Here is a 54,647-nt window from a genome sequence, read left to right on the forward strand (position 1 = left end):
CAAATTATTCCGTGCTCTAGCCTCAAAATTAGTAGAGACTGACATGCAAGACCACAAAGCTAAATCTAAGTTCACTGTTTTTGTTGTCGATACTTTGGGAGGCTTATATTCAACACTCTTCCACTCATTCACGAACCCCCGAGGTCAAATGTGCACATGTTAGGCTATCTAATTGAAGGAAATTGAAATTTCGGGGGTTACAATTTTACGGCCTTCCGATTAATTGGCACACCAACAGGGTGTGATCCGCACGGTTCACGGTTATGGCCAATAATTTACTTGGGCGCAGATGGAATGCGCTTCAATGCGCCTGTGACACAAGATAAGGAAGATTATCCACTTTCGCTGAACTTTAACTCGACATGGAGCTCCACTCAAAAAAATAAATAAATAAAAATAGTAGGATATCATATTTGCGTGTCATCCTAGTAGCCTATGCTCATACGATCCCAGGTTCCAACTGTAATATAAATATTTGAAGCGTTTATGCGCTGTCAGATGAAAACAAGTTTACTGCCAACGCATTAGGACCCTGAGGAGGACACCGACAGCTTTCCACGAAGCAGAACAATACAAGCTGCATGTGTTGAGGCTTCCTTGTAACCACTGTAACTAGAGCTGGGGCGAGGGTGCTTGTCTGTACGGGCATAATTCATTAGGATTTACCTGCTATCATCACCAGCAGTGTCAGAGAACGCCGCCGCGAAAGCTGCCATTTGAACGTGTTGATAGCCTATTTCGCATTAACAGAGATATTTAACAAATAACAAATAACCTTCAGAATGGGAGCCTTAATGTCCGGACACGGGAAACATGAGTTCCAAGAGCTATCTGACAAGACTGGGTGTAAGTATATGAGCATGATTTATTTTCTTTTTCTTTCGTGGACTATCATTTGCGTTTATAAATAGGCTACCTGTAAAGATTAAACGAATGACTAGATTAAATGAAAATACACCAAAAACACTAGACGTGTCCGTGGCAACTTTACCATGCAGTGTATTATACAGGAGGTAGCCTACGATAGAACGGCATTGAGCTATTATACAATTATGAATGTGTATTATCAAGAGCTGGCCTAGAAAGCGTTTTATTAAAGGCTTTGCAAGTAAATTGACCTTGTCTCTGAAGCAGTTCATTTAGCCAACGCCGTATTGATGCAGCGCACGATTCGGAATAATTTACTTGTATCTCTGTGACTGGTGATTGGTGGAGGTCATTGATTTACACAGTACAATAATTGTGTCCACAAGGATTCCACCAAAGTGCACGTCTAAATTTGAGCTCCTTTGCTCTTGCCAACACACACACAGCCCCTGCTTTCTGGTTCGTTACATTCAAAAATTGCCGTGGCTGTTGAAGACATTGGAATAAAGGTATAATATGGATTTACCTTTATGGTCACTTTTAGCACCTCTAGTTAAGAAGGTATATTACAAATCGTCTAATCATATGTTACCATGGATACGGAAGGAGTAAAATCTGTAAAGATAAAGGCGATGGCCACCTTTCAAAGGCTAAGAGCTATAATACATAATATAGTGTAGGCTGTAGTTGGTGATAATGATCTGGATTTGTTTCTCCTGTAACTGGTAAGAAGATCATTACTCTTACGAGCAGTTATCTAACAGGGCTGTTTGCTTCAAAGAGGAACTCATATCCATCATATTTGGACATCAGGGCACTTCAGTGTCCGTTATGGTTACTAAGGGAGGCTTGCATTGACTTATTCATAATTAATATACAGTTGAGTTGCCGAACGACACTGAAGTTAGATACATGAGAACAAATATCACTTTACATGAATAATAGGATTATTAATGTGATGCAATTATGCTGCCAGGCACTTCCAATTGTAAGGGTTTACTTACACTTAAAAGTGTCTCTCAGAAGCAGGCTTGTTTGTTACAGGGGTTGGTAAACATATCTGCTGAGAAGTATTTAAAAAATCAGTTTCCAATATCTTTCCTAGTCAGATCTATTAAATATTAGATATCCTGAACATCATCATTTCCTTCCATATTATATTCATATTATTTTTGTGCTTGCCATTGATAGGATATGAAACATTTGATATCTCTGTAGTTTGCTGTGTATTTTTGACCGACACACCTTGTTTCACAATAAGAGAAGTTAATTAAGACACAGGCGCAATTTGTCTTCCTATGAAATTAAAATCGATCCAGTGTCCTAGTGGGTGAATTGTCTAGCCGACACCGAGGCCACCAGGAGAGGCCCAGGCAATATCCCTCTCTGCTAGGGCTTCAGTTCTAATGAGATATGACTGTGTCAAGGACTTGTCTTTCATTAAGTGTCATTTGAGACAGGATCTTCCCTGCGCTCCCACCCCTCCCCTCTGAATATCCTTTTATGTGCTTGTAAAATGGAGACACCACTGCTGTTCTCTGCACGTCCATGACTCCAAATAAAGGTTGTAAAGGCTCATTGTTATCACTCATGCTATGGTTTCCGCAAGAGCAACCATTGTAAAATGCCGATAAAGTCAAAACAAGCTCTTTGCACTTGGAGTCCAAAAGTCAAATGTAGGTTCCTTCCATAGCTATATTGTGAGCTCACAATCATCTAAAATGCTAGTAAATGCAAAACAGGTTTTTGCGCAAACTATGCCGTCAGTTCTATCATGTCAGTTATTTGTTTTGTTTAGTGTGTGACTTACAGTAAATTGAATTTTAACTGAACAGAGTGGCTCATCTGCCTAGTTCCAACTGTATTCATTAGCCCCAGAGGGCAATGCATAATTAGCAGCAGCATCTCCCAGAGCTAAGGAGGATTCAGTTGGCCAGGAATCTACATTTATGCTTATAAATGAATCGATGATGTCAGCGCCTCCTACTGGTCTTGTGTGGTGTGTGCAAATCCACCTGTTTAGCTGTACATGATGAGTTTTCTTGTCTGTGCAAGCCTCTATTGAGAAGACGTGGTGTGAGTAGAAGTGGCTTGGCATTCCATGCTTTGGAGGAGAGAATGTTTTTTTATGTGCTCTCCTGAATCGGTAGCGGAGGTTCCAGCGATGAGCACTGATGTACATGATTAGGCATTCCAAAATGGCAAACCGTGAAAGAGCATACAAAATGGCGGTGCAGGCTACGTTAAGATGGTGAGTGAATGATCCAATAATCTCTCCTAGAGAGATCATTCATGTGGAATGCTGGCGGGGTATAGGAAGGAACTGGTAGCGAGTTGTGAAAATGGCAGTAGAATGGCCTGTAAATCTGGTCTGCTGAAATCTGCTTCCTGATAAAACTCAACAAAATATCTTCAGCTCAGCAATAGGTGAAACTGAAACTCTGAGCTATTTGCTATTGGAACTGCGTGTGTGGTTTGTGCTGCTTGGTTTGAATATGGTGTTACGCTCAGTGCAAGGGCCAGCAGACCATTAGCTTTTTTCCCTAAAATTAGAATATTCAAATCCGGCCAGTCGAAGGGCAAGTGTTGGCCCTGAGTGGTTGTGAGGTTTAGCAGGCCGAGATAACAACATTACTGTCACCTTCCTAGTGCTACACCATAGCTCATTATTCAACAAATGTCTGCTGAAGAGAAATGAAAAATGAATGAGCAGTTACAGTTGGCAGCCATCTACCTTGTTTTTAATTTTGAATTAATGTTATATTCAAATGAGTGTTATTTCTCTTTTCTGTTTACTGGTTGCTCAATCTCCAAAGTTTGCTCGACATGCATAATCCTCAGATTGCACGCTCTGGGAAAATGCTGAATGATTTTGACATCGACTGCACTTTGCAATTTACAGAGAAGGAAAGGAACAATTTTCTGTCTGTTAGAGGAACTGAGAAAGGTGATGTGTTAAACTGAAACTGGTGAAGTGACACAAATGAATTGTTCTCCTCCAGGAGAATGCTTGGTCATTCAATGGATCTCTCAAGGTCACTTGTATAAAAGAACGTTTTAACAAAATTGTCTGCAGCTTGAGCACTGTACTCATCAGATAATGTCAGTTTAAAACACTTTAACAAGGCAGACCTGGAAAAAACCCTTAAGGATAATCTCACTGGGAAATATAGCCATTATTGTTATTCTAGCTTCGCAGATAAATGTAACTAAATATTTAGTTATTATATTTAGTAATACAACACTGTAAAAATGATGGTTTTACAAGCTGTTGTTTGTATTCTCTTCTCCTGCCCTGTTAGACTGACAGTGTGAATAAAGGCCTTGTGAAACTAAGCCTCACTCTCCTGCGGTCTCGGGGTCCGGCCCGCCTTGTTTTCCCTCTCTCCCCTGCAGTCTCCCTGCCGCAGATCGCCAACCTCCACCAGCGCTTCAAACAGCTGAGTCAGAACGAGGACACACTTCGGTAAAACCCGCCGCCTCTGCGGCCGGCCTCCGAACCGCTTAGCACTCCCTTTCAACCCTCTCTGGCCGTATTAAAAATATACATACATACATACATACATAAATCAAAGATCCTTAGAAAAGCACGGAGGGGTGTAAGAGTAAAAGTGAAACTCTGGGCAGGTACCGGTCGGGGACGGCTCTGTGCAGTCCCTGAGGGTCCTCTGTGCTGGAGGTATTATTAGGCAGAGACAAACGGCTAAGCCCTTCTCGCTGGCGGTGCCCTGGCACGCTGCCCTGCATAACTTTGCCCCATCCTTTTAAAGAGGAGCCGGCAAGGATTCCTCAGAAACCATGTGACAGGTATTTCTTGTTTCGCTATGTTCCCCTGCTGTATGCAAAACAGCCCATAGAGAAAGAATACATGCCCTGGCTTCTCTCTGGAACCCACCAGGGTTAGGGTTAGGAGTTCCTGACCCTAACCATAACCCGAGAGACCCTAAGAGTTCCTGCCCCATAGGTTTTTAGTCTCCAGTGCAACCAAAGACTTTAGTCTCCCACCTGAGATGTGCATCTCCAGTTACTGATAAACATCTCTGGCTTCCATTACAGAAGGGAGGACTTCAACAAAATTGCAGACCTGGCCTGCAACCCAATTCGTGCACAGATCATTGAAACCTTCTTTGATAAAAGGTGGGTAGTGGCAAACAAATGTGCTGGTGAGAAAATTTGATGCTGGTACTTAAAAAACTTCTAATCAATTGCTAACCATGCTGAAAAAATCCAAAAACAGCTCAAGTTAGGTAGCTGGTTCACCAGTTCACACCAGCTCCATACTCAACATGGTTTGACCAGCTCAAGCTATGTTTTGAAACAAGTCATAGCTGGTAATTTCAAGCTGGTCATTACTTAATTTTACACCAGGATTCTAATCAATTGTTAATCACAGAATCCGCAAATGTGTATCCACAAACAAATGAGCATGCTACTTCCTCATCCAGCCAGATGCAACCTGTTTCAGATGCTATTTGCAAATGCTTGCTGGTGCAGACATGTTTGCACACAACAGAAATGTTGCACAGGAAACCCACATGAAGAACGCTGATAAGTGTAGTACTTGTAATAATAAAGGGCACAGTGGCTACTTATATAGAGTAAGTATATATACAGGCACAATATACAGCGAACCATCATTAGTTTGGATCTCTGTTCTTTAAGAGGTGACACTAGAACAGTGTTTTGGGAGGAAAGGCAGGTCTGGGTGCAGGCTTTTGTACTAGCCCAGGGCTAAAACACCTGATTCAACAAATGAACTAACCATGGCCTTCAATCCAGACCTTGACTTGTTGGATCAGGTGATTTAGTGCTGGACTGGAACAAGAGCCTCCCACCCACACCTGCCTGCCTCAGATAAGACTGGGTACCCCCTGAAACGTGACAGAGATGAGCAGCAACAGCTGGACTAAGCCCTCTGCCTTCCACCTCCAGGAACTACCGGCAGAACACCTCGGGCAAGATGGAGGAGATCGGATTCGAGGAGTTCGTCACCGTCATGACCCACTTCAAACCGCCAGACCTGCACATGACGGATGAGAAGAAGGAGGCTTTGAGGAAGGAGAAACTCCGCTGTGAGGAAACCGTCATTCCGGCTGCAGCCCGTCCGTGTGGAATACTCAGCTTTTCCACACACTTCCGGTCCCAAAGGATCGCTGTAGAAATGACACAGAGTCAACAAGAGTAGCTTTTGTTTGTTCTCAACTTGTAGTGTACACCCACTTTGGAAGATGTTAATATAGATTGAATGGAGCCTTTGTTTTTGAAACCAGATGTTTTTATCTGCTGTCTTTTATTAATTTATGTTTAGTGCACAGTGCATTTACTTGAGAGAAAGTTGATTCAAAACACAAAATAATGACTGTACAGTGACACCAGCTGAATCAGGTCAGTTAATGATAGAACTGACAGAAACCAGAATGTCAATGAATACAGTAAATAAGAATTGTAGCACTATTGTATGAAGCACTATGTGTCACATGTACAATACCTAGTGTACTGAGCGAAAAGAAAGTTCCAGTCTTTACCGTCTTATCAGTAAATATTCCACACAGGAATCTCACTGTAGATCAGTCCCTTCAGGGCAAGCCACACCAGCTTCCTCCCTCTCCCTCTTCCCCTCTACTCTGTGCAGGCAAAAACAAAATCTAGGTCAATCAGACCAGCTTCCCTGCAAAATTATATTCTCCAGAAGGCATTCTAAAAGGCTGCCCCGCAACCACGAGGTTTAAGATGGTTTTTAAAACTGAACTGAACAATGTGACCAACTTCTGTTTTTGTTTCCCTCTTCCCCAGTTCTGTTCAACATGCACGATACTGACAACAGTGGCACAATCGACTTGGAGGAGTACAGACATGTAAGAGACTTTCATCATCACTCCATTGTTGAAAGACCTGAAGCAGCCATTGGGAAGAAGCATTGCGTGTGCGTTTGTGTGTGTGTGTATAATTTTTGTTCTGCTTTTTTTCCTCTGGCTGTCGGCAGGTCGTGGAGGAGCTCCTGTCTCAAGGCGGTATGATGGAGATGGAAACCGCCAAATCCATCGCCAACTCCGCCATGCTGGATGTAGCCACCATCACCATGGGTCAGATGGTACGGTGTCCTTCACCTTATCACCCCTTTACAAGCCTGAATGAAGACAAACTGCCAATATTCAGTTATATATTCACTGTATCCATTAGGTGGTTACATGTAGCCTGTTCAAAATATTTTTAAATACGCAAGTGTGTATACATATACATACATATGCATACACTGTACACACACATACACACACACAGTGAGAGATTTAGCAAGAATGCTTAAAGTACCAATAGGATAAATAGCTTTACAAGAGAAAAATTAAGTTTAATTTTAACCCCAGGTAACATTTACATTTCCTCAGGCACCCGACGAGTTCTATGCGGGCATCACCTTTGAACATTTTGTACAGGTTAGTTCTTGCCCGGTGGCTCATGGGAAGAGAACTGGTCTTTTCTTCTGCCGTTAACTGACATTTCAGTCCTGTCATGTTCAGATTCAAAGCAGACTCACACCATAACCCATTCTGTCTTTGCAGATTCTGAAAGAATTTGACGTCGAGTTGAGGATGCACATTCGCTTTTCAAATATGGGCCCCGTTGCAAACTGCTGCAAATGAAAAAGGGCTGAGCAGCGATGGCACATTCAGACTTTCAGACTTTTCTCCATCTGCCGTTCGCACGTGGACGAGGAGGTGACGACGTCCTGTCGGTGGTGGTACTTTTGACTGTTCAAATTCGCTAGCCTTAGAGCCTTTCCTGAATGATCCTGAACCAGGGTGACCCAAGACCCCTACATATGGAGCATTATGCATGTATAGGCAATACAAAATAGCTTTAGCTTCAACCAAATTCTAGGAACTAAATTTTGTGTGTTAACATATTCAGCTTAACGTATGTGAAAACTTGCATGCGGTAGTTTTGCTGAAACCAAACGAGACACAGCTCGTTGATAAGTTATGCAATAATGTCAGACACACTACTTACTGTAGCAGACCCTCAACCAAAAAAGAATACATCTGCGTGCGCAAAGTCCGTTTTGACCTAATGCATGTGAAATAACACTTTGGTGTCCTTACATAACCTTGCAGATGTTAGAAGTCAAATAACAAATAACATTCGATCATGCGTCCTTACAAGTAGACTGTTGCACTCATATGCAAATATGACATGTCAATCAAGTTAGGATCAGGGTTGGTGTGCAGAAGTGAGACAATCGAACACACGCACAACAGACCTCCATTAAAAAGCAGCCTTCCCAAACTCACCCCCCCACCCCTGAAAACCAAAGCAGTTTCTATGATCCAGCATACAACTGGCTTCACAGAACCGCTGTTTAAATTTAGACTCCCTCCGGGAATCTCCAAATACAAGAGAGACCCGCCCGAAGTGCAGGGGGCCTCCGATCCGGACCACCGGGGGGTTTACATGACCGTGTTTCCGGAGTCCCACGGCAGTTAGCTTTAGAACAGCCCCCGACGTGCGGGTCTGCTGTAGGTTTGGATCATTTGGGGAGGGCAGTGCCCATCCCCTTTCCTGTGACACTGTGACTGTTGACCCTTGATCAAAATGGAGGAATTTCTCCACTGCATTGTGACGCTTATAAATACACATCTGTTGCAGCACAAAGTTTCAGGTAATCTTTTGAGCTGAATGTCTGCCTGACTATCACTAATCACTGCACTTTCATCTCTACTCACTCTGCTTCTGTGTGTTCCTCCTCTGCACATGTAAGGTGTTTCTCTGGGTGTGTGAGGTTTTTCTGTAGATATGACTGCTGGGTCTTCTCTTCAGCCAGCTAGTCAGGATCAGTAATGGATCCTTCACAACCCGGACTCTGCAGTCCGTCAGTGCTCCCAGTTTGGGAGCATTCGCTCCTTAGAACTGATGTGTGCCAATTGAGAAAATCATTTAGGAGGACATCTACTAATTGTGAAGCATTGGTGTGCTCCTACATCTTTCAACATATGCTCCTTGGAAAAAATGTGAGCATAGTCCTGACAATGTCCTGGTCTGCCCCTATATACTGCTGACATCATCTTGATTATTAGGGCAGCACAGTGGTGCAGTGGATAGCACTGTTGCCTCACAACAAGAATCCCAGCCAGGGCCGTTCTGTGTGGAGTCTGCATGTTCTTCCAGTGCCAGCATGGGTTCCCGACAGGTACTCCGGGTTCCTCCCACAGTGCAGACATGCAGGTCATGTAGGAGCATTAACAGGGCGTTGCTGTAAAAGAGCATACATGCTCAGTCAATCTGCCCTTTATAAATAAGGGTTCAATTAGATGAATACTGCAGAGTTAAAGGTTGTCCTGGCTTGTTCTAAGTTCCACTTCCACTCGGTTTCAGATTGTGCCCTTCTCATAGGCACTCTGAACCCCCCCCTGTGATTTGGGCTGTGCCCAGACGAGGAACAGAGCATTTTGCGCCCGGTTGTGTGGGAAGCCCTCAGGCGAAACTGTGTGTTTTACTGGCGTGAGTCCCAATCCAAGGTAACAGGGCGGATGTTTTTTTCCATTCAGCAGTTAGCGGGGAGGTGAACGTTAACGTTAACGGCTCGCAGTGACAGCAAGCTCAGCTACGCAGGCATAGGTCTCACCATCTTCAACACAGATCCATACCCCCATCTTCTCCCCGTTCGTCTCTTCCCCCTTCTCATTGTAGCTCTGCTGACCCCTAGTGGCCGAAAGCTTGTCCTGCAACTGCAGTGGTGTTTGTGTCACGCTTCCAAATTCTTTCTCTCTCTCTCTCTCTCTCTCTCTCCCTGCCCACTCACACACCTGTTTTCCACTGAACCCAAAGAGAATCTCTCACTGTCGCATGCCCTTGTGCTTTCAGTTATTATTATGTTATTCTGTCATTATTTTTCAAATAAATGATTGTACATAACTTGGTGCCTTGTATACAGGCTTATGTAGGCCTTTGCACTGAATGATTGATTCATATATTTGTAATAAAATAAAAACGTGAAAAACATTCGCCGTGATTGGTATTTTGTATTGAATGTTGTTTTAACCTTCCAGTTCCATGTTAAACAGGTTGTACAGGGAGGATCACACACATATTTGAATACTCATACACAAAACAAGATAATTACCAGCAGTTACACAAGAAGACCTGAGGCAGATTCAATCTGGCCGCAATGTGCTTTGTACACAGATTGGACAGACAACGTTGCCAAGTAAGCCCTGCTTTCTTTATTACTTACAGTCGGTCACTGATTTACTCATTGGAGGGAGCAGCATAGTGTTTTAAATGTTAAAAATGTAATACTTGCTTGTTTCCTTTTTAAAGTTTCAGTGACAAAGCACATAGGGGCAGGCCTCATGTAGAACTGGAATGAGAATCATATTTATGACATCGGCAAGGTTTAATCACTGCCCTGCCCAAATCCTGCTCCATTACTTTTTCTTGAACAAAACAGGGACCAGATTATTACCACAATAATAATAATAATAATAATAATAATAATGTTACCACTTTCAATGAGACCATTTAACCTGCAGCAATGCCACGGCTGAATTCAGACAGGTAGGACTCAGGGTTTAGAACTGATTCCGTCACGGCAGTTACCGTTTAAAAAGAAACGAGAGTTCCGCTGCTCCAGACCTCCAAGGCTTCTTTTAGAAGACTACACTGGGGAAAAATAACTTACTTAATAAGTGAGGGAAGGTTATTGTGAAATAAAAAGAAGCTGTCCCTAATCGGAGGTGCAGTTCTGCAGTGTGTCAGCTGGTCAGTCTCTGGGCCCTGTCCACAGACAGTCACGAGGGCGTCTGGCCTCCAGCGAGAGCGTCGTACGGCATAGCCAGCCCGATGTTGTAGTTGTATCCAGAAGATTCCACGTAGCCGGACCGGCAGATGGGCAGGACGTTTTCTGGGATGGACGTGTCCACGGAGAAGTCGTACAGACAGATGACCCCCCTGTGTCTGCGATCAAGGAAGAGCAACACAAACTTCAAATCAATTCTATTTGTAAAGTGCTTTTTACAGAAGACTCAGACGCTTTACAAAGTAACAGAAGGAGGGGAGAGTGCAAACACCAGGTGTAAACCACCACATCATCCAGCAAACAGCTGAACACTGTTACAAATACAAATACAGGTCTTAGTGTTCTTACAGAAGCCCATGGGTTAAATCCCAATTGTGCTGTTATTTGATTTGAGGTCAAATAACAGCACAAATTTAAAAAAGGAGAAATGCTCAAATTATGTTCTGCCTCTGAACGTGGTGAGACTGGTTGTTTAGACATATTCCTTGTCAGCACAGATCACTATGTCAACTGCGACTGATACTACAGCAAAGGAAGCCATGGCGAGGGAGACAACTGCACATAATCAGGATGTATCTGTGTCTGTGCTGAGAGTTAGTATTAGTGTGGAATGAATCAGGAAAAAGAGTGGGTGTCCTTGTGAAATGAACCAGGGCGTATCAGTGCGCTGTACAGGGAGCTGCATTGTGAAGCAGGAGGCAGGGCAGAGATGAGCCTATAGGCAGGGCAAGAAAAAGAGGCGGAAAGAGACAGCAAGAGAGGGGAAGAGGGGAAAACGGAGGAAAGGTGAGGGAAAGAAGGAAAGAGAGCGAGAGGGTACGGGTCACCTGCGGTGGGCAGTGAGGTCATCGTCGGTGATGCACGCCCCGCGGGGGGACTTCTCGTCGGGGACGTTGGCAGTGAGCAGGGAGCTGGGGCGGAACCGCACGTGCCGAACCGGGTGCCTGCAGACGGGCCGCAGCGTCAGACAGAGAAACAACCGTCCAGAGAGCGCTGCCGTATTTTAACACCGCCAGTTAAACCTATACAAGCCCCATTACAGTCCTGAAAATGATGTCATTCCAGTAACTCTGCCCTCTAAAGCCTGGAGGCAGGATTTACGAGGTCAGAGCGCATCTGCTGGAAGGTTATGCTCAAAATGGCCGCCGAACAGGTCAGAGTTTTTGTCTCCGCTTAGCGGACACCTGAGCGGCGGGGCAGTTGGGAGGCGTTTGGTTTCTCACCTGTTGTGGGTCTCCCACAGCTTGGCCCCCATCCTCATCTCCCACACGCAGACCAGCCCCTCCCCGCCCCCGCTCACGATCTTCCAATCGTCCGCCTGGACCGCGGTCACGCCCAGGTGGTGGGCATACAGGGAGGCCACAGACGAGCCGCCAGCCCGCAGGTCAAACACACGCACCCTGCAACCAAACACAAAGAGTTAAAGAGGAAACCCCCAGGCCTCACACTGCGTAAACCACAAAATAAGTCAATCTCAGCAACATTCCAGTCTAATATTTAGTCTTAACATCTCATTTCTATTACTTATTTGCTAAATAAGACAAAATAAGCCAATGAAGTGAGACAGTTTGGCTCAATTCAAGATATGTCAATGGGATAAGAAAATTTCAATTGTCAAAAAAGAATTTTTTTTATTTTTTCTCATTATAACACTAAAACAATGCAAGACAGTCTTCTTGCAGCTTGCCACATCTGTCCATTTCATTTTAACCCTTTAAGGTGTAAGCTCAGAAATATGTGATTATAATGTTCTTAACTGAATATTCTAATGTGATAAAACAATCATGACTGGAAGTGAAGTTTGAGAAAACTGACATTGCAGAAGACCTACTCTCCAAAGGGTTAAAAACCAAACAAGTAAAAAGTGTGTGTGTGTCTGCGTGCGAGCGCGCGTGTGTGTGTGTGTGTGGGAGTGTGTGCGTGTAGGTGCGTGTGTGTGTCTTTGTGGAGCTCCAATGAACCGTGGTCCTGTTAAGTTGAGACGGAAGGAAGACGCCAGCGAAACAAGCCACAAGTGCTCAATGGGACTCCTGTCCCATCTGTTGTCATGAATTTTTATTAGGAAAAACAATGCTTTCAGGAGATGACTCCGAGCGAAAGCGCTCCAAAGTTCATTACAGAAAACCTAATCCCATTTGCCGTAATAAGATTTCATTTCCGTTCCAGCAAACTACCCAAGTCTCAAGTTTGGCAGCCAGGCGGACGTTCGGAGCATGAGGTGTGGGATGAACCTGGCTCCGGAGGGCCATCAGTCCCACACCACACGCGGTGCGGGCGGGATTAAAAACGCACTGGCAGCGGCCGTGCACCTCGTAAATCTACTGCTGCAGCGAGCCCTGATGGCCCCGAGGTGCCAGTGTCCGACCCACTTTCCATTCATCAGAGTAACGACTCTTTTACACCGACGCCGTGCCCGAGTCTTTCACTCACAACTTTTCCACGGATACAAAAATCTCACTGCAGCTTTTCAGACTGAAAAGAAATGGGTGCTTTATGCATAATAGACTACACCGTCGAATTGCAGCACAACTGTTTTCCAAAATAAATTAGTAGATTTCCAGTATGTGCATTTCTCTGATTGGATGCTGTAATAGTTTAAAACATTGCTAGAGAAAATATCTGACCCCCAGGGCTCAGTCAAAACCACCCAGCTAGCAGACTGACTGGACCTCCCACCTCAGCAGCCATTACAAGGGGTGATGTAATGTTTAGTGCATATAAAAAAACCACCCTCTTGACTGGTCGTTTAAAAAAAAATTCCCTGCACAGACACAAGTGGAGCGCCTTTGGAAATGACCCGGCAACCACACGTCGAGACGGCAGGCTCGCGATGTTCCGGTGCGTTCCTTTTGTGGGCAGTCGCCGTGGCGATGGTCCGTGCCCTGGCGGGGTTGGTATCCGGCCCTTATCAGTGGTCTCAGCCCCGCTAACTGGGAGCAGAGGAAAGGATGCATTAGGGCCCTGGCCTTTGGCCACCCTAATCTCAGGCCAGACAGACTCGCGCTACTTTTCCCCTCTCCATCTTCTTTTCTTTCTTTCTTCCCCCCCCCCCATGACTGGCGGGAGAGACCGTGTTCGGGCGGCCAGACGGACCCAGGCCAAAATGGCCACCGCCATCGAGCGAATAACTACCTAATCAGTGAAATGGAGGAAGGGGAGAGCCTCCCGCTTTGTCTGTCGCCGCGAGAGACGGTGGGGGCTTTTTTAAAAGGACGTAGCCCCCTCCCCCACCCTTGCTTTGGCTGTCTACTTCAGTGCCTGATAAATGCAGGAAATCGCAGCAGGACTGTGTTTTACGCGGGCGCTGCCAAAAGCTCCTTCCTGCCAAATAAGCATCCCGTCGTTAGCCGCTAGCCGTTAGCACAGACAAGTGGCGGCCGGGGGCTGCAGATGTGCGGGGTGTTGGCGGGGGTCGCCGTGGAGACGTCTGGCCAGCGCCACCGAAGATTCCTGCTTTCCAGATCTTTCTTTGTCTCCTCCGACATGCCCGCAGGTAATGAACAGGAGAACTGTGTTCATGAATTTGGAAGTGAATAAAGAAAATTACATGAAATAAAAGAGGAACACTCGGGTGTTAATGTGCCAGGAATCTTTTTTCTTTGTGTGAGTGTGTGTGTGTCTGTATGTGTGTGTGTGTGTGTGTGTGTGTGTGTGTGTGTGTGTGTGTGTGAACGTGTGTGTGTGAACGTGTGTGTGTGTGTGTGTGTGTGTGAACGTGTGTGTGAGCGTGTGTGTGTGCACACTTCTGTATTTGGTTTTCTTTGGAGTTTGCTTTCAAGGTAAGCCAGAAGAGGTGAGAGGAACAGAGGACTAATCAAAGCCTTTCTGTCAGAGGGTTCAGAGTGTGGCATACACCTGCTCTCCCTAAGAGGAGGGCTGCTGTGGCTCCTCTCGCTCTGCGTGCTGAGAGGGAGGTGGGTCGAGCATTTCGGTGTGTCTGACCCTCGCTGGTGGGCTGTAGGGGTGTGGAGACCGCCCAACCGGAAGCTAACCTCGCCCCTGCGTTTTGCTCTGTCTCTGGTTTCGGTGAGTGTGTGTCTGGCCCTCACAGGTGGGCTGTAGGGGTGTGTAACCACGCCCCTGCGTTGGGCTCTGTCCCTGGGGTTAAAACGCCAGTGTGACTCGGGTACGAGTGGAGCCTCTACCTCCTGTCCTTGTTCCCACACACCAGCAGGTGGGGGGGGCTGTCTCGCAGATTGACGCAGGTGAAATCTCCTGGCGAGTTCCCCACGGAAGCTTCCGGTTGGCCGGTCTCCAGGCTGTACACCTGAATCTACATAGGGAGAGGGGGAGAAATGAGAGGGAGGATGAAAAGGGGGAGACAAAGCAACTGTGATTACTGTCAGAAAATACCACGAGTTTTTGGTTTCTGGTTCCAACTGGTGGCATCTACTGCTTCAAGAGTCTTGAGGAACTGTATTCAAGAAACCCGTCAGATATGTATTTTTCACAAATACAGATTACGTTTCATCTTCGACTGAAATGTGTGGAGAATCTCCATTTAAGATGGAATTTAATCTTGGCCTAGGCTTCCTGTGAAACCGGCCCATAGACTGCTTATTCTATTCATAGCCTACATAAGCACCATTCCTCCAAACAGTGTACATGGCTGGCCAACATCGTACTAAGGAGTGGTCCTGTCACCACTAAAGACCAGTTTGTAGTTACTTTTGACTGAACTTTGACCCCATCGCTGGCTCAGTTGTCATGACAACAGTATTATAGAATGTTCTCATCTCCTGTAGCAAATTATCTTTGGGGAAGTGTCATCAACTAGTTCCAAGTCTTGAGCTCTGAAATGACTCCGCTTCAGTGATGTGTTATTATCGGTTAATGGAATGTTGCTGAGAATGTAGCAAAATCCATCAGTCGATCATACATCACCTAACCATAAACTGCTACAGAGCTGGCTGATTTTCTGAAATAAGTACGTTTTTATTGGGCTACTGTTTTATGCATGGGACCATTTCCCAGGAGTTCAACTTTAGTGCCTTTTAAGCAGACAAGGAATCATTTTCCAGTTTTATTTTCCAGTTTTAATTGCCTCATTTGGGTTTTCGATTTCCTCTGGAAAACTGGAAAATATTCATTGTGAAGCACCGTGAAAATGGCAGCATAAATAAATACATAAAAACTGCCAGACTGAATTGATAGATTGACCTGATACTGACAGTTCACCTATCGGTCGACCTGAACAACACAATCGGCGGTTGTGTCCAGATCCTCTCCGCCCCTGACGATGTCTTAGCAGACAGATAGGCTACATGAAGAGGTTCAGGTTCCTGGGGCCCGGGGCTGCTGAATAATGTATGCGTTACAGATCCCCACAGACTCCCCTCAGACGAGAACAGAGTTAAAAGCCTGCTGAGAACCGCTAACACATTACCCATCTGAGCTCGCAGACTCCCCAAAAACACCCCCCCCCCCACCCTCCCCCTGCCGTCTCCCAAATTAATCTCTTTACTGTTGATTAGACGGGCTGCTTTGTAAATCACGGAAGATATCACAGGTGGGGCTCTGCCAGCATTGAACAGACTCTTTAACAGAAGACGAGGCCGCATTAATATGCAGATAGATCCTGTTTGATCAAACACACCCATTGATGTCAATGACCTCATATTGGATTCAATCAAAGCCTGAAAGAAGTCAGGCACATCAAATATGTTGTCCATTGCGATAACATTATTCTGCATTACACATAACTTTAATATATATTCTTGGTTAAGTTATTATACAAAGTTTTTGGAGAAAGGCTTTCTGATGAACACACTGTCAACACATGACTTCTCAGCTGCAGTGTAAAATACCCCAATGTGAACTCGGCAATGTGGGCAAAACATCGGCGATGAAAAAACATAAATAATAGATAAACACAATAAAGGAATGAACAAAAGAGAGAAAGGTCAAAGAGTTTGAGCGCTAAGCTGTCGCCAGCTGTTGAGCGTCTCTCATGCCCGGTGCCAGACAGACGTAATTTCAGATTGCCCTGAAGCTAGCCAGCCCTCTGCCTCTGAGTCCAACAGGCCCGTACGATGGCCTCCGGTCAGAGAAAAGCCTCTCACTTTTCCGTCCAATCATTATGATTTTGGAAGAGAGAGACTAACATGCACTCCAGACGAGACTGCTAATAGGGGCCGCGGTAAGAAAGGGCACTTAAGTTGACGCGGCGCCGGTTTCAAGGACGGCATTAGCATTAGCGCCCGTTAATGTCAGATACTGCGCTTTTGGCGGAAAAGGCTGCATTCGCCTGACGCGCTGTCGTACAGCTGTCGGTGAGGCGGGAGGGACGCAGACACAAAGCGACGCCGCGGTGCGATGCTCGTTTTCCCCGGTGCCCGGCGCGTACGGCCGTCTGCTGCTACAGACATCGCGCTTTAACGGCGTGACTGCTTTCTCTCCAGAACGGCCCTGATCTTTTGTCCTCTTATGTTTCGGCCGAGAGACACAACGACGCAGAGGATAACATCCGTTATATCAAACCGCTGCCTAAATAAAAGTGACTGTGGCAGTCTGATATATCAGATAGACCTCTGAGTGTCACAGCTAGAAACTATGAGTGGCTAGAGCGTATACTCCGGGCCTGTAGCTGAGAGTTTGCAGGTTCAAATCCTTCATGGGGTGGGGTGGCAACAAATTCAACAGGTTTCCAGTGACATAAATGGATGATATGCAACTGCTAATAAAATATTTAATACATGTAATCTATGTAAATAATTGCATAATTTAAAAAATGTACTGAACATTCTATACCAGCAATCTTCAAATTGTTATTGCGTGCCAGATTCTAAAAATAATCTAGCCACAAAGTATTTGAAGATCCCCGGTATAGAATGTTGAGTGCATATTTTATTGCAATTATTAACAGACACACATTTATTCCACTACCATATCCAACACTCGATGTAAGAATGAGATGCATTGTATGGGCATGTATACCAACCAGATGCGCTTATTAAAACATGCGCGGCTGTTTCTCATTATTCCATCACCGACGGGAGAAATGCTCACGCTGTACAGACGCAGAGGTAGACATGGGGCTTCTGAACACTCACTCTTTTTATTCCTTCTGCTCTGTGATCAAAGGGGCAGAGGCAGCCCCATGGCAGGCTGAATCTGGCCTCAGGGTCCCCAGCTGAAGAGGCTGGTTCCCTGCCCCGCGTGGTGTTTTCGGCACCAGGCTGTGATCCCCTCTGCGCTCTGCGGCTCAGTCCCAGGGCTGGAGCCATTCCCACAGACCGCTAGCCCGGGGCCCCGGGGCCCTGGGGCCTCCCAGAGGGGAGGAGAGGAGCTGTAATTAAGGCCAGGGGAACAGGCCGACCCCCCTCAGACAGCCTGGGACTCAGGGCTCATCCAGAACAGTGCTCAGTCTCCTCCACACTTCTCCGCATGCAGGAGCTAAAACCCAGCAGCACCCGCACCAGCCGGAGAAGCCGAGCGGCAAACCAGATGGACGTGGGATTGCGTCCCGGTGCGACCTGCTGGCTGAGCCCTTCAGTGGCACGGTACGTTCTGGAAAAAGTTCTCTCCGTGTGCGAAACTGGAAGAATGAGTGAGCTGGTACACGAAATGCCTTAAAGAAGACCAGCCGACTCACTCCTCACACAAAGACAAACTTCCTGGATGGGGCCTGTATTTCTCCGACACGTTTTAATCAGGCATATGTCTGCTCATTAAACGCCGTGGAAACACGTCCTGTCGCGCGGCTGTCTCACCGCCGCTTCTGCTGGTAATTTGCGCTTCCCCCCGCGCCGTTAGAAATGCTGTCAAAAAACGCGCCGAGCCGACAGACACCAAAACACAGCTCAGCTGATTCGAGGCTTTTTCTCCTTCTTTCTTCCTCGCATTAATTAGGCTGAGAAAAATGTGTTAATCATGAATTGGCAATATGCTGAGGAACAATTAAGCCAGTCGTTAGGGAAACGAAGCAAGTCGTAAATTAAAATGTTACTGATGGAACGTGCGCAGGTATTCTATTGTACGTTGCTCGCTTAACCATTGGGTCAATAAATGTGATGAAATGATCCATCTCTTGATCTCAAATCAACAAGAGAAGGGAGCACCAGCACCTCCTGCTGGACAGTGGAGTGAACAGCACCTCAGGACAAACGTGAAAATGGTGGGGGGTTTTTGCACCCGGCCCTTGCTGAATCTACCCTGCTACCATTGGTCAGTCTGACCAAGAGCACAAGCCTGAGACCTACAGAGGGAACTGTGAACCCTGAAAGAACAGCAACATCTCCCTTAGTCTACACTCAGCCCAAACTAATCAATTCATTTAGAGGCTTAAGACACATTACTAAAACATAAACAAATAAAATCACTGGATTTAATCTGACAGGCAAGACGTTAACAATGAACATGCTAATTTACATTCACATATACTTGTAAAAAAATATATTAAATATACTTCAGGCACGGCAAACGAGCCAGTGACAAGAACATAATTTTATCAGTATTCCAAACACCAATGTTTCCTCACAGTAACCTACTGCTCCAGTGCTACTGTGCATCCGTGGCTGATCAACGAGATGAATGAAGCAATTCTTTCTTATGATGACTCCTCAAAACCCATGCATTTAAATATGGCTGAGTCTATGAACATACCACTTAAAAGGACCGTTCTGAGGATGTAGGTGAAAGATCGGTAAGTGAAATGGATTGAAATCAGTTGCACACTGTGCAATAAGACACCCAATAACTGCATAATCTGAAGAGTAAAAACCATTTCTGTCGATAAGACGACGTGGATAAAAGCTCAGAGGAAATGATGTTGTAGACATCAGTGAAGCCACAAAGTATAAATCAGTCAAAGCGAATGCAATCTCTGGCAGATGAGTCCAAAATCACTTTCAGGCACTTCTCTTTTCCTTTTAAGGAACGGGTGCGCGTCGAGGCGGAAAAGTGCCTTGCGCTCCCAAAACTTTCTCATTAGCATGAGCAGCAACGACGCTACAACACGAGCAGCGGTAACGAGGAAAGGGCTAATTGATGTGATGTCACTGCGAGAGCTGTGCCAAGGTATTGTCTAATGCTTAGAGCAGCCATCTGGAGCTGGATCTGAGGCCCACACTCATCCAATTACCTAAGCTCCACCGCCTCCGTCCAACTTCCACAAAAACCACAGAGCAAGAAGACCAGAGCCTCCACCTCTTACAGCCCTCAAAATATGCCTCTGTTGGCGAAACAATGCAAAAAAAAGCCACTTAAATGCATTCTTGGATGGTCCTTTTTGTTTTTTGGGGACATCTGCAATGCTGACAAAGTGTGACCAAACATTGAAATCCCTCCCCCTTCCCTTCCCACACCCCCCTTACCCAAAATTTGACTTTTTTGATCATGATTTCTACAGCTATTCATCATAATGACTGTTGAATGAATCTTTTTTTAATCTGAATTGTATGTTTCAACTTTGCTTATTTGTTGATTAAACTTAAGGTTGACTGTGGACACACAACGAGTCTGGTCTTTCGGAGCATCCAAATCTCTTGTTGCCTAAATAAAGCTTTCGGCTGCAATTAAAAGAGGAGTCCCTCCGACACCTGGAGACGAGATTAGAAACAAACAGCGGTCTGGTGGGGAATGACAGCGAGCGCGCTGTGAGCGATATAAGTGGAGGAGTCTGGAGGGGCCGCTTATTTCCAACGCCCCACCCAATCTCCAGGTGGCCCTCGTTCTCCAGGGAGTTACCGGCGTCACCTCACCTTGTTACCGCCGTCGTGCATGGCCCAGCCGCTGCTCTTCACCCCCACGGCCGCCCGGCACGCGCTGACGTCCAGGCAGGTGACGGGGTGCCCGTACACGGAGTGAAGGATTCTGGGGTCTCGCTCGGGACCGAGTAGATACACGGTTTCCCCTGCGGACGCTGCTGCCAGGGGGGCCCCCGGCCTCTCTGGGGCCAGGAGCAGAGCCTCCACCTGTCCCGCGTGGGCAGAGAACAGGGCTAAATGAGCAGGGTCCACACAGGCCCGGCCTGTCCCAGCTGGGTTAAAACACAAGGGCACAGGACTAACGCTGGGACCAGGAGAGCATTAGATCATGTAAGAGCCTGCAACAGCTTACATTACCCAACTACAGACCAGACCTGAGTCAAATACGTAATGGTTTTGGATTCAAATACTTTTCTGTGCTCGACTGATCTAGCCTGGTGCAATTAAGCCAACCAAGAGGGCCAGAGGGTTTTTGCACTTTTTTGACAGTATTTCATAGGTTCCAATACACCAGGCATGATCAGTAAAGCATAGAAAAGGATCCAAAGCAATTACGTATTTGACCCTGCTTCAGACACAGAACACAGAAACACTTTGTTCAGTGGGAACATTATCAACGATCAACGATTCCACCTGGGCTGCTTCCAGGGAAAATCTCTGTCGGGTAAGCCAAGCAGTTAGCATGAAAGCTTGATTAAAAAAAAAAACAATCAATCACCTGGTGTGTGCTTGCTATAGCCAATTAATCACAGAGGGAAAAATTCAGACACTTATTGAGGTTTCAATATGCACCAATCGATTCATTTTTGAAATTCATTATTTTAATTAATTTCAAACATTTGGATAGATAAAAGGTTCAGTATAGATTAAATTAAAGCTCTTGACACACAGACAAGCTCTGACGCACCATTACTGTGTAGGATCAGAGACAAAGACAAAGAGAGTTAGTACGAAGCCCGCGCTAAATCAGGACCTCAGAAAGCAGACTACCGCGGCACCGTTCTCTGAAAATCACTCGTTCTAAAGCAGGTCCCAGTAGGCAGCTGCTGAAGGCGTTTTATTGGGATGGTGACACAGCCTGGACCCTGAGCAGAGAGCTGAACTCACCGGTTTGGGCAGCTCGGCCCGACACTGCGTTTTCCAGTAGCCTTTCTCCGTGGGGCAGTCCACTCGCACTTCTGCCCCGGAGGCCGTTGCCACGGCAGCGCCCTCTGACCCCAGGGCCAGGGCGTGTACCCGGTGCAGGTGCTGGTAGTGGTGCACTGGCTCCTGCCCTGTCTCCGTGCTCCACACATCCACAAGCCCTGGAGGAAAGCAGCCCGCAGCACACTCACACAGCCTGCCTCAAGTCCTAAAACCCTGCAAATCACCATCTCCATCACTGCTTAGATATAGACAATCAGGGAACCATTACAGTCACATATAATACCGGTCAAACATTTTAGTACCTCCACAATTAAAGCAATCAGATTGAATTTTTACCTTCTTTTTTTTCCCCATTCAAAAAAAAAAAACACCTTTTGCAGTAATAACTGCTGAACATATTCATGCCATTTTTCCTACAAGGGCAGTCATATTCAATTCAGTATATTCAATTCAGTTCAGCTTTTTACTGAGTGTCATGTTCACACCAATAGTGCTGTAGAAGTGCCTTCTCCTTACCCTTCTGACCAATCTGCCCTAAACGGATTTTCCTGGAAAATGGAAATCATTTGTTCCCTTTTTTTTTTACTCCATTTAGCCTGTGAAGTAAAAGACTCTTAACTGTACACCTTGTGCCATTTGAGGTTCTTTACGGTAAAACTGTTTTTGCAGTTAAACTGCTTAAAGCTCACTAAAACGGAGCACTAAAACACAAGACTACTAAAACCTATGACCGGTAGAATACAGAGATGCAATTCCTGCTGGCTAGATCCCAGATCATGTCATTAAAAGTGCCCCTGAGCAAGACACCTAACCCCAAATTGCTCCCAGTGTGCTGATTGGAGCATTGCATTCAGCCTTTCAGCGTGTGTGTGTGTGAATGGGTTAATGAGACATTAATTGTAAAGTGCTTTGGATAAAATGCAGTCCATTACCATTTACAAACCCCATTAGCCCAGAAAATGGATAATTATCTGCCTGCAGATTGCAGTCTCAAGAATGCAGGTTCAAGTTGTATTTGGGACACAGCCACTGTACCCTTCAGCAAGACACTTAATCCCAATTACTTAAGGGCAAATCTAAATGCACAAACCGAGATCTCCAATATGAACAACACAAGTGTTCACAAACAGCGCAGACAAACAGTCACATTTCTTCGGCCAGCGAACTTCCCTCCGTGTCGGGTAAGTAATTGCAGACGTAAAAACACTTTGAAACCGTGCTTCTCGACTCAACTCACACCAATGCACCCTTTATCTGAACGTCAGTTTAAAAAAGTAACAATGAGTTCCTTAAATTGGTCAATTGAGAAACAGGTAATAGAGGGGGAAGAGGGGACCAGAGAAAGAGTAGTGGGTTTTAATAAAGCCATTTGCTGCACGGTCCATTGGCAGAGGCCCTTTTGATGGTTAATGCCTTTTCCCGCTGCGCGGTGATTGTACACACAAAGAGGCCCAGTGGGCCCCGAGGCCCCGGCGGACGGGTCCGGCTCCTCTGCGCTTGTGATTAGCAGATGGCCCATTATCGTCATTCTTGCAGATTGGGAGGCGCACTGGCCCCCTGACGGGCGAAAGGCTGACCCCGACCAGGCGGAAAGCGCTAGATGATCGCCCTTCAGGTGTGGGAGAGGTTAGAACAATTAAACCCTGAACCAGAACGAGTTACAGCAGGGAGGTTTGGAAACGGATAAACTGTTGCACAGTCTCACTGAGGTGTTAAGAACACAGAGGGAAATGCAGGTGTGTGTGTGTGTGTGTGTGTGTGAGTATGTGTGAGTGTGTGTGTGTGTGAGTATGTGTGAGTATGAGTGTGTGTGTGTGTGTGTGTGTGTGTGTGTGTGTGTGTGAGTGAGTATGAGTGTGTGTGTGTGTGTGTGTGTGTGAGTATGTGAGTATGAGTGTGAGTATGAGTGTGTGTGCGTGTGTGTGTATGTGTGTGAGTATGTGTGAGTGTGTGTGTGTGTGTGTGTGAGTATGAGTGTGTGTGTCTGTGTGTGTGTGTGTGTGTGTGGGTATGAGTGTGTGTGTGTGTGTGTGTATGTGAGTATGAGTGTGAGTGTGTGTGTGTGTGTGTGTGTGTGTGTGAGTGTGTGAGTGCGTGAGTGAGTGTGTGAGAGACAGACAGACAGAAGGTGGTAAATCACCAGAGAATGCGGATGGGCACTGATTAAACAGCCCAGTGAGAGCCAGTGGCTCAGTGAACGTCTGGAACACCAATCACAGAACTGCCCTGTTAAGAGAAAGACCAGGAGTACGGACTCCTAAAGATGAGCAGCTGGTCATGAGGAGCGCTCCACAGTCACTAAATTGGCTGTGGCTTTTAAATTCTCCAAAGCACACCTTAAATATTGTATTTACATTTAGCTATTTTAAATTTTCTAGGAAGTTACTGAAAGCCACATGTCAAACTTCAGTGCTGGAGGGCCACAGTGTCTGCTGATTTTCTGGATGTTCTCAGCGTTAGTGGCCCACACACCTTGTTCTCGAGGCCTAAATTGGCATCTGAGTGAAAGGAAATTACAAAAACATACACAGCGGTCCTCTGGGAATTTAGTTAAGAGTTAATGGCTCTATATAACAAATTAAAAGTTTGACAGTTAAAACTTCTGGAGTTTAACACACAGGACTTGGTCTTCATTGTCTATGTATGCACACTGTACCCACAAGTGATCTGGGGGGGGAAACGCATAAGTGCTGTATAATGTAATTATTGTAATGTTTTGTACTGGGGGGAATTGCACCTGGTTCAGAAAAAACACATCTTTAGAAATTACAGACAACGTCCACTTACAGTACATTAAGACCATGAAGACTGGTACCCAGAATAAGATATGCATCATACCAAACAATAGCGTGCTTAGACCCAAATCCATAATGGATTCACTTGATATAGCTTCGAGTGCTTTTTAATTCATTAATTCAACCTGGAGATTCATTATTCTTTCTTCCCTGTGGCTGAAGTACCAATCTGCTGGGGCCCGGATTGAGCAGAAGAAGCCACGCATTGTGCTGGTGTCCTGACGAAGGGCTACATCTCAATGAAGCTCAATGGGCCAAATAACCCGTCCATGTTGAGAAACACACAGCTGGGGCCAAAAACATTACTCAAGTAATAACACGGGATGAAAACAACGCAGGCTCCAGACATGGCAAACACACTTGAGACCAGTCCCTGACTGCCTGTGAGGCTCAAGAGGGTATAGCATCTCAAACTACGGTATTATCTCGTGTTGTTATAATTAATATAATTGCTATTAATGCCCAAGGAAGGGAGGGAGAGATGTTTTGCAAACGTGCTACATAACGTACTACATCCACAAGTAAGTGCTGCTAATGAGGGGTGTTTGTAATGGCACAAAACTTTGGAGACTCCAGCTTTCCTGCACAGCAGAGGGAGCGATACAACAGAACCAAGCAACCAACAGACGGAGTTCAGCAGAAACCAACGACATCAACATCTCAAACCATTTTTTCAACACATCACTACCTCATGAACATTCAAATAATTAAGACAGCTTTGATATCCTCAGTACGTCATAAAAGAATATGATTGGGGAAGGATACTAGATCTTACAAGCAGGACTGTGTCTTCAAAGGAAAGAGTAGGCTTCTGAATTTAACTATACTATACTATACTATAGTTTACCATTTCTTCTTCTACACGGTCACTTGAATTTGGACACAGAATAATAACCATGAGGGTGCGGCAAGGAGTAATCTTTATTTTGGGGCCAGAGATACTTGCTGTAGAATTTAGTCTCCCCCCCCATTCAAATGAAAATAAAACTAGGAAATTTGCTGTTCTGAGATCTGTCAGTAGGAGAAGAGTCAAAGTTGAAATGTGAAGATGTCATTCAAATGTTGTTTATCCAATCTTATTTCCAAGAACAGAGAGAGAAGGCCTCGTGCTCTAGCTGAAGCAAAGCCGCTTGTTGTCTCGGTGGTAATTAAAGCTTTGAGGGACAGTGGCGGTGTCCATTACTGATCTCTCTCTCTCTCACCGTCGTCGTAGGCGGCGGCCGCCACAGCCTGGTTGACTCGGACCTGGCTGACGTGCGGCCTTGTGTCCGCACCCAGGCTCAGGTGAGTGGGGTGCAGGTACGAGGCTCCAGAGTCCCAGTGCAGCGTGTCCCAGAGCCTGACGTCCCCCGAGGTGTACCTGCAGAAAACACCGGAGGGTTTACCCCATCAGATCCTCCCTCAGTTACACCTTACAAGTTATTCTCCTAATTCATATCAATAGTCTGCTCACCACCTCCCCACTTTGTAGAGGAATTTGGGAAATGGTGTGAACTGGGGGGCTCCTGTCTCCAGAGGAGGAAGGAAGAAGAAATTGGAAAAAGATGTGAATTAGGGAGCTCCTATGTCATTCTTTCTTCTGTTTGGAAGAGTGTCACCCCCTAAGCCCCCTTCTCCAGCAAAATAGTATATGGTAGGATAATGTGTACTGTGTGTTTTCCCCGTGTCTGCCCAGCTGTAAAGATGGGCAAAACCTTAACAGTCGGAGAGAACTACAAATGCTTGTACATTTCTCCATGAACATGAAATAAAGCTTTTGAGCACTCTTGAGACCAAGATAGAAATCTGCGTCAGCCTGAATTATTCCTTGACAGTCCTTGATTTTTAGTTGGTGATTTTTGAAGTTGGTCAATATTTTCATTACATTCCATTATTTCAATAGTTTTTTGGTTAAAAGAAACCCTTATCTAGAGCGACTTACATATTTCACACTAATATGTATGTACCTTCATGTCTAATTGGTACTTAATATAAGTACATGGGTAGCAGTGTAGAATAGATTGTGAACTGGCTAGAGTAGACTCACAACTCCAAGGTTTGATTTTAAATTCCAAGGGGCTTGAGCTAAATTTATTTTTAAATATCAATTTTTATAAATGAATGTAAGATGTGTAAACTAATCTGAATAAAGTCTGCTAAACGGCAGACTGCTATGCAACTTAAAACATTGCTCTAAGGGACAACAACTCACCTCTGGAATATCACCTTCAACCAATTAGTTCATGTCTTCACCAAGACACACAGAACACCAACCTTTCTTCAATATGTGTCCCTGGATTAGCTGCTTTTGTGGAATCAAACAAAAGCCATACTGATACTGAAATAGCACTGTCTTTTAAAAAGAATGATCTAAGGAGAAAGAGCTAGAATAGAAAGGCACTATTTATTTCCACCTGTAAAATCAATCAGAGGAGAATCTCATTTCCACATCTTTGGAGGATAGACAGGGACAAGCCCATCTTCTGCAGCTGGGGTACGGGGTATTGGACACATGCGGCTATGACTGAAAAAGCGGACGCCTTTCAGACACAAAAAAACTGTGCCCCAGGCACCCACTCCAGAGAGCGTGTGTTCCGCACAACTGCCAAACTACAATTGCTGACATTGAGTGAGAGGTTTAAAAAAAAAAAAAAAAAAACACACACACACACAAAAAAAATATGGCAACTGGAACATTACCTAGCAGACAATAGACTGATTGCAACATTTCTGCGACCAAACAAACCGCAAGACAGCAGAGAGCTTTTCCCCTTGCCAATTATACAAATTAGTAGAAAAAGGTGAGGTAATTCTCTGCGCCTTTATTATTCTTTTATGTTCTGAAGTGCGCGCTCTAGCGTTGCATTTGCGAGGCGGCATGTGTAAAAGCTTTTACCGGCATGGCTCGCAGCTGAGTCCCGCACAGCGAGAGGACGCGCCTCGCGTTTCAGCGCCAGCTGCCTCCGGCTCCTGGACCGCGCTCAAGAGCAGCGCTGGACTCTCGGAGCGAACAGGAAGCGGGGTTCTGCCAGCAGCACCTCTTTGTCGACGGCAGTTCGCGGCGGCTTTTCGCGCCGTAAACAAGGACGGCGCTGCTCGTCTCCGCGGTTTCCGCCTTGTGCTATGCGGGCGTGAGGAGAAGGTTCTGTCACACGTCCTGAGGGGCGTCTAACCCTGGCGTGCCATTCCACGCAAAACACCACTTTCTGTTCAGATCTTCCATACGCCAGTCTAAATGCCATCTGCACCATTATACAGTGCAGTCTATAAGTATTTTTGTACTCCCAACACATTGAATTTTAAATGAAACAAATGAATATGAGGAAATAATTACATCCCATTTCATAGATTCCATGCATTTTAGGGGGCGAAATGTAATTGGACAGTTGGCTTCTGGATTAGTCAGATGTATTCAATCGCTTCCTTAGTGTAGTTAAAAGAAAGCTTTCAGTGGCTATTCTTGATTCAAGGCTTATGATTCTGTTAGTGGCATTTATCAACATGAGGACCAGAGTTGTGCCAGTTATGACAGTCAAGGAAGCCATTGAGAAATAAGAAAACAATCAGAGATATAGGCCAAACAAAAGGGTCACCAAAATAAACTGTTTGGAAAATTAAGAAGAACGAGAGCAAACGCAATCTCAGTAATTGCAAATGGGCTGGTAGGCCAAGGAAGAGTTGATGAGCGAAGAATTCTCACCATAATGAAGAAAAAAACACAAAACACCTGTCTGACAGATCTGAAACAGGAGGCAGGTATGGATGTGTCAGTGGCTAATCTCGACAGAAGACTCCAAAAACGGATGGGCAGGTTAGAGTTTAAGTAGTACGTAAAATAGCCTGCAGAGTTCTGGAAAGGCTCTTGTTCACAGATGAGACCAAGATTGACATGTATAGAGTGATGACAAGAGCAAAGTATGGATATTAGAAGGAACTAGAACGCCAAGAACCTAAGCACCTCCCATCATCTATGAAACATGGTGGTGGGGGTGTTACCTAGTTTGGGCGTGTATGGTGGCCACAGGTGCTGGCTCACTTGTCTTCATTGATAATGTAACTGCCGCAGCAGAATTAATTCGGAAGTATTTTGAATACAGAATCATCTTAGCTGTTCAAGTTCAATCAAGTGCCACCAAACTCATTGGACAAAATAAACGAAATATTTAGTGTATCTACGAATGGAGGAGCTAATACTAAAGGTCTACGATGGTAGCAAATGCTATTTTCATTTGTTGGGATTGGAAAATCATGATATTTATGGGCTTTTACCAAAAATGTCTGAAGTCAAGTTTTAGGTTAGTTTAAGAAAAGATGCACAACTGGTACAAAAAATGCTCACTTTGTACAATCTGAAATTATTTAGTGGGCTTGCATCACACCCTGAACTACAGATATGTTCAAAATGGCAACTGCTGGCAAACAATGATTTTCATCAATTATCCCCCACAAATGGCAAAAATGGCAAAAGTTCTTCTTCAATATCTTAAAAATGTAAAAGGCCCAACACCACTTCTTTTGCACACAGCAAGCATCTTGCAGAAGTGTGGTAAATTGGGCTCCAGAGAAGTGGTTTCACACCGGAGTCATTTTCTCACTTAACTGTACTCTTCTGAAATTTCTGCATAAAATCAGCAAGCACACCTCCCTGAGATTGTCTCCCACATTTTTATTGGCACTGTTTTTTTTTTTTTTTTTTTACAAATTCTAATATCTGTAGCAGAAACTGAATACATTTGTACAACTGCATCTCTATGGAGCAGGTGCTAGTCAGCTCGGACAGTTGTTTTGCTAATCCCGGTCTTTATTTCAAGGCCACGGTATGAAGATTAATTCCTCGCGGTTAGGCTTATTACACGAAACAGACGACGGGGTCCACAAATTCAAACAGGCCTGCCCCGGTCCTCTCTGAGCACTAACAAAGCCCGGTAAATGTGTTGGCCTGATTAGTGGGACTGACAAATGAGAATTTAATCAGACCGGTCCCCAGAGCCGTTGATCCTTGATGGGGCAGTTCTGAGGCTCGCTCCTGGATCTTCACACCCGAGCCATTTCAGCAAATGGGTTACCTTACTCACAATCAATAACTACAAGGGAAAGCAAAGCCTCGCCTGTTCTTCATTGCATTCGCCCCCCTCCCCCACCCATGTTTTGTAATTGTCTCCATTTATCTTCCTTTAAGGTGTCAGGTGTCAAAGTATGCACAAAACCACTTACGGGCCCATTGGCATCACATGATTGTTTTACTTCGATGTACAAGGGAATTGGTGCAGACTATTTAAAATGACAAGAAACAACACTATCTGAGTCTCGTTGAGGCTTTGTGGTCTCAAAACAAGCAGACTGTAACATGGGGGAAGTGTTGCAGCTGATGAACAGCAGGAAGTCATTAGGTGAATTACTGTTAAGAGTACAATGTACTAGTAGTGGATTTGAAAGTATTCTTGTCAAAAGAGTGGATATATAATGCACCAGTGTATGCTGGTCAATTTTGGTTCTATGACTAGTATTGAAGGCGGCTGTGTCAGCAATTTGAAATGATTTTGCTTATACTTTAAATATTTGTCAGCAGTCCTCTGCCACTGTTTTGATACATATATATATATCTCAAACTATGCATCTCATCCAAAATAACTGTCCTTTACCATAAATGAACCTAATTACAAAGCATAAAGTATATCCTGACAATAATAATTGCATCACATACTATTTGTGCTAATGTTGCATTATTTACATTTCCCAATGTATTAATTTGGTCCACAATGAGCATACTAAATAATATATCACAGGTGTACGTGCACAGCCACCATTGATTTTTTAAATAATTGGCTGACATACCAGGCCAGCAGCACGATTCAATCTGAATTTGTGAACACAGCTGTATCCTGCTAACTGCATATTTTTAAACCAATGTCACAGTATACAGGAGGAAGTAGGCTGCTGTCTCAATATAAATTAATCACAGTTTTCCAATACCAAGTTCTCATTTTGAATACATCTGTGTATAAAAGCATATGAACTAGCCAATATCTGAATTCCAAGGTTGAAATTATTTTGAAGGCCACAGAAATACAGCAAGTTATCAGCGAAGGTGCAGTTCACAAGCATTACTTTAGGTCCGTAGTACTTTTGGTGCCTCAAAATGGGGGACTATGCTTAACAAGGGCTACAATTCCCACATGGTTTACCTGATATACCTAGATGTAAATAAGCAGAAATTAAAGCTGACTGTATACACATATTCATAGTTTCCTTTAAAACGCAACAACAAAAATATCTGTCGCTGCCCAAATGCTTAGGGACTGCACTATCAAACCCAATTTTAGTGAGGCAACCATTTGCACTAGAGTCAGGTTCGTATGTTTATACTATATGCCAAACATAAGACTGTTTACACTAAAATAAATCCAGTGTTTGTTCTATGCCTTTTTTCCAAAAAGCCAGCAACAGTCCATGGTTTCTATAAAAGCAGTGCCAACATCCTGACACTAAAGCTTTTGCTTCAACTGGATCCAGTCACTCCTTTGCCTCAAACTACTGTTTAACGCAGCAATAGGAGACCTTCATGGTTTTCTATGAAGGTGTCCCATCTTACAGGCCCAGGGACAGTTGCACTGTATTGAGCGATGTTTACGGGTTTTTGTCTTCAAGCTTACCCAGCAATGACATAATTTGCACAGGAGCCAACATCGCACAGCACCTTCCCCAGTTCATACTGCAGGTGGCTGATCGCTCCAACGCGATTCTGGGGTTTGAAAAAGCAGAGCACACACAGACGGTCAGTTTTTTTTTCAGGTCGGTTTTTTCAGTTTGGCAGATTTTTACAGTAGTTCCATCTCAGTCCTTAAAGTGCCTGTATTGTACAAGGGTGTGTGAAAGTGTCCCTGAGCAAGACACCTAACCCCCAATTGCTCCTGACGAGCTGGTTAGTGCCTTGCATGGCAACCAATCCACCTACAGCTGCTTCATGCTATTGGTCTGGAACTGACTGATTTTGCGTTTGTGAACCCACACCCTGAACTGGCCTGATCTACACCTCCATCTACGGAGTCTGGTTGTCCTACACATTTTCCAGAGAGTTTCCTTTACAACTGTCGCCTCTGGCTAGCTCTGTAGGGGTTCAGGCCAGGGTAAATTGTGAAGTGTATTGTGATTAATCCTTTGTAAAAATGTAATATACAAATAAAATTTGGTTGTGTTATGCAATCATTGCTTTGCCGATTTTAACCAATCGTGTTTTTCCTGTGAGCAAAACCTCTATTTTTCTTCAAAGAAGAAACAGCGATTTGAGTTTAAGTGCAAAATGAGTGATGTACCTTCCAGTTGTACCGTAGGTCTCTTTCCGTTTCCAGACAGTCTCGCAGGGTACTCTTCCAGCAAGGGGAGTCAGAGACACTTGAATCACTATGATAGCCCTCCTTCAAACACAGGTTGTACCAGAGTAGCTCATCTTCAGCCAGAACCTTCCAGGCTTTGCTTACCTGTCAGAGTCAGATTAATTATAAACTAGATATATTTATCAACCAGCAACATGCCGAGTGGCTTGTGAATGCGTATGAAATGACGGTAGAAATACCTGAGCACACCGCCCAAGTTCTGCCCTAGCGAGATGCTGAAATATCTTCAATGCCAACTCATAGGGCAGCTCCACGTCAAAGAATGGAATGTCATTAATTTCATTCTGGATATGAGCACAGGGTTACATGCTTAAGCATCACTATTGCAAACTACAATTAACGGCTAAAGCTGCTCAATGAAATCATTATTATTTTCATCATTATCTTACCAAGTCCTGAATTAATTGTTCCACAAATGTGTCACTTCTAGTCACTTTGCACTGTGGCTGTTGCTTTGCACGACTGTGATTTACGTTTGTCCCGACGTCAAACTGGCGCTTAATTCGTTTCCTCTCCACCTGAATTCTGTCCCGCAAAGGACTGGTTCTGCCATCCAACAGACCCTCGGCTATAAACACATACTCTGGTTGGTCATTTGCCTTCCCTTGATCAGTTGCAGACTTTCGTAACGTTGGGTCACTCGATGCTTCACACTCCGGTTCCTTCTGCAAACTCTGGTTGCTGCTGCTTTGGGACCCTGATACATATTTATTCCGATTTATTGTGTGCAAAGATTCCCCTTTTTGGTCAACGAAATAGCGATTTTTGGTGTTTTCGTTTGTTGTCGTGAAGTGAGTAATCTTAGTGATGTTTTTCGTTGCATTCTGTTGGTCTCTGGTCGTCGTCTTTAATTCTTTTTCCCACTGCTCTCTAAACGTACGCAAGTCATCTCCTTCCATCTCAGTTTTGAAAACCGTCGATTAGTTCATAATTTCTCTGGGTAATGTTATGCGACTTTCCCTAGCTTACCAGCGAGTTAACGTTAGCCACCTACAAAAACCACCGCTCCAGCTACGAAAATAGTCCGGCTGGAAATGTGTGGCAAAGCAAACTTTGTTCCACAATGCATGAGCCTCTGTTCGCTTGCCGCTGTACAGCTAGCTTTGTTTATGATATTGTTTCTTTTTTCTTTTTTCTTAAACATTCCCATCGTATATTATACTATATACTATATACGTAACAAAGCATGCAATTTTATAAATTTAATGCACCACCATCGTTATCATTCGTCCTCATTACTGAATTAGTCTACATTATTTAATTGGTAAGTTATTTTAACCTCATAGCCTATTAGTGCGCTGTACATAATCATACAACAGGATACGCTGTAATAGCTTGAAATGCATCAAATAGGTCCAAGCATCCACCTGTATAAGAATGACAAAGGTTCGTTAGACAAGGCGAGCGCTTCAAGAGTTAATGATTACCTTTCTCTTTTGGGAAAAGATGATGTAAACCCCACATCATGTGACACTTTAATAAATAATACAGCAGAGAGAAACAAACACAGTGAAGATTTGATCCAGACAGCTAAGGCGATCGCTTTCCACACAAAGAGTGTGAGACGGTAGGAGGAAGATAAAAGATAAGACATTTTTTAAACAAAAATGTGTTGTCTCCCAATAGACCAGACTTTGCCTCCAGCAGGCTACTCTATTAGCGCCCAGGGATCAGAGCCCTGCTCCGGGGCACAGACGCTTGCTTCACGTCTGAGATGGATTGGAGATCAGTTCGAAAAAGGCAAGGCAGTTGGGGACCGGGGCTCTAGTAAGAGCGCTCCGAGAAACAGAAAAGTCTTGATTCAAGGCTTTTACACCGTATGCACAGCGATACAGATCACCGCCTTTCTGCTGCTTGTTAGAAGGCGACACCTGTAGGCGCAATTTCCTTTGCAACAGCAAAACCAGCAACAGGTAAGTTTCTGGAGGTGAGATGTTGAGGTAGCCTTCCTAATTATGAGCAATCCGTAGTTCATCGCCTGGGACGGGTAACATCGGGGCTTGTGTTATAGGCTACTTCAGGGAATTATTTAATAACGTCTAAACAAAACACCGTGGCGTTACTGTTATTGATTTTGTTCGATATGAAATATTGATAAGCGTGAACGAATCTACCGCAAAAATGTCGGCGGGAACGGTAGATTCGCAGAATTAAAGCTTAAGTTAGGTTTATTTGACAATAATAAGCATAGGCTACATGCAAGCATGCAGTCATGCTGTCCTCACACTACAACGGTTGAGTAGTCTAACGCAAATGTTTATCTACCATAGATGGTGCCTTCAGGACCCTGGTCAAGGAGGGAGAATGGACAGCTCTAACAATATTTGCACTGAGGAAACTTATGCCAGCCGATTTTAGAGCGAAGTCACTCGGAAATCTGACAAGTGTCCACCTTTCACGGGCGTATTTTTCATGCCATCAGATCCGCAGGACCGGTCAATATTATTGGAGGCACTGACCCGTCAGATTGACTCTAATCTACACCTGTCAAACTTGAGTTGCCTTCAGATGACTGTTTAATATCATTGTCATCGTAATAATCAGCTACTGGTGTGCGTTCTACATCTCATTTACAATAGACACAGTTATAACGGTAGCCTGCAAAAAAACGTTGAGTCGATAAGTCGATAAGTGATTTCATTGATACATACCATATGTGCTACACCAACAAAAACATTTTATACCGCAACTGTGTTTCAAAATAGCTGCATGTTGTTTGGCTTATCGCACAAAGCTCAATAAGTCCATAACGAGATCACTTGAAGCTACCTGTATCATACTGGCAACAACAAGAATAGTAAGTTGATGTCACCGTCCCTTGACGGTTGCCGAAGGGAAAAACTTACTAATATCGCTACAGGATTCTGGCGTATCAGACTGAGCGTAGTCGTGTTAAAACCAGGGTGCATTTCACGGTTTAAATAAATAAATAAACACGGAATACTGAAATGTACAGAAAATGCAATTCTAAGCAAAAAAAAAAACAAAAAAACACTTGGTTGGAAGTTGACAAAGGGTTTTGACAAATAAAATATGGTCTGAAGATAGTGAAGTATGATAATTTCAAAGAGAATGTTTTATTCTATTGCACTGTACATTGTGGAATAAGCTACTGTAACTGAACATGCCCCCAAAATGTTTGAGAACAAGGAGGTAATAAATGGTAGAACATTTTTATTGTTATTTAATTAATCTGAAATATTAAGTAGTGGGGGTAATGTGTCAAATGCAAACGATGTTGCTTGACAATTACGATTCTGATTACTGAAATGTTTATACATACAGTTCTATTTTCAGGAACTTTTGTAAAGGGCTTTTGAGCCCAACTTTTGTAGCAGTGTTACCATAGATGGCTTTCCTTCAATCCTACAAGAATAATAGTAAAGAGCATGTTACGGCTATTTACATAAGCTATGTTTTTGTATCATTGCAGAATTGTGGTTTTTATTGCAGTTATGAAATTGTGTGTTTTTATATATGTGCTATCAGATGCTATTAGACTACCTATCTTGTGAGATCTGTGACAATTTTAGAAAATAAAAATTTCTACATCTTTTCTGAGTCTTCAAGTGATATGCTGCAAATGTAACTTTCACTTCCAGGGTAAATTGTTTCATTTGTGTTTTAATTACAGTCCAATGCTTGAAAAATACACACTTTAAAACATTAAATAGTGTACAACACCATGCACAGCAAACTTTTTGTCAAAGTCATGAGCTGACTATGCAAAAATGTTATCAGTCACAAATTCGTTTTTATTTAATTTTGCTGAATATTGGTAATTGACAGGCATGTCATTAAGCCTATGATTAAAGACAGCAGACATCCTTCTGAATTTATGGCAAAGGCATTACAGCAGAATAAATAGCATTAGTCAAAAACAATCTATTTCAAGTCGTAGCACATTTTCTCTAATGCACTGTTAAAGTCAAAAGTCAAGATGATGACTGTGCACACAACAGTTTACAGAAAAGAGAAGCTTGTGTATAGGGGATGCATAAGCAAGTATCACTTTATGAAGGCCGATTCCTCCCAGCACTGGGGCCCCTGTAGGTGGCGCTGTTTTTTGGCAATACTTCCCCGTCTTGTGGGCTAGTAGATCTGGAAGTGGGCAGATGTGGTGCCATCCTTCCAGCAGCGGAGCGTTTCTACGACCGCTGAGCGACATAGGGGGCATGTCCGCTCGCGGTCAAACCATAGACACAGGCACTCCTCGCAGAAGACATGCTAGAAAACAGGGAGAGCAGGACACTACGTTCAAAGAACGGCGCGGGGAAAACCACTGCCTTACGACAGGGTGAATGCTTTAAACTCATCTCAAGTCATGGAGGGCTACGGTGTCTGCAGGTGGCACTCAACCAACTGATTCAATGAATAATTATCCTGATTGGACCAACTGATCCGCTTCCCCCCCCACAGCTCTGAGAAAGGGATACTTCGAAAGGACTGTGAAACCAATTTGACTGCAGTCCGATTAAAGACAGTGGTTTGGCAGCACAGCCAGAAGCCGTTATTCACGCAGCCATACACAGCGGTCTCTAGTAGGGAAGAGCAGCAGATTTAACTGAAATCGAGCCTCAGGTTTTGTCCATTTCCATCCTGGGGTGGACAGCCGTTCTTACCTGACACATCAGAGCCACTGGCTCTCGGAACTCTGCCTGGCAAATGGCGCACACATCCCCGGCCTCGGTGCACTGCTGGCTGCTGGCTCTCACACCGTAACTCTGGAAGGAACACAACAGCACAAACAGCACCATCATTATGGCCATCTACTCCAAGCCTAAACCAAACTGGATCTAACACTGTGAATCAGTAACACAACATCACAAACAACAGTGTCATTACAGGCATCTACACCAAGCCCAAATTGCCTAAATCTGTAACACAACAGCACCAAGAACACCATTACAGCCATCTACACCAAGCTTAAACCAGACCAGCTCTCATGCTGTAAATCTGAAACACAACAGCACCAAGAAGACCATCTATGCCAGACCTCAACCAGAATAGTTCCTTTCTACAAAGCATGTTACTAAAATAATCTGTAAATAACCTGCAGGAAGTCACTGGTGTTCATATTTTCAAGAGTGATTCTAAGGGAAGAAATCCATATAAATTATTGTGTAAGTAGAAATGGTATACCGCACAACCTGAGGATCAGGGTTCAAATGATCTACATTTTGAGTAACAGCTGAACGCTCATTTGTGCCATGCTTTCTAATATTGCAATTAAGACCCACACAGTGCAGCAAAAGATTGTTTTGGGTATGGCAGACTATCAAACAACGAATGAGGTGGCATATCTTGGGTTTCTTTCTCTACAGTTTCCTCTTTCCCTCACTTTTTTGTTGTTGCAAACTCTAACCCGGCTGTTCAGTTCTTGAGGCCTATCAGTGGTACCACCTTGCAGTGAGGTTATGGTCGTCTTTGAAACATCCATGTCTATATCCTACGTTCTTCATCCGTTTGTCTATTTGATCTGTTTGGCTTTTTCTTCACAAATGAAAGTATTTTGCAGTCACCCTCTAAAGTGCTGTTCCATAGTCTACCAGGTTGTTCGCAAATTGAGCTGATCAATGCTTTATGTGCACTGACAATGCAAATGCACACCAAGAACTAAATCTAAACCTTTTGTTAGCTTTCTTGTGCAAAGCTAATACTGCGACAGCACACAGCAGGCCAGGAAACAGTTGTCAGTTGTCCAATTACCTTTGGTCCCTTAAAGTGGAGGGGCATTAAGTCCTACACCGATCACCCGGTATGGATGTAAATACCCTTAAAGTTGACTGTCTGCACTTGAACATATTCATTGTTTTATTTCAATGGTGGAGTATAGAGCCAAAACTACAAAAATTATGTCACTGTCCAAATACTTAAGACCGTACTGTATACTCCATTTCTGCTGTAACAAAGCCAAACCTGGCTGTTTAAACTTGGGACGGTTTTATATTCTGATGTCATTCCTTCCACACATCATTGACAGCACTTCTTGCCTAATTTGTGCCACAGGTAGCTGGGTATCCCCTGGTGATGTAATGGCTGATGAGCCTTGGGAATCTGGGAGTAGAGAGAGGTGTGGGAGCGGCCATTTCGTAGTCAGAGGTTTGCAGGAGTTCATGGACACTAGTGTCCCCTAAGGCAAATTAATAATGTGGCTGATTGTCCTTCAAATGTCAGTCCACGATTCTGTGCTCACTGGAACGTTCTTCCTGTTATCGTCTCCACTGTAAAACACCAGCAGCTGTCTATTCTGTGTAACCGACTTTGTGACAGCATCAAAAGTATAAAAGTGAGAAAGTCAAAGTCACAGAGGCTGTGAATAAGAATTAGCATTTTCAGATTAAACCTGTTTCTGTCAAATTCCTTTGTTCTCGCCTCTCTCCCAGCCTTGATGAAAGCAAACCTGTGTGTAAAAGCTAGACAGCTTAGAAAATCCAATTAAAACCCCTGTAATGCAATATCATTTCAACTCATCCCCATCATGCAGTATTGGCAGAAACAAAAGCAGGTATGTTGAATTCTGGGACATCAGAACTGTTTAATCTTAAAACGGATTGTGTGGTATGGTCTCTGATGAGGAATATCACAGTCTAAGGTGACCTGGATTAAAAAACGAGCGCAGCAACTCTTACCTGGGAACTGCACAGGATCCCCAGGGCTTTCCGAATAGCAGCGATTCGCCCACAGACGTCAAAGGACTGCAAAGCAAATTCAAACATGCCACTTCTGTTACTCTATAAAGCGTCTCTATGAAAAGCACTGTATAAAAAAAAAGAAATTGGTATATTATTTGAAACCTTAAAATAAGGTTACATTAATTAGCATCAACAAATGTAACTGTAAACTAACTAACTAATGAGAAGTCAATCTGTGCTGCTTTGTTTATGTATTTGTACATCATTCATTCCCGTTAACAACTGCATTAGTTATTGCCAATTCACATTTGAATAAAAAAAAACTGTTGACGTATTTGTTAATGGTTAACTAATTATACTTTTATCCTATGGTTTGCTAATGTATAAAAATGAATGTAACTAATATATTAGTTCATAGTTAACTAAAATTGTATTTTGCGCTTAATTAATGCATTTGTACATCAATTCATGTTAACAACTATATTAGTTAATGCCAATTAAGGTACCTTATTGTAAACTATGACCAATTATTCAACCACAACCAAGAGCTCTTCCAATCCATTGATTGCTTGATTGTCAATATACAGATTGATTGATCTAAATTGATTGATTGATAATGGTAAATAACACAAAGAGCCACCCAGGACCCTGTTTACCTTGCACAGGCTGTAGATGATGATCAGCATGGCCCCCAGGAGGTAGCTAGCGGACGGGTCCTCCCCCACGATGTACCTGTACCACAGCTGGATGGGAACCAGCGCTCGAAACAGCTGGCTCAGCTCCTCGATCAGCAGGTAGAGCTTCCCCTGGGAGCAAGGACATGGAGACTCCATAAATACATCCCCAAAACAGAGTGACTTTCACCTACACAATCATAAAACCTGCTCAACTCCAGTCTCCCTTGTGAGTAATTGGGTGCTGAATCCCAAAGAATAGTCAGGAAAAACACAGACAGCACTCTCTTGAACACTGAAAACTCATTTATTAAGGAAGCACAACGGGACTGGGAGGGGCAGAGGCAGCGCTAACTCAAACTTATAGTTTATTCCATAAATGTATGACGCACAACCATTTTGGCCACAGCTGCCTTCAGTATGCTAAACGGCCGAAATGTTTGTGCGTCATACATTCATGGAATAAACTATAAGTTTGAGTTTTTTCACAGAGTGCTGTCCATGTTGCCTTCTACACGCAAAAAGTGCAGCAGAATTATGTTCAAGAGGGTGGACTTAAATGATATCAGCGGGCAAGAGAAAGCCTGTGGTTATGATTTGATTTAATTAGATTTATTAATTTTTTTACTCTCAATGCGCTCGTCCACTGATTATTATGTCATCTCGATGGCCAGGCCGAAAACCACCAAAGAAAAAAACCACATTTGACCCAGTAGTTTTAAGATCAGTATACAGATTACTGAGAAAACGTGTGTGACTGTTGAGTTCAGGAACACGAGGCCTCGCTCAGCATTCAGGCTGTAAAAGCAGGGTCTGAAACTCTGGCACAACGCAGGCAGAAGTTCAGTGTGGCTGTGGAAGAGAGTGTGTGCTGCACAGCACCATCTGTGGGCCTCTGCAGAGGAGTTCCAGCGTGGCGCTGCCCCTCCCAGTTCGCCCACTTGTGCCCTTTCCTCGTGTGCCACTGATTGGAGAGCCTTCAGCGTGACAGAGGAACGGCACCTGGCCGTCTTCACAAGCCCAATGCCCCCCCCCCCCCCCCCCAAGCGCTCGCTTCAAAGCCGAAAGCTGCTCTGCCTCGAAGATCTAACCCCCACCGACTCCAGCGTGGCGTGGCTGCGGTCCAGCTCTCCGCGGCTTCTCCGCCACGGAGGCAATTTACCCACACTGCACGGAAACTGGCAGAGCCCTCCCTCCACCTGCTACCCCGCGCCACTCCGGCGACAGAGTCAGCCCACTGGGGCGTGTTCTCCTACTTTAAACGCCTGCCCCCCTCCCATCAACCGCATCCCGAGACATCACCGACCAGGGTTACAGCCGGGGTCGGTCAATAGGACCGACTGTTTGAGACCACGGACTGGTTGAACCAAAATGTGAAACTGTCTGCAGCTCCGCCATCTTAGATCAGCGTAATGGCTCTGCGCATATTTCCCGACAAGGATTAATGACTGTTCCCTGGAGCCCTTCCTGCACTGAAACAGGGGTGCAGACCTCTGCAAACAAGCAATTTATCTTTCCTTTTGTCCCTGTAGCACCATCTCCGATGATTCTCCCCTCCCTCCAACCAGGCCTGGACCGGAGCCAGAGACGAGACGAAGTTGCCTGTGCGCGTGCTGGGGCTACGCCTGACCGTTACTTCATTAGCATCTCCGACCCCGCGCAATCAACCGCTGGCTGGGGGATAGGACTGCCTATGGCCACAGGTCCACAAGCGCCTTTTCATTTGTTTCCATTCAGCCAGGACATCCGTCTGACATGCCGAACGTGCTTGTCTGAGTCCCGGGAGGGGCAGAACTGGCACGGACGAGGAAGAGTAGAACACAACATCACTCTGAACCAGCAATTAACAGGTCGCTACGTCGCAGGCGTGATTTCTAAAGCGGACGCCTGCTGCGAACAATGTTTACGAGCCCCTCGTACTTCCTATTTATTCTTTCCCCTCTAAAGCAGTCGTAGGGCAGGCAGGGTGGCAGAGCGGCTGAGCCATGACTTCATCCCCTGAAAGCGGGCCACCTGGGCCGGCTGCAGGGCCCGGTTTGGGGGCTGGGTGGCTGACTGAGCGGGACGTCCCCAGCTGACAGACGCAGAGATAATGGCTCTTCCAGGGAGCGGTGACTTCACCCTGGAGCTCCTGGGGGAAATGAGATCAGTGGCGGCGGCAGCCGTGGCAGCAGCAGCAGGCTCTGCCGATTGGCCTGTTTTCTCTCTGCACCCAGTGACCTCAGCGCACAAGCTGAACACTTGCAGAAGACCTGGGCCATGCCCACGTTCAGTATCCGTCTCCACGCTGTGGCTAACAAGCTGCTACTGCACACAGGTACCCTCCTCCTCATAAACCTCTTACTTGAGGACACAACATGAAATTATTTATACATTTACTGATATTTAAGTTTTTTAATTGTAGTTTTTGCTTCAGTTTATCAAATGCTGGTAGTGAAATGTTTTCAAATTAATATTTGGTGCAAAGGTTGTGATACTGTAATATACCTGACCTTCCTTCCAAAAATATTTTCTTTCACATATTTTCTTCCACATAAAGATGTAATTTTATTGCTAATTTTCTGAATATTTCTTATAGCATGGAGTAATTACTGCAGATACTACTATTGTCTTATAGCTGTTATGGCGTTGGGATAGTCTTCCACAAGCAACCAGTTAATTAAAAAGGCTTTCACTAATGGACAGTCTACAGTGGTACTCCATGACTTCATCAAAAATGTGAATTTGACTAATGACTAATTAAATGACAGCAACACCTCCTCTTCTGGTTTTAGCATGGCCTTTCTGTTTGGCACTGATTTACATAAGGTAGACTACAGTAGGACTTTTTTTTTTTAATATAATTTTTTCCAGATTTTTTCCTTTTTCTCCCAATTTGGTAGCCAATTGTACCTCGTCTGATTCAATTGGAGGTAGTCGTATTAGATGTACCGCCCGTACCCCGTCCCTCGGCGGCCCGAATGAGAGCGACACGCCTTCTTCAAGCCGTCTCGTCTCGTGCCCGTTGCCGTGATTATTGTGCGGCGATCTAATAACCCTGCCAAGTCCCTCCCTCTGGAGCAGCGAGCCAATTATTGCTGCCCCACGTGAGCCGGTCAGACTTGGCTTTTTGGCAGGACCGAGAATCGAACCCCGGTCCCCAGTGTGCAACTGCAGCGAACTGCAACCGCAAGTCTGCTGCGTCTTAGCCTGTTGCGCCACCGCGGCTCTACAGTAGGACTTTGGAGGGGTAAAAAAGAAAACTGAAGGCTCAAGTATGGTCTCTGCTCAGTATCTTGCTTTACACTCATAATACAGTAGGTCAGTATTCGTGAAAGCCATTAAACTAACTGTATATCAAGCCTACTGATGAGTGGTGGGGCTAGATCTTACCCTGGATTTGAACGCAAGGAGGATTTTCGGCAGGAAAAGGACAAAGCACTTGAGGCCGATGGTGAAGTACTTCAGGACAAAGTCGGTAATCCCCACAGCCCAAATCAGGTCGAAGAAGTCAAAGGTGTTGATGTTGGGCTTTGCAAAGATGAGGCTGAGGGAAAAAAATCAAATGAATAACATTGAGGATGATCTCGTACAATCCACTAAAACACATTTGACAATGGCTTGGTTTTGACAGCATTCAGAATGCATTCAGTGTTCAGTAAGAGCCGTTTGAGAAAACAGGCTCAAGGCCAGGGGTCCCCAGTCTTATCTGAGAAGAGCTGGTGTAGGCGAAGGCTTTGTTTTGGCCCAGCACTAAAACGCCTGAGTCAACAAATCAACTCATCATGGCCTTCAATCCAGACATTGATTTGTTGATCCATTTTAGAGCTGGGTTAGAACAAAAGCCTGGTACTCACACTGTACTCACACGGGATAAGACTGGGCACCCCTGCTCCAAGAAAAACCTGATGTAAGCAGAGCAATGTAGTGAGCCCACACAAACTATAACAGAAAACACACAACCACAAATGGAAAAAAAAAATAAAAAAAAATAAAATGATACATCAATGAATACTCACAGGATAAGGAGACAGAATGAAGCAACAGACTCCTACAGAAAATAAAAACCACACTGAAAAATGTGTCAAATAACCAAACATGAATAAATTAACAGCTAAATTATGAAATAATAAAAAAACAAGAGGTGAAAACATTTGTGAAATGCTAATTATCACTGCATTCAAATGAATGTTTTTGGCCAATATCAACGCAATTAAATTAACCAAAAAAGTAATATAACCAATATGGTACTATACATTTTTATACAGTTGACAGCCAGAATTGTATTTGACACTACCTATTGTGCAACTCTTCAGTGCTGAATGTATAGTAGATATACGCAGTGTTCCCAGAAAGGAATATCAGGATCCAGAGAGCGACAAACACAGACCTCTTCTCCTGGTACAAAGAATATAAAAGGCTGCATTTTAGTCATAATACTTTAATTTATGAAACAGTGGCGTGTACGCTAAAATTATATATGCTATCCATTAATCCAAATCTCATAGTACAGGGTTGTAAGAAAGTTTCTGTTCAAAGAACAGTTTAAACTTACCCGTAATGACACCTGATGTTTGAGAGTTGAATTGGCAAAGGCAAATGTGCTTGTCATCCCAATACACACGGCAATACCTGCCAAAGTGAAGCGTCAGGAATTATGAACTCACTGTTGCACAATTGAAAATGGGGGGGAATGGGGGAAATCAACACAAAAACAGACATTTATTTAAAATGGTAAAACATATATGCATGTAAATACCATGAAATAAAACATGACTGTCTGTACTTTTGCAGCTTAATCATATTTTGATCTAAAATCCAAAAGCTAAGTATATAGCAAAAATAACTTATTTCACACTACCGTTGCCATACTTTCAGAGAGCATCAACAGTATGCAATTGGTTTGGAATTTTTATTTTTTTATTTTTTTCTCAACGCTTTACTGGGCTTGGTATATGAAATACTCTCACAAAGTACAAACCCCACCTTCTCGTCCTCTTGGTTGGCTCAATTGCACCATGCAAGATCGATTGAGCACAGAAGAGTATTTGAATCCAAAACAATTAGATACCTGACCCAGGTCTGATATACATACATATACTATAAGGTTTGTTAATGCAACTATTTAATCAGCAAATTAGCAACTAAATGCATAAAAGCATGCAGATATGGTCAAGAGGTTCAGCTGTGGTTTAAACCAAATGTCCGAATGGGGAAGAAATATGATCTAATTGACTTTGACCATGGAATGATTGTTGGTGCTAGACAGGGTAATTTGAGTATCTCAGAAACTGTGCAGTTCTGTGGGAAAAAAAGCATTGTCAATGAGAGAGGTCAGAGGAGAAGGGCCAGACTGGTTGAAGCTGACAGGAAGGTGATAGTAACGCAAATAACCAATAACCAACAGTGGTATGCAGTAGAGTATCTCTGAAACGCGTCAAAGTGAATAGGCTACACTGCTACAGCATGATAAGTCTAACAAATACCTAATAAAGTGCTCACTGTGTGTATACACAAATACACACACATATACATACATATGTATAATGCATATTACCGAGCTTGTGCTGGAAGCAGACTTTAGCGAGGAGGATGAGGATGAAGGGGAAGCCCTTCTGCAGCCAGGACACGACGGCGCGGAGCTCGGAGAGGGCGGGGGCCGGCGTGGAGGGATCCTCGCCCCCCCCCTCGTCCCCGGCACCGTGGCGATCACCTGATGTGGCGGCCTGCAGCAGGGAGGAGCGGTGCTGGGGGGGCTGGTGGTAGTGGTGGTGGTGGTGCTGGGGCGGCCGCGGCAGGTAGGGGCCGCTCTCGGGCCGGTGGGGGCCCTCCTCTCTGGATGAGGCCGTCATCTGGATGAAGACCTCCGGGGGCGAGCCCAGGACCAGGCCGGCCGCCTGGAAGGGAGCCGAGCTCACGTTCCCGGACGGGACTCCCACCAGGCCGGAGAACAGCTGCTGAGGCGAGGGGGGGTCCGGCTTCAGGCAGTCAAAGACTCCACCCTCATCCAGGCTGCTCTCTGATCCCAAAGTTTGACTCCTGCTCCTGCAGGAACAGTGACGCCTCTCAGGGGAACATCAAGACACACTGATAGGGAAAACCTGCATTTTATTAAATACATTATTTCCGTCAAAACAAAAAGCTGCAACATTTCCTGACCGTTAAAATATCATCAACTAAACAGAGACATTCTGAATCTGTTTAAATAATGGCCCATTGATTTGTCTAACATAATTCAACGAACAGTAAATCAGAAATGCATATTCCATATTCTGCTAACACCTTGAGGTTGAACAGCAACAATAAAGCTTGCAGCATGATGCTTGACAAGAGGTGAAACAAAACCACTTTTTACAAAACGCAACACATGATTTCTGCCAAACCTTTCAGGGGGCATGCCATCAGTGTTGCTGCTGTGTCTCCTCTGCATGGCATCCAACTCGTCTCCATGTGCTTCAAGTCTGTGAAGGCAGGAATACAGAGATTGCAGTAGTGTCATAAGGGCAGACTGGTGGATACTGCCGATAGACGGTGCTACAATGCATCAATACACATTTTCACATTGCTTGAACAATATACCCAATGTAGCCAGTAAGCTAGCGAGCTTGTTTCTATTTGACACTCAGACGTGGAGCTGGTTAACTATTTCTTAAATTATCACGGTAGCGCCTGAGACATTCGTTGTTTCGAGGAAAGGGTTGTTTTCAATATACATTCGGCCTAGCAAAATTGAACAGCAAGCCAACTAGCTTCTCTTCGACTACCGATTTGACATTGCTGTCTATTCTGGCCAGCTAGCTACTTTGCACTGCAAGTGTCACCACTAGCTTGCTGGATAGCTTCTGACACAAAAACAGCAATGCAGTCTATTCACCTTACAAGATAGTTCAGCCACTAAAACTACTTTAAAATCACTGCTAATCTTACCCAGGTCATTGTGCAGTTTTTCCTTATATCCACTTGCAGGGAATTATGTTTTAATTATATTGTTGTTATTTTGCTTAGAGCTAACCAAAGCTAATTTGGCTAGCAAGCTAGTAACTGTTCCTCTTCCTGTAGAAAAGACCATCGCTGTGACCGTTGACCAATCAGCCTCTGTATTTCTTTTACGCAACTTCCCGTGCACCTCAATTGTTTGTTTTGCTGGTCGAGGCAGTACCTTTTGACGGGAGTGCTTCAAATAAACTAAACAAAGTAAAGTTATTTAACGGGCGTATGTTTTGAAACGTTTAAGGTTTCTTGTTTTTTCTATCATTTGATGATGTGGATGGCTTATTAGCGGAAAAAGAATATATGCCTGCTTGTGTATTTACCTTTATCAATGGGGAGGCATTAATCGTGTTAGCTAGCTAGCTAGCTGTCGTTAACGTTTCGCAGATAGGCTACCATAATTGACTAGTGTTAGCGAGCGAGCGAGCTAGCTAGCTAGCTAGCGATGTGTGCATGATATTGTAAAACGGCAGGTCTAACCTGCTTGGCTCTACGTTTGTTCCGTCGTCGCTTATATTAGATATGGGTTAGCTAGCTATTTAGCAAGTCAGTGTGACCGTGTAGCCAATCCCCCTGGCTAGCTGTCTGTTTTTGCAGACAAGCCAGATAGCTATCCTGATAATCAGCTAGATTTCCATTACTAGACAGATGAATTTGAATTATCTGCAGTTTTCCTGTCAAGTGTGCGTGCTTAGCAAGCAGGGCCGTCTTTTAATTCAATAGCCGGATTTTATTGCATTGGCGCGGATTCATAGGCCAGGTGGCCAGATCCCAAAGAACAGCTTCCCCATGGTGTTACGCAGACTCTTAAGAAAACGTTGGGTTCTAGGTGTGGTTTTTGGGCTGTCACTGATCTACTTTCTGACCAGCACACTAAAACAGGTGACTAAGTATTCTGTTTTTTTCGCTGAGCGGAATTCAAGTAAAACCCATTGTAACATTTAGTAACAAATGACAGCTTAACTTGCATTTACAGGAGGAGAGGACGATACGTGATCGCACCCTGTTGCAAGCCAGGGATCCCGACCACCGCATTGCATGGAAGGTTCGGTTCAATCTGGGCAACAGCAGCAGGCAGATAACGCAGTGTCGGAACTCTATTCAGGGAAAGACGCTTCTCACGGATGAGCTGGGTAAGTAATGCGCAATATCGTGCTACTGGAACCAACCTGACAATCTTTGGGTGACGTAGTGGGTTTATTAGTGCTGCCCAGAATGACTAGTGTTCTGTGACTCGATTCCCCTTATTAAAACGAATGCTTTCATGCGTTCAAATATGGAAGTATCATCTTATTGGATATTCATAAAAATTATGCTAATACGTGTAACGATGTAGGGTTTCATTGCCTTGTGTGAATTTTAATGAAAATGGTATGATGTATAGTATTTTATTTCTTTTACCTGTTATTCGCACAACCCCTCTCAGACCCTCATACGACCCAAAGTAACTGTTCCAGTAGCATTACATTACATTACATTATTGGCATTTGGCAGACGCTCTTATCCAGAGCGACGTACAGACTAAGCAGGAGACAATCCTCCCCTGGAGCAATGCGGGGTTAAGGGCCTTGCTCAAGGGCCCAACGGCTGTGCGGATCTTATTGTGGCTACACCGGGATTCGAACCACCGACTTTGTGACCTTGCGTGTCCCAGTCATTTACCTTAACCACTACACTACAGGCCGCCCCTAGTAGCAGATAGTCAGATGTTGTTTGAGGAAACATGGTGTTCATGATAATGTTCAGAGTTTTTGGGTAGAAACCTGGGGCTTTATCGCAGGATTACTGTGTTAGGTGGATAAATTCACCAAGTAAATCCCAGAACAGTTGTCTTTATTTCAGTTCATGTTCCAGGTTTGGGAGTGTTCCTGGTTTTATTCAGAGAAATGATCTTGCTAACTCCGTAATCCTGCTTTGTGATATACCCCTCTGAAAGTGTTTTTTTGTTTTGGTAATGGTCCTCAGGTTACGTCTGTGAAAGAAAGGATCTGCTGGTGAATGGGTGCTGTAATGTTAACTCTCCCAGCTCCAGGCAGTACATGTGCAGGAGCTGCCTACTGAACGGCTGCTGTGGTATCTATGAGTACTGCGTTTCCTGCTGCCTCCAGCCCGATAAGGTAACGTTGGGTTTAAATCGCGCCTTTCATTTCACTGCCTCAAAGCACTTTGCTGTCGCTCCAGCTGCGACGGTTAGCCAGAACGCTCACCACGCCTCGATTCAGGTGCGGAGAGAAGGACTGATTCAGCCAGTTAAACTGGCTGATGTTTATATGGGTGTAATTGTGTGAGTGTGTACACTGCAGAAAAACCATCCTTTAGCAAACATGGATTTGGATGCACCTTTGAGTTTCACAGACAAAATGCCGTTCCACATTTCTCTTTTACTTGACTCAGTTAAATGAAAGCCTTCGCTTCCATCTTCATTAAAACTGTTTGGCAATCACCAGACAGATACAAATAGAATGTTAAAGTCCAAGTTAAACACAAAGGTTGTGTAAACCCTCCTGTTTCTGTATCTCCTCTCCAGCAACTCCTCCTGGAGCGATTCCTCAACAGAGCAGCAGAGGGCTTCCAGAACCTCTTCACTGCTGTGGAGGACCACTTTGAGCTTTGTCTGGCCAAGTGTCGCACCTCTTCCCAGGTCAATAACTGAGCAATCAGCAGCACTCGTAGGATTACATTTGACGTTTTAGCTGACTCTTTTATCCAAAATAACTTACAGTTGATTAGACAAAGCAGGAGCCAGGCCCCCCAATGTGGGGTTCAGGGCCTTGCTCAAGGGCGCAACCGCTTCATTGATCTTATTGTGGCCAGGTCCCGGACCATAAGAGAACATTGGCCCTGCTTAGAGCAAGAGAAGTGATAGGGTGTTTGTTAAACTAGGAGCAGGATATATTCAGCCAGATAATTATTACATGCTATCTAGGCTGTAACCAAGTGCCCAGCACAATCTATCTGTGCACCATGCACCTTTTTTTATGACTAATTCCCCTGTTGCCAACCGATTAGTGCTAGTTTATGTCAGTTAATGGAGCAGTGATACTGTAAACATTCTAATATTGCGTCTTAAACTTTGAACCCATCAGATGCAAAGATGTGCTCCTTACAGAAACTGGTTGGGGAAAAATATTTTTTATAGTGAGAATATTTCATACACAATAATAGTTACTACTCCTTCTTTAAACTGCAAATAAAGCATGCCTCAGTGTGTATAGAGCAGGGATAATCAAATCAGGGTCCTTGAGGGCAGAGAACAGCTGGTTTTCCACCTCTCTTTACCTGAAGTCCAGTGTGAAGGCAGTCTGGCCAATCAGTGGCATTAATTGTTCCGTTAATTACCTGGGAGAAAAAACCAGGGCTGGTTTTGGAGTCGAGGGCCAGATTTTATGACGCTGTCAGGGTTTAATTCTCTGGTGTGAAAATAATTAACTGTATTGCCCTCTGCTTCTCTTCTTGTATTAGAGTGTCCAACATGAGAACACCTATAGAAACCCACAAGCAAAGTACTGCTATGGGGAAAACCCCCCCGAACTGCTGCCTGTTTGAAACAGCCGGCCAGACTCCGACATGACTGACAGGGAGGAGGGGGAGGGGCCCCTGAACGAACCAAGCTAATTGGGTGGAACTCCCAACTTCGTCTCCAATTTCCAGGATGGACCACGTTGTCCAAAACTGCGGTGTGCAAGAAAACCTCCGCGACCTTCCATTGGAGAATAACGCTGATCTCATACGTTTTTACACTTCATAAGTGCATTCATTGACTCCTTATTTCATCAGTTCAGTGATGATTTTCACATGTCATTGACTCATCAGTCACAAATCTCTTTACACGTTGAAAAGTGAAAATGAGTTTTTTATCCAATGACATGCGACACGCCTTGCGCCCAGGCCAGGGAAAAAAAGGATACTGTAATCTAATGTCTCTCACTACTCTGTGAGCGGCTCTTCAAAAGATGTGACTTTGGCTCTGTAAACAACACATGTATGCTTTGATGGAAAGCAGGTGTGTCACGTAAATGCTGGTTTCATGACCTGATCACCCTCCTCCCTCCATAATGGTTTCAGCTTGTTTGAGTAAAAAAGTCATGGTCGTGGCTTAACATTATTAGCTCTCTGGAATCATTCAGTAGATGTTAAAGTTGCTTTGCATATGAATAAAACACAGACTGGCCAACCAGTCCCTATGAGCAAATGTATCTGTTTTTTAAAGTCTGTTTGTGTTTATTTAATAAAAAATGTAAACGGAACAATTTCAGCTTAAAAATAGGCATTTTGAAGTTCCACTTCCTAAACTATCTTGTAGAAAATGTCAGGCAACTGTATGATCAATAATAAGTTATCTGGCAGTTTCATTTAGGATATTTTGATAAAAATGGGTGAGTATATTGAATATACAGCACTTAGTCTGGGATAGCTGTTGAATGAAGTGTTAAAAACCTATACTTGACTGCTGCATTGTTCTGCAATAAAAATATTTACACTGTACTGGTTTAAGTAATTTTCAGTGATTGAAACCTGTTTAGTGCAAAACACCTGCTTGAATATTGATTCTCGTAGACAGATGGAAGATTGTATTGTATGTTGGCTATATTCCCAAAAAGGGAAGGGAACATATCTTGCTTGAATTTAATTGCACCATAAACATTCATTTGCCTCTCGCTCATTTGTTATCCTGTTGTCATTTGAAAAGAAGACCTCAAAGGGTATGACATCACAGGGTTGCAAAGCTATGCTCCTGATTGCCTAGCTTTGTGATTGCCAGCTAGGCAAGGTAACCCTTTACGGCTGACACTGTTAAATCACCAGCTTTCTGTGCCTCTGGGCAAAGTACAGGATTGGCATGGGGAATTCTACCAGTACCAAACAATTAATCATCCTGATTGCTAAGAAAACAAAATCTGCATTATAATTAAAAAAAATTAATAAGGCCCGATACAATTTCCTCCTCCTGGCATTGTGATTAATGAGGGTCACCTGGGAACTTTGTTCCAAGTTCCACGTAAGCCCAGCACTTTTTTAAAATCGAATTTCACTTTGCACTTAACTTCTTTCTTTCCCGACTTGCAAAATTACTGTAAAATTTACTGGGGCCGTTGGACTGTGTCCACGGAGAGTGGTTCAGCACTGTGCTAAAGTCATTAATTCAAGTCCCTGATGGGCTAAAGAGTGGAACTTTATTTGCTGTTAATGGGACATTGTGTTGTGCACAACCACTCACAAAGACTTCAGACACCTTTATTATTCCTTGGTCTAAGTTGGCTGTTGATTGAATGTAAACTACAAAAACCCCCAAACTCTGGACCACCAAGACTTCACCCTGGCATCACTGTTGTATGCACATGCCTGATGATTATGGTAAGACTGGTTTGAACTGGTCATCCAGAAACTCATTCATTGGTTCAGTAATAGCCACTGGTATTGCATAAATGGCAAGTATTTCTTAGATTTCTGGCTATTTCAGCATATTTAAAATCCAGTGACAACCCAGATTACTCAGTGAACATAGCCTGGTCAGAAAGCCTACCCTCAACAGTCACTGTTTCCTTATTCAGTGTTGGATATGTTGGAAGCTATGTGTCAACTGTATTTCCCAAGGGGATTTTTCATATGGTCTCACCAGGTTTCCTAGAAAAAAATGTCTGGTACGTGTCCGTATATCCACATAAATATAAATACACTCTAGGGATGTACCAATGACATAAATGACTCACCAACGCCCTGACATTGTCTCCTTAGGTCAGAATAGTTCTACTTGAGAGCTACTCTAAATATGTGAACTCTCCCTTATGGTCTGCATGTTTCTATGCAGAGATAAAGCTTTTTCTGTCCCTCATGGCCATTAAGGCCAAAGACATGAGGCAGTCATTTTCATTTGCTTCACGATACACATAGTGAGCACTTTATAATGTATTCATTAGACTTTTTTTTTTACTTCTATTGCTGTAGCCTATCCAAGTCAAAGTTATGATGTGTTGTGTGTTCAGAGATGCTCTTCTGCATACTACTGTTGTAATGTGTGGTTATTTGTGTTGCTGTCAGCTTCCTGTCAGGGTATGGGCATTCTCCTCTGCTGTCTCTCATTAACAAGAAGTTTCTGTCTCCAGAACTACTGCTCACTGGATTTTATTTTTCAGTTTTTTGCACCATTCTTTGCAAACTCTAGAGACTAGTGTGCGTGAAAATCCCAGGAGATCAGCAGTTTCTTAGACACTCAAGCCAACCTGTCTGCCACCAACAATCATTCCGGTCAAAGTCACTTAGATAAAATTATTTCCCCATTCTGATGGTTTATGTGAGCTTTAACTGAAGCTCCTGACCCATATCTACATGATTGTATGCACAGCCACACAATTGGCTGATTAGATAATCACATGAATAAGTGGGTGTAATAAAGTAAAAATGTTCCTAATAAAGTGCTTGGTGTGTTCAGTGGATGCTTGAGTAAAGGGGCAGGGCTTAAGAAGGGGTGCAGAGCAGAGAACATTCAGTAAAATTATACTTCTGTCAGGCTTTCTGATTTCCTTTGAGATGCATACTATCAGACAAGTTTATATGCACGCATGCTCTTGGATATTGTCTGAATACGCATTGTCTTACATATGTGAATATAACCTTTAACTCATATTATGCGAGTTAACGCTTTCAAATGTTCAGTGCTCACATTGAAAATTGTTTTTATTTCCGACTAACATCTGTAACACATTTATTGGTAATAAGTATGTAATTTGGAAATGGTTAGTCCATGAATGTTCACGCACTGAAATAATGGTACGATAGGTGGCGTGGTTTTTTAGAGTCATGTTGGTTTTATGTACAAACAAATATATAAACCGCTTCCCCATTTTAAATTGCTTCATTCGTTTGTAGGATATGAGCCACATAAACTAACTGACCTTTCGCAATCTGGGTAGGATACTATGTGTGATAGTAACATCACACATATTTTGCATAATTGGGGAATTCATCTCTGCTTTCTGGATCTGGACAGCACCAGATTGTGTGGGTTGGGTTTCCATAGTATGTGGGCGTGAGCATGATGAAGTCATCCAGAAATGTAAAAAGACTTCCGCTGAAACGTACGTCAGAGTACACTCCGCAGGGGGAGTGGAGGATGGTGAAGTTGAAGCCATTTTGTTTGTCTACTTCGATAATGGGACAGTGGCAAGAGGGAGTCCACTAAGATCGGGTTCAGGGGCACGGAGTGGAGGAGGGTGGTTGTGGAGTGAAGGAGTATGCAGTTTCCAACTAATGGGATGCACCCATACAGTATACAAGCCAGGGCGACATGGCTCAGGCAGTAAGAGCAGTCGTCTGGCAGTCGGAGGGTTGCCAGTTCGATCCCCCGCCCGGGCTGTGTCGAAGTGTCCCTGAGCAAGACACCTAACCCCCAAATGCTCCTGATGAGCTGGTCGGTGCCTTACATGTATGTGTGTGTGTGTATGAATGGGTGAATGAGAAGCATCAGTTGTACAGCGCTTTGGATAAAGGCGCGATATAAATGCCAACCATTTACTATTTGCCATGTGATTAAATGGAGGCAATATTATTTATCAATATAGTTCACCTTGCTGTAGGGTGCACATGTCCCTGGTAAAATAGTGACATATTTAGGTTATTTGACTTTTATTTAATGTTTGAGATAGTAATTATGAGGGTTTGACTTTGACTACTTTGGTGCAGGAGTAACAAAAATAAACTATAATATTGGTACAGTAAATGAAATGGTATTTATTAATTGAACCAATCCAACATTAGCTCCACTATTTTCACTCTTTAGCACTTGAGTTAAACTAATAATTGAGTTAAAGATTTTGTCTGCAGTTTGTTCCACCTGATAAAATACACAATAAATATGTCCTCGGTTCAAAGTCAGTTCACCAAGAGGCGCTACAGGAAGTAGAAATGCAAAAAAAAAAAAAAAAAGGGTTTTATTTTTATCAGAAAGCCAGAAAGTGAGTAAGAAGGGCTAGATGAGCACGTAATGATTTTGCACAGAGAAACCTCTGAGTGTTTGTTGTGATGTACAGTATATGTAAGATTCAACATAAAAACTATGTTTAAAGTGAGAGATAACGTCATAATGGTTGGCAAAAGCTGAAAAAGACAGGAAATTCAACACAAAACCTATGTTTTAAAGAAGAGATAATGATTGGCAAAAGCCGAAAAAGACAGGAAATTCACATTATGTTGACCAATGCACTGACAAGGCTTCCAACACACAATGCATTAATACCTACTATGGGTACTGTAACTATGGCGGTCTACTTCAAACAACATGTACCTCTGGGCAGGCTGCTGAGGATTCAATCAAATATTTGAATCAGCAACCAAATAGATTATTTTCAGAGGAACACAGGAGTTGATTCATTTCTGCTTTTCTCAAAATCAATTAGGTACGTATTTTGTACGTACTTAAAATGAACCAATTGTGTCTTGTTATTTTCTAGTTATTATTGCTCTTTAAAATAAATTAAAAGAGGTAATCACTGCCAAATTTCATAAGTACATAGTGTATATCTGAACTAATGGTAGCAGCCATGAGAATTGATGTTCAGAAAACTGTACAATAAGAGAGAACATCACAGTACAGAAGATTTGTACATGTTTTGTAGAACATTGTGATTTAATTGATTTTACTTTAAAATTGTATTAGTTTCTATTGTAAAATGTATAGTTCTATTTTAAATGTAT

At 43.9% G+C, this 54,647-nt stretch overlaps 4 protein-coding genes and 1 long non-coding RNA gene across 5 annotated transcripts; 3 read left to right on the top strand and 2 right to left on the bottom strand.

Moving 5' to 3' along the window:
- Nucleotides 1-408: 408 nt before the first annotated feature.
- On the top strand, nt 409-9,861 carry tesca (tescalcin a). Its single transcript, XM_061260563.1, has 8 exons — nt 409-846; nt 4,264-4,333; nt 4,924-5,004; nt 5,800-5,939; nt 6,661-6,722; nt 6,851-6,958; nt 7,251-7,298; nt 7,425-9,861. The coding sequence occupies exons 1-8, from the start codon at nt 783-785 to the stop codon at nt 7,503-7,505; spliced, it is 654 nt and encodes a 217-aa protein (XP_061116547.1). The 5' UTR covers nt 409-782; the 3' UTR covers nt 7,506-9,861.
- fbxw8 (F-box and WD repeat domain containing 8) lies at nt 9,862-32,815 on the bottom strand. The gene is made up of 11 exons (XM_061260562.1): nt 32,068-32,815; nt 31,858-31,962; nt 31,598-31,762; nt 30,938-31,026; nt 25,508-25,665; nt 21,472-21,668; nt 20,359-20,571; nt 14,803-14,930; nt 11,881-12,057; nt 11,485-11,601; nt 9,862-10,815 (listed from the first exon to the last, which is right to left on the bottom strand). Exons 1-11 carry the CDS (start codon nt 32,575-32,577, stop codon nt 10,650-10,652), a joined length of 2,025 nt encoding a protein of 674 aa, XP_061116546.1. The 5' UTR covers nt 32,578-32,815; the 3' UTR covers nt 9,862-10,649.
- A 334-nt stretch (nt 32,816-33,149) lies between these two features.
- On the top strand, nt 33,150-35,234 carry LOC133141296 (uncharacterized). Its single transcript, XR_009710073.1, has 2 exons — nt 33,150-33,591; nt 33,949-35,234. It is a non-coding gene; the product is annotated as an uncharacterized LOC133141296 (long non-coding RNA).
- A 52-nt stretch (nt 35,235-35,286) lies between these two features.
- Nucleotides 35,287-46,032, bottom strand: rnft2 (ring finger protein, transmembrane 2). The gene is made up of 10 exons (XM_061261024.1): nt 45,894-46,032; nt 45,350-45,427; nt 44,524-45,011; nt 43,522-43,598; nt 43,264-43,364; nt 42,360-42,513; nt 38,970-39,119; nt 38,311-38,376; nt 36,301-36,402; nt 35,287-35,905 (listed from the first exon to the last, which is right to left on the bottom strand). The coding sequence occupies exons 2-10, from the start codon at nt 45,394-45,396 to the stop codon at nt 35,771-35,773; spliced, it is 1,320 nt and encodes a 439-aa protein (XP_061117008.1). The 5' UTR covers nt 45,397-45,427; nt 45,894-46,032; the 3' UTR covers nt 35,287-35,770.
- Nucleotides 46,033-46,090: 58 nt separating this feature from the next.
- On the top strand, nt 46,091-50,615 carry spring1 (SREBF pathway regulator in golgi 1). The gene is made up of 5 exons (XM_061261025.1): nt 46,091-46,838; nt 46,933-47,089; nt 47,922-48,073; nt 48,484-48,597; nt 49,419-50,615. Exons 1-5 carry the CDS (start codon nt 46,746-46,748, stop codon nt 49,500-49,502), a joined length of 600 nt encoding a protein of 199 aa, XP_061117009.1. The 5' UTR covers nt 46,091-46,745; the 3' UTR covers nt 49,503-50,615.
- The last annotated feature ends 4,032 nt before the right edge of the window (nt 50,616-54,647 follow it).

Source organism: Conger conger, chromosome 11 (genome assembly GCF_963514075.1).
Source record: "Conger conger chromosome 11, fConCon1.1, whole genome shotgun sequence".
Lineage (NCBI taxonomy): Eukaryota > Metazoa > Chordata > Actinopteri > Anguilliformes > Congridae > Conger > Conger conger.

What these genes read in the sequence shown, in the direction of transcription:
- spring1 (XM_061261025.1), top strand. Translation starts at nt 46,746, where the DNA reads ATGGTGTTACGCAGACTCTTAAGAAAACGTTGGGTTCTAGGTGTGGTT. An exon ending in GCTTCTCACGGATGAGCTGG is followed by an intron (nt 47,090 to 47,921) that starts GTAAGTAATGCG and finishes AATGGTCCTCAG; the next exon opens with GTTACGTCTGTGAAAGAAAG. An exon ending in GCTGCCTCCAGCCCGATAAG is followed by an intron (nt 48,074 to 48,483) that starts GTAACGTTGGGT and finishes TCTCCTCTCCAG; the next exon opens with CAACTCCTCCTGGAGCGATT.
- fbxw8 (XM_061260562.1), bottom strand. Translation starts at nt 32,577, where the DNA reads ATGGAAGGAGATGACTTGCGTACGTTTAGAGAGCAGTGGGAAAAAGAA. An exon ending in AACAATTAATTCAGGACTTG is followed by an intron (nt 31,963 to 32,067) that starts GTAAGATAATGA and finishes GCTCATATCCAG; the next exon opens with AATGAAATTAATGACATTCC. An exon ending in ACCTACGGTACAACTGGAAG is followed by an intron (nt 31,027 to 31,597) that starts GTACATCACTCA and finishes TTCAAACCCCAG; the next exon opens with AATCGCGTTGGAGCGATCAG.
- tesca (XM_061260563.1), top strand. Translation starts at nt 783, where the DNA reads ATGGGAGCCTTAATGTCCGGACACGGGAAACATGAGTTCCAAGAGCTA. An exon ending in GCTATCTGACAAGACTGGGT is followed by an intron (nt 847 to 4,263) that starts GTAAGTATATGA and finishes TCTCCCCTGCAG; the next exon opens with TCTCCCTGCCGCAGATCGCC. An exon ending in CCATCACCATGGGTCAGATG is followed by an intron (nt 6,959 to 7,250) that starts GTACGGTGTCCT and finishes ACATTTCCTCAG; the next exon opens with GCACCCGACGAGTTCTATGC.
- rnft2 (XM_061261024.1), bottom strand. Translation starts at nt 45,396, where the DNA reads ATGCAGAGGAGACACAGCAGCAACACTGATGGCATGCCCCCTGAAAG. An exon ending in CTGCTTCCAGCACAAGCTCG is followed by an intron (nt 43,599 to 44,523) that starts GTAATATGCATT and finishes TCACTTTGGCAG; the next exon opens with GTATTGCCGTGTGTATTGGG. An exon ending in GGATCCTGTGCAGTTCCCAG is followed by an intron (nt 36,403 to 38,310) that starts GTAAGAGTTGCT and finishes TGTTCCTTCCAG; the next exon opens with AGTTACGGTGTGAGAGCCAG.